This window comes from Pinus tabuliformis, chromosome 3_1, assembly GCF_031772625.1.
Source record: "Pinus tabuliformis cultivar Carrire ecotype Pingquan chromosome 3_1, CPIR1, whole genome shotgun sequence".
Taxonomy (NCBI): Eukaryota; Viridiplantae; Streptophyta; class Pinopsida; order Pinales; family Pinaceae; genus Pinus; species Pinus tabuliformis.
This window is the reverse complement of record NC_142301.1, coordinates 741,359,705-741,431,793: the sequence shown is the minus strand read 5'-3', so window position 1 is coordinate 741,431,793 and position 72,089 is coordinate 741,359,705. Positions and strand designations below refer to the sequence as shown.

Sequence of the window (72,089 nt, the reverse complement as noted above, 5' to 3'; positions counted from 1 at the left end):
CTTCTAGGACCCTGGGAATGCCAGGACAATTGTGAAGGAGATGGTCCTCCTTGCATAATCGACAAGGAAACTTGACCTTCCGCGGAGGAGCAGAAGGTGGCCCGACTTCAGGGGGACTCGAAGAGTACGAGGTGTACTCACAGCCTCTCCTTTAGGAGACTTCTTCTTCTTGGTCCTCTTCTTCTTCTTCTTAGCCACCTGGTTACTCGAATCGAGACTTTCACCAGGAGAAGTAGAAGAGGAAGACGTAGAAGTAGGCGTCGAAGGGGAGAGGTCCACCTTAGAATCAACATGATGTTGTTCAGGTGGAGGGACTGATTGACCAGACAGTGAGATGGCAGTGACCAAAGAGGTTGAGAACAACGATACAAGCAACCCAACAGTTAACCCTGGGAGGGACAACGTTGCCATATAAGGAGCAACAACATTCCCAAGAGGAGGGAAATGACCAGGATTCCCGTCAGAGGGGATCCCTGGGTTGGTGAACCCCGGAAAAGTTGCCATCAAAAACGAAACCTACTCAAGCTAAAGCGAACAAGATCTAACCAGGTAAATGTGAACGTGGCCAAATAAATTTTAAGACAAAGGAACTGAACTTGACCTTTTCATGTTTTAAGAGTCGAGAAAAGGACAAAAATGTGACTCTAGTCGCCTTCGAATGTTTTGTGAGCTCGAAGTGACAAACTACTCAAGTGAGCCTTTTCTTTTAAAGAGTCCGAAAAGGATCAAAAGTGACTACTCTGGAGAAACTAGGCAAAGGGTTTACCAGACAATCCGTAAAACTGCATATACACCTTAGCAATCATATGAAAACCAAGGACTTTCCGTACGGTAGTCAATCTTCCCGAAGGCTATGTTCGGTGCGTTACGGCTTGTAAGGTGGCAGACACGACTTCCTATGGATCAAGGATGATAACCTAGTGGGGTCTCCCCATATACGCGACGGTACGTGGGAGCACAATCCGTGTTAGACCATTATCGAGTCACAAGAGGAGGAATCACCCAACCATAATGTGAAACAACAGTGACTAGGTTTAACGACGCCGGAACACATCTCTAGCCTATACCTCTAGATGTTTGCGTTAAGTTCCAATGCGTTGTTAAGTTTATTCAGTGCATTTTACGGTTGATCTTTGATTAGGTTTCAGTTTTCAGGTCCTACCGTATGTGATCTCTCAAAATTGCCTAAATGCAACTATATGCCAAAATATGTCATTTCATTCGATGAATGCTAGCTACGAGAGGGTTTAATAGCTTTCATGCAAATGAAATGATCACAACACAACAAATAACTTCCCTAATGTCGCTAATGGAAATTCACAAACTTTTCTTCAAGATCACTAATCACTAATCAAAATGAAAAGCTTCTAACTTTCATTAACTAATATAAAGCAAAAGAGATTTTTCTTTTTGTTGATGGCAAAGTGCATTAAACCAACTTTGAGAAATGATAACAAACAAATGTGGAAAACCGGTTGACCCCAAACAATTGTGATCTATGTCCGGGTAGCGAAGAGAAATCGAAACAATGTAAGGATTGGTTCAACAACGATCACTAGACAATCAACCAGAAGCAAGCAAAGAAGCAAGTCATTGCACATATTTTGTTGTACACTTCATAAGTTTATAAAATTTGATTGATAAGATAAAATGTTTTGGAATTCTAGTACAATTAAATTGACTAACAATTCCCATCTTCTCGAATTCAATGGTGTACTATAGTACACTCCGCCTCTATCTCTACCTCATGTAGTGCCATTGAATCCATTGGTCCTCTAAATACCCAACAAGGTGGAATCAAGCCTTTATGAGGGTTTTAAAATCCTCCCACGTAGTTATTGGGGAATCACCCTCCATCCTAAATGTCTTTGTATGACTTTCCCACTAGGAAAGGGAATGGCCCTCTAACTTCAATCTAGCAAATGATATTTTTTGCTCCTCATATACGGGGTGAACGATAAAGTGAATTTCTAATAGTTGCAACCAATGACTTAATTTTAAAGCATCAACCTTACCTTGATATGATTTTATGTATTTATTTGCATCCATCTTAAATAAGGATCATAAATGGTTCACGTCACTAAAACTTGGTTGATCCTTTTTAGGTTCTTTGCTTGACTCCTCAAGATATTACTCATCCCTCAATTTTCCATTTGATCTGACCTATGAGTTAGAGCCTCCATCCTCTTTGATAAACCTAGTTTTTTTTTATATGGCTACCATGAGGAGGTTCACATTATAGTTTATATCAATGAATTAAGCTTATAGCTATGGACATCTCCTCTTTGTTGGATCTCAAGGGCTATTATGAACATATTTGTTGGCTATGATTGGGATGTTACAAGTTCCTACTTAAATCGATCCCTAGATCCCCTGCAATTTCCCACAAAATTCACAAAGAATCTTTCATTGATATCCATTAGGGGATTTTTGAGGTCTAAAATGAGCCTCCTAAAGAAATTATAAAATAATAGTGGAAATAATAAAATAAAATTAGATTACATCATCAAATTTTAGAGGTAAAAAGAAGAAACTATTTTTTCAACTCGTATTTTAAACTTATCTACTTATGGGTTTACTCAAATTTCCAGCGGAAACACTCATTGGATGCAAAATTTGATTCCTCATCCAAGGAATACACATGTTGCATATTTTCGATGGACCTTGTTACATGAAAAATGAGAAATACATGAAAAACGTGATTGCAATCACGTTTTTTCATGCATTTCTCCTTTTTTCTGTAGCAGGGTCCATCGGAAGTATGCAACATGGGTACTCCTTGGATGAGGAATTAAGTTTTGCATCCAATGAGTAGTTTTATTAATTTTATTTTTTTACTCCAAAAATGATGAATCATCCCCATGGTTGAAATCATCATCTTGAATCTTATTGGTTCTTATAAAGTTTATTTTTGTTGTACATTTTTCTTAGGAGGCCCATTTTAGACCTCAAAACTACCCTAATGAATATGATCCATAAGTTGTCATGGACATTCCACTAAATAGTTCATCATAACATATCTGATAAAAATAGACAAAAATATATAATATGGGGGTTAATTTCCTTTGATTCTAGATTTTTTAATTATAATTTTATGCTTATGCATGTAAAATACAAAATGTAGAAAATAGGGAACAATGAAATACGATAATGCAATGACCACATTGAACACAATATATTCTCTAGGAATCCATTATGGGAGAAAACTGAGCTAGAAGGTTAGGTTGCTCTATTGTTTCCTTCTCTAGAATATAGTAGTTCAAGTACAAAAAGGGATGACACTCTCTGTGGAGTTACCCAAAACTCGTGGCTTGATAGGATCCTACAGACACCAAACCCCCTGTGTTATGCCCTCTCACTCTCACTCCCAAGTTGTTCTTCTCTAGTGCAAAACAATATATAATCGAAATGAATGGAACTGTTATTCCTCTTAGTGGCCCAATATTAACATATCTTAATAGCCAACTAGGATCAAGTTTGAATCCTTCATCTCTCAACTAGAGTTATAACTTTGGCTCTTCATGAGTATTCTTCATAATCACCATGTGGCTAGACTCTTTTGCATGAGTAACAACGATTGACATGGCGTCCTCTTGAACCATAGTGGTCAATAATAATAGCTCAACTAGAACAACATCACTAGATCTCACATTAAAGCAAGAAATTTTTACCCCCCAAAAATTATCATTTAAGGCTTAAAAGCAACACAAAAGGTTTCAGACTCCAATTCTCCAAAGTGGGTCCCACCGATTTTTAAAAAATTGTTCATGTAGTCTAACTCCTCCAAATTTTCCACTCTAAAAGCATCAATATGGATGAAAAATAATAAATGATCCAATCCTAACCAAATAATACTTTTTATGGGAATTCTTTCTTATTGGTTTTGACACAACGAATAATGGTTGGAAAAGGTAAACTTGAATTGAATTTATTGATACGTATTGCTCTTCATTAAATATTTGAAGATGGATTTTTAGCTTGGGGAATAAGTAATGAATTGGTGTATTATATGATATTGGTATTGTTGGAGTTGTAGTTATTTGATGGTGTTCGAAGAATATAATTTCTCCTTTATAACAATGTAGAGATCATCTCATTTAATAAGAGCTATACTAGAATGACTTATTAATGTGGTGGCATTAAGTTCAAAATCGATTTGTGTCTTGGAAAAAATGGAGTTCGATGATTCATCCACCATTCCTAAAATGTCTTCTCAGTGAATCATAGTGCATTTCATTTTTTGTTGTTTTGTCCACTCTAAACATGAATTTGAAAAAATACCATTTTGTAGATTTAGGGGTTTAAACTTTCACCATCTAGTGTACTCTTGAACTTAGGTGATGTTACATGGATGCCCAACTAGATATTGAGTTTAGGACTTGCCATTGGATTGGAATACATGAGTGCATTATGTTTGCATACATTGCGTTGCATTTTCCAATGCCTCCAAAGTCATGTTTTGGATATGTACAAATTGCATTGTTGTCATCATGACTTGAATTATAACTATGAAATTTTATGGACTTGGTTGTTGTTATGTAGCTACCACGTCTTTCAAAGGAGCCACATCTTAATGTATTATCTTGAAGAAAATTAGGGGTGTTTTGTGCTTATTTTTATCATTTTGTTCAATCCACAAAAATAATTATAAGCTCAAAGATGGAAAATGAGTTCCTCTTGAGGTTAGCTAGGCTTTGTTTTTCAAAATTCTTAGTGCAGGGAGAAATGAGTTCCCTTTCATTTTAGCTAACCTTTTCTTCATATGTAAAATTCAATTGTGTACCAAATTAGTGTGAACATAGGAAATCAGAAGTGTAAGACCTTTGAATCCATAATCATAAATGTAATGCATTAGAATGACATAAGGTATATATCGACTCAATTAATACAACAAGACTAATTAGCCTAAAGTCACATTCATTGAGATTTATTTTTATTTAAGTTCTTATAGGATTTATTTACATATTGTCTCATCAATATGTAGGGATTACCATGCCATGGTGATTGCCACATACAATGATAAAGAATATCCATTAACTTAACACAATGACAACTAATCATTTATATTAAATAAAGGCTCTAGATTATTTATGGACTAACTATGTCCATTATTTAAGAGTGACTAATAAAAGTAATTTATGTCCATTATTGAATCAAATCGAAAAAGATTGAAAAAACACCAAAAAAATGTACCTCACTTCTTCCCAACCTTAACACATATCTCTACCATTTATTGCAATCCATTTAGCTCAAGAAATTTTCTTAAAAAGTATTATAATAATTAATTATTTATTATTATTACTCTACGAACCTTAACACATATCTCTACCATTTATTTTGATCTATTTAATTGAAGAAATTTTCTTAAAAAATATTATAATAATTAATTAATTACTACTATCTTTTTAATAATTTATATATTACCATGAAAATTAAAATTAATGTAATTTATATATTACCATGAAAATTAAAATTAATGTAATATAAATAGTGTTGGTGGATTATTGCTAAAATTTGGTTTTTTTTTTCAAAACTATTTCATTATAACAAAAACAATTTTACGACACATTCTAAATATATTTTTAATAATTAATTTAAATTTAAGAGTTTTTATTCTAAATATATTTTTAATAATTAATTTAAATTTAAGAGTTAAAAAACTGTGTCTTCATTTTAATAATAAATCTAAACGATCCAGACTCGAAAATAAACATTAGAAGACAGGAAGGAATAAATAAAACTCCGTCTTTTATATTTACTTTGGAATTTTAAAAAACACAAAAAGATCGCATAAGCAAAACCCCATTCTCTCTCTTTATTAACCTCGTTGGGTAAATATTTCACGACTAGTACTTTCTCCTTTTACACTCACAAACTGGGTTCTGATTATCAAACATATATTAAAAAATTAAACAAATGCAGACATAGAATAAGAGAGTAGCAAAACTAAAAACCATATCTGCGCAATATTTACAAAAGCAGAGGCAGAATTGGTTAGTAAACTTAAACAAAGGCTGACAGATGTGGGAAGAAATACAAAATATATTTCTGTAATATTTACAAAAGCACAGGTGGAAAAAGCTGCGAACTCAAATTTTGCATGGAATTCAAATTGCAAGTGAGATGTTGATGGACCCACTCTCCCTTCCAAAAAGCTCCCAGTGACCGTTTGAGAGAATCATTATATAACGCCATCTCTCATAGAGCGCGTTCAAACTTTCATCTCATCATCTTCTTCTCTAGTCTGTATTGCATTGGCTTGCCAGGTTTCACTTTCAAGTTTATTTTCTCTGTTGGATGGCCATGCATTTTGGGTTTTGCACTGTTTTTATTTTCGTTGTGTTTCTCTATTTTGATTGTAATTATGTTTTTTTAAAGAGTGATTGCATGGTTTATTTTGGCGATTTTATTTTTATTTTGTTGTTGTTATGTTATGTTGAGCAGAAAGATCGATATTGATGAAATTCTTGATTTGTTAGAATGAAATTCTCAAAATTGTTGAAGAAATAACTGGAAATTGTTGAAGAAATGCTTGATCCTTTGTAATGAAATTCTGGAAATTGTTGAAGAAATGCTTGATCCTTTGTAATGAAATTCTCGAAATTCTTGATCAATAGAAGCAGGTATGCTTTTATTTTTCGATATCTATGGTTTTTACTAATAAATTTGTACAGTGAAAAGCAGAGTGGTAGATGCCGAGTGGTAGATAATCCTTATCTGAACCAAAATTTGTCAACAGTTTGAATTCATTATTTATTTCTTTATTACGGTGAAGCCGTGGGAAAATCTGAAGGGCTTTCACCGTAGAGGTTGTGCTTTTATTTTATTCGGCAATTTTTGCTTAATGGTTTTGACCTGCCTACTAATTTTGCAACAGGGAAAAGAAGGGTTCGCTATGGAGGGATATTATAAGACGAGAAAGCTTCGATTTCTGAATCTGTCTTCTGTTCTCTCACTGGTTTCTTATTTCTTTATCCGTCTAAATCCGCCGCCGATGTGAATTTTGTCTGTCAAATCTTTCTAATACGGTATTTAAACGGTTTGCGGTGAATCTAGACAGGTGAACAACACGCAGGACAAAAAGACGCGTTCAAAACGATGTTCGTACACCACTTTGCGGCATTTATTTTATTAGGTAAGGTGCGTAGCGATTCTTCTCTTCTCAAAGAGAGAAATCATCATTCGGTTATTTGGTTCGCTCTCTGCAAATTCTATCAATTCATCATTTCTTGTTTACTTACCAGTGATTTCCTCAATGCCATCAGTTAAATGTCCAGAACCTCCTATATTTATGGGTAGATGTCCAGAACAGGTAGATGAGAATGCCCAAGTAAACAGGTAAGGGTACAAATTAATTGATTAATTTGTTCAATATTGCCTGTATGTATGCAGTATCCACCATGGAATTGTTATCAAATTTTGTTGTGCGCTGTTTTGCCATATTTTTGATATAGTAGGAGAGGTTAAATCGTTTTCATTTATTATTTCACATGGTTTTAATTATTTGCATAAGGAAGTGATAACCGTGATTATATACATGTTTTAAAGAATAATTACTGATTTGGGCAATCGAATCGCGAAAGGAATAATACTTCGTTTGGCCTCGTGCAGAAAAAAGAGGACACGCCGGCCTTTTGTACTTACTTTTCAGTGAAAGCGATCAATCATCACAGACGCCAAATACTTACTTTTCAGTGAAAGCGATCAATCATCACAGACTAGGAGATCACGACATCTTCATGGTTTATGAGAGGTATTTTTATATTCATTATGGGTGAAGTTGGCCTAGCCTCCAGGTATGTATTAGTGAATGATTGTCCGTACAGTCCTTTTTTCGTATTTAGGTAAGTTGCTAGCCCCACAGAAGATACGGTTGGTTAAAGTATAATGGTTATTTATAGATTTAAAGAATGTTGGCCTAGCCTCCAGGTATGTATTATGGGTGAAGTTGGCCTAGCCTCCAGGTATGTATTAGTGAATGATTGTCCGTGCAGTCCTTTTTTCGTATTTAGGTAAGTTGCTAGCCCCACAGAAGATACGGTTGGTTAAAGTATAATGGTTATTTATAGATTTAAAGAATGTAAAGTAAGTATTGGTTAAAGTATAATGGTTATTTATAGATTTAAAGAATGTAAAGTAAGTATTTAGGAATGGATAATATTAAATTTCATTAATCATATTTTTTTCATTTATAAAATTATATTGATTTAAGAAGATATTATTAGCCCCACAGAAGATACGGTTGGTTAAAGTATAATGGTTATTTATAGATTTAAAGAATGTTGGCCTAGCCTCCAGGTATGTATTATGGGTGAAGTTGGCCTAGCCTTCAGGTATGTATTAGTGAATGATTGTCCGTGCAGTCCTTTTTTCGTATTTAGGTAAGTTGCTAGCCCCACAGAAGATACGGTTGGTTAAAGTATAATGGTTATTTATAGATTTAAAGAATGTAAAGTAAGTATTGGTTAAAGTATAATGGTTATTTATAGATTTAAAGAATGTAAAGTAAGTATTTAGGAATCGATAATATTAAATTTCATTAATCATATTTTTTTCATTTATAAAATTATATTGATTTAAGAAGATATTATTAAATTTTACTAAATATTTTTTTATATGCAAAATGATATTGATTTTGGAAATCCAAAGTGTATGAAATTTTAATACATAATCATAAATGTAATGAATTAGAGTTACTAAGGCACATATCAATTCAATTAATAAAATAGTACTAACTAGTCTAATTTCTCATTTGTCTAGTCCCACCCATATTGTTTTTACATAATCTATTTACACCATGTAAGATCAATATCCTAAAAATTATGCCAAAGTGATTGTCATATTATACAATAAATGTCTTGACTATTAAACCAACTAATCACCCATGTTAAATCTATTAAACCAACTAATCGCCCATGTTAAATCTCTTCACATTTTGTAAGATCATTATACTAAGATTATTATGCCACAATCATTGCCACATACAATAATAAAGGTTATTAGCTATAACTTAACACAACCAACTAATCCTCAATAAAAACTATTAGCTAGGTTAACACAAAGTCAATTAATCACTCATTTTAACTAAAAGCTTTCCATCTCATTGACTAACTTTACCCTTTATTTATTTAGGAATAACAAATATCTTTACCCTATATTATAATTTAATTAGCTTAAAAAAATTTCTAACACATCACAATTATTCTTTCATATAATTTTTATATTCAAATGGAAATAAATCTATACCAACTATTAGTTAGATATTTGTTTTTTCCACTTAATTTTTATATTTAAATCTAAAATATATACGAACTATCAGTTAAATATTTGTTTTTTTCACAAATTTCTAAATATTTGTTTTTTTCACAAATTTCTAATAAAATTTCACGGCATACAAAAACACTTTTAATGTAATTTATAAAATTATTTTAATAATTAATTCAAATTAAAATATTATATATGCATTCTAATAATAGATTTAGATTACTGAAATTTTAAAATTTCACTGTATCCAAAAAAACGCTTTCAATGCAATTTATAAATTTATTTTAATAATTAATTTAAATTAAAATATTATATATGCATACTAATAATAAATTTAGATTACTAAAATTTTAAATCGCTTTGAAAATATATATATCTATATAAAACATAAAATCGTACATAAAACCACGTCATTTTCACAATAAACCTACCTTTAATCATATATATATATATATATATATATATATATACGCTTTGAAAATATATATATCTATATAAAACATAAAATCGTACATAAAACCACGTCATTTTCACAATAAACCTACCTTTAATCATATATATATATATATATATATATATATATATATATATATAACATAAAAGCGTACATAAAACCACGTCATTTTCATAATAAACATACATTTAATTTGGATTAGAAAAAGAAAATATCCACTCTTCTTCAACCTCGTTGGCACACGAATGGGTTATGAAAAATATATTAACATCAAACCAGCAGGGGCAGGGGTCACAAAGGTTGCACATAAAAACCATGTCTGTACAATATTTACAACATTCACAGTTGGTGTTTCCTTTTTCACGCGCGAAGGGTTTCTAATCATGAAATATATGTCATATGTTAAAATTAAACAAAGCCGGACGGAGGTTGGGAAAAGTAAAAACCATATTTCTACAATATTTACAAAGACATAGGAATTCAATAATTTTTTTCCTCAAATTTGGCATGGAACTCAAACTGAAAGTGGGATGTCGATGTCATGTCACTCCCCTCCCAAAGAGCTAACAGAGATTGTGGGATGTTGATGCCATGCCCACTCCCCTCCCGAAAATGTAACAGAGATTATATAAGACAATCTCCCACACACACAGCAGGTTCTCGCTTTCATGTCATCATCTTCTTCTCTCATCTGCATTGCATTTTCTCTGTTGCATGATCATGCATATTGGGTTCTACAGTGATTTCTTTTCGTCGTATTTTTTCGTTTTTACTGTGATATTTTTTTTAGTTTGCATCGTCTGCCTGGGCGATTTTATCTTGTGGTGGTTATTATGTAGAGCAGAAGAATCGATGAGATAAAATTCTTGATCTATTGGAATGGAAGAGGCAGGTATGCTTTATGCTTTTGTTTATATATATATATATATATAGTTTTTACTAATAAAATTATACAGTGAAAGGCGGCCTGGTAGATAATGGCTATGTATAGTCCTAGTTGTTCCACAGTTTTTATTTATTATTTCTTTATTCCAGTGAAGCGGTGGAAAAATCGCAAGGGCTTTCACCGTATATATAGTTTTTACTAATAAAATTGTACAGTGAAAGGCAACCTGGTAGATAATGGCTATGATTTTATTTTCATTGGCAGTCTTTGCTTACTGTTGTTAACTTGCTTAATCATTTTGCAACAGGTGAAGAGATCAGGTCCATGCAGGGCGAATATAGGACAAGAAGCTTACATTTCTGAATTTGTCTTTTGTTTTCTCACTTGTTTCTTATTTGCTTAACCGTCTAAATCCATAGCAGATGCGGAGTTTGTCAAATCTTTCTAGCACGGTATTTAAATGGTCTGCAATGAATCTGGACAGGTGAAACAACACGCAGGACAATAATACAGGTGCCAGAAGGATTTTGGTACACCATTTTGCCGCATTCATTCAATTGGGTAAGGTAAAGTAAGTACTGACTCTTCTTAAAGAAAGAAAAGATTTGGTCATTCTGGGTATACTTCTTGTAGGTACGAATTCTATCAATTTATGTATGCACGCATTCGATCATTTCTTAGTTTGCTTACCATTGATTTTGCTCAATGCCACCAGAACTATACTCGATGAAGACGGCTCAAGCAAACAGGGAGATGAGAATACCCCAAGTAAACAGGTAACCCTGTAGAGGATGAGGGTTAACATTAATTTATTAATTGGTTCAATAGTACAGAATATTGCCCTGTATGTCTGCATTTTTATTTTATGTTGCATACAGCAGTAATAGTTGTTTTATTGTATTTTAGTTGTTTTACTGTATTCTTATTTTATTGTTGCCATGTATATCTGCCCTGGCGGGAATTCGTGAGCGCGCGCGTCGGAGAAGGAGCTGCCAATCAACGAAGCCATGGCTGTCTGCGCCCAATAGCCTTCCGACCAGGCCGACACTGCCTCAGCTTTCCTACTGGAGCCGCTTCATCCAATAGCCATTAACTATATGCCAACCCAGCCAACCGCTCTTCACTCGCCATCAGTACTCGGCCTTCTTTTGAACGTGGCTCCTCTGCATGCAAGCCTCTGCATGTTATCGCCACCCAACACGCACTGGAACGTGGCGTCTCCCCCTCGCACAGGCCATGCAGATCTCTAGACCATTCGACCCACGCTCATACACAGCCTGCTCTATTTAAACCCCCACGCAAGGCTCTTTCTGGCTTTTTCCCCCAGCCTGCTGGCTGGAGGGCCGTCTTTCCTCCGTCACACAGTTTCTCTGCTCTCTCGCTATCATCATTCTTTTTCTGCTCATGGCGACTCTGTGCTCAGCATGGCTTCGGCTCTCCGTCCCCGGCGTTCGTGCGGCTCCTCTCTCAGGAAGCTTTCTTGTGGTGGGCCTCTCAATGCCCCATCTGGCGGGCCCTCTTCATTCTTACATGCATGCTGGCACATCTGGAAATGGAAATGGAGATGGAGGAACTTTCTTGTGGTGGGCCTCTCAATGTCCCATCTGGCGCGCCCTCTTCATTCTTACATACATGCTTACATACATGCTGGCACATCTGGAAATGGAGGAACGGACGGACGTATTTTTCAGGGATACAGCTTGCCGCTGAATTCCATTATCTCCCTGATCTCGGGCTCTCTGCCTCAGGATTAGTACTGCTCCTCTCAAGTTTCTTTCTTTTCGGCTCATTCTGTTATATGTCTTTTATTCTCATTCTGTTATTTGTCTTTTGTGCTCTTTCTGTTATATGCAAATCTCTCTTTTCGGGGATCCTTTTCTCCTCTCCTCCCATGCTCGTTGATTCTGCACTTTTTGGCAATGCCACTGTATCCCTGACAATTATATATGTATCCCTGACAATTATATGATCTTAATATAATCTATTCAGCTTTTCTCTCTGAAAAATATCTGCCCTGGCAATTTTTTTTTAATGTTGCATAGAGCCGTAGTAGTTATTTTACCGTATTCTTGATACGGCAGGAGAGGCTAAACCGTTTTTATTTATTAAATCACAGGATTAAAAAAATTGGCGTAGGGCAGCGATTATTATCCTAGGTTGAAATTGACCGTCTTCAGCGTTTCATTTTTTTTGGCATTCTCTTTTTTATTGTTTAATTAGTCGAAAAGGGAAAGATGGGGGCTCGCCAGGAGGAAATGAAGATGACACAGCTCAGGTTGGTTGAGCCCTGATTATATATCTATCTTTCCCTCTGGGAAATGTTTTTACAGTAAAATATTGTAGGAGAAAGGATCAACAATACTTACAGATCGAATTGCAGGAAAAAGGAGGAAGAATACTTCGTTTGGCATCTTCCAGGAGAAAGGGGACACAAGGGCCTTTTGTACTTATTTTGTCAGAGAAAGTGAGCAGAGAGTATGAGATCACTACATCTTCCTGGTTTATGTGAGGTATTTTCATATATATATTTTGGCTGAAATTGATCCAGAAATGTTTAATATGAGTAAATGGTGGTTGGTGCAGGGCTTTTTCTACTTTCCATTTAGGTAAATCGCTAAAACCGTAGAAGATGGGGTTAAAGTCTTGCTAAATTTTGGTTAAATCATTATTCAGAAATATTTTAGTGTTAGAGTTAGCTAAACAATAATTTACGTAAAATAATTATTCAGAAATATTTTAGTGTTAAGTTAGCTGGAAGTGCTACATATGATTAGTCTATGGTGTCATTTTGAGGGTTTGTGTGGTTTATTTAGGGATTTTATTTTATTGCATAACTTAATAGATAATTTTGATAATTTTGCTGGTAAATTAGAATGTCTAAAGATTTAAGAATTTTATTTGAAAAAGTTCATAATTTAGAATATGATAAATCTTTTTATTGATTATTTTAGTTCTAGGTTAATGTATTTCAATTTTCAAAATGATGTTTGTTTGTTTTTAACTTTTTTTTGATAACGTTGGGTTATTTATTTGGGTCAAATTTATGGTTTCAAATGAACTTCGATTTGCAATAGTTTATGAGGTCAAGAACATTTTGGTTTCAACTTAGGAGCTATCTTATTTTTTCCTAAATAGGTTTTGCTAATTTGAGTTGATTATATCATTTATATATAATCAAAATTATAAATGGCAAAAGAAATTGATTCTTTTCGTTTTTTTTAGTTATTTTAGAAATGAGATAACATGCTAGAGGAGAGATGATGGAGAATATCACTGAGCTACTAGTGTGAATCAGGTAGATACACATTCTAACACCAACTAACCCCTAAATTATATGTTATTCTGCTTATTATTTGGATTCTATTTCATGGATCATTATATCGTTCACATTTGTAAGTATTATCCAAACACTGTTTCTTAATAATTATCTATATTTTAAGAGGAATTTAGTTTATTCTTAGGGGAAAATTTTGAAGTACTTGCCATTTTTATGGGTTTCACTTACTCTAAGAGCCATAGAGATAAAATACATATATCACATGCTACCATGCTACCAAATCCATTTGGATCTCATACTTCAACTTTATATTTTTATAATAAAAGCCAATTTGAATTTAGCAAAACTAAAGTAATATCATAATTTGATTTTGTATTTTTATAGCAAAGCATATGTTAATTTGAAAACCATAATAGAGCATTTTCACCATAATAGAGATTGTTTCTAGCCATACTCACACCCATAAAATAGGGAAATACCCATCAAATCATGTTACACTAAAAGAAGAATTCAAAAGCTTGCAAATGAAGTACATAAGTCCATAAATCTGGCTTAAGCCTTCATAATACATATGCTAAATAGTGGTCAACCCATTTCAATTGGAGATGAAAGTTTTTCCTAAGCATAGGGGAGTTGGTTATAGCTTCTATTACAAGATAATTGAAATTCCTACATAGGTATTGCTTGGAATCTTTTGAATAGCCAAATCATTAGTGTTTTCTCTCATAATCAACTATGTTGATAGTCTTGTTGTCAAATCCATAGAAAAGATGCAATATTAGTTTGTTTTTCAAGAAGGGCCCTAAGCCAATCTTGAATATATCTTTCTTTGTCCTTTGCTCTTTATATTGTTTATTGTTTGTGAGAAAAGATGAGTTGTAATAGACATGATAATCTCACTTCTTTGGAGTCCAATCATTTTGAGTCTAACTTCATTTTTGACATGGTAGCTTTTCTTAACTCAAATGAATATATTTCCTATTTTAATTAGACAATTTTAATTTTTTCATTAACTTGTATCATTCATTCCACTTATTCAAATTATTTAGAATCAAAAACTTTGAATGTTCCATACTAACAAATAAATTTATTATACATACTTCTCTTTAACGATGATTTTTTTTTGGGTCAAACTCCACACCATTCAAACGAAAATTGTGTCTCCTTAATTACTCTTAAGCAAAACCCCACTCCTTTAACCTCGTTGGCTAAATAACCCACCACTAACCCTTTAACCTCGTTGGCTAAATAACCCACCGCTAGCCCTTTTAACCCACCACTAGCCCTTTTTCCTTTTACACGTGCGAACTGGTTTCTGATTATCAAAAATATATCAAAAATTAATCGAATGCGGACAGAGACTCTCCGGAGCAGCATAACTAAAAACAGTACTGCGCAGTATTTACAAAAGCAGAGGCATTCAAAATTGGTTTCTAATCATGAAATATATGTTAAAATTAAACAAAGGCAGACAAAGGATAGATGAAATAAAAAATATATACCTAAATATTTACAAAAACACACGATTATTCTTTTTCTTGGAACGCTGGGAACTCAAATTTTGCATGGAATTCAAATTGAAAGTGGGATGTTGATAGCATACCCACACCCCCTTCCAAAAAGCTATTCCCAAAAGCTATCAGTGACCATTTGAAAGGGAGATTATATAATACCATTTCTCACAGGGCACGTTCCTCACTTTCATTTCATCATCCACTTCTTTTATAGTCGGCATTGCATGGGCTTGCCTTGCTTCAAGTTCAAGTTTATTTCCTTTGTTGCATGGCCATGCATTTTGCATTGTTTTACTTTAGTTTTGTTTTTCTGTTTTGATTGTAATTTTGTTTTTTTAATTTAGAAAGTGTTGCATTGTGATTTATTTTGTTGTTACGTGGAATAGAAGAATCCATAGAGATAAAATTCTTGATCGATTGGAATGAAATTTTTGAAATTTTCGATGGATTGAAGCAGGTATGTTTTTGTTTCTTACTATCTATAACTTTTACTAATAAATTTTTACACTGAAAAGTGGTCTAGTAGATAATGCCTATGCATGGAACTCAAATGCCTATGCATGGAACTCAAATTTGTCAACCGTTTCAATTCATTATTTCTTTATTACTGTAAAACCCTGGAAAAATCGCAATGGCATTCACAGTAGACTAATGCCTATGCATGGAACTCAAATGCCTATGCATGGAACTCAAATTTGTCAACCGTTTCAATTCATTATTTCTTTATTACTGTAAAACCCTGGAAAAATCGCAATGGCATTCACAGTAGAGATAGTGCTTTTATTCTATTTGGCAGTTTTTGCTTAATGGTTTTGACCTGCTTACTAATTTTCCAACGGGTGAAGAGAAGGGTTGGCCATGGAGGGATAATATAAGACGAGAAGCTTTGATTTCTCAACCCGCCATCTGAAGAGAAGGGTGGGCCATGGAGGGATAATATAAGACGAGAAGCTTTGATTTCTCAACCCGCCATCTGTTTTCTGGTTTGTTTATCCGTCTATATCTGCCGCACATGCAGAGTTTTTCTGTCTAATCTTTCTCAAACGCGGTATTTAAACGGTTTGCAGCAAATTGGACAGGTGAAACAACACGCAGGACAATAATATACGTGACAAAGGAGGTTCGTACATTTTGCTGCATTCATTCAATTTGGTAAGATAAGGTAAGTACCGATTCTTCTTTTCGGTCATTTTCTGCTACAAATTCTATCAAATTCGAACATTTATTGTTTATTTACTTAAGATTGATTTTGCTCAATGTCATCAATTGGATGTCCTGAATGTAAAGGTTTGCCGTTACAAAACAAATTCTATCAAATTCGAACATTTATTGTTTATTTACTTAAGATTGATTTTGCTCAATGTCATCAATTGGATGTCCTGAATGTAAAGGTTTGCCGTTACAAAACATGCACAGATGAATCTAGCTAGTAAAGGTTGAACACACAGCTTTGCAGAGCAAAAACACTAAAAGAAAATCGAAAGAAGAAAAGAATGATTCAATTGAAAATTATGTTACAATGCTCATGATATAGCATTACTGGTGGTAATGACTATAGTGGTGATCAATGAGAAGACTCAACACCTACAACAAGTTCCGGAGATAACTAGTCAGTTGCGGAGTTAAAGAAGGAGTAAATCAAGGAGTAAATCATGCAAAAAGAATTTTTCATGCAAACCCATGCTCTAACTAAAAGTCCGCATGTAGATGTGTAGTAGTTCCAACATGCAAAAGTAATCCTGCATGCAGTCACCTGCTCTAACTAAGAGTCTGCATGTAGGTGTGTAGTAGTTCCAACACTGACCCTGTATTCATGGAGATAGCCCGGTTAAACAGGTAGATGAGAATACCCCAAGTAAACAGGTAACCAAGTAGAAGATGAGGGTTAACATTAATTGATTAATTTGTTCAGTATTGCACAGTATGTATGCACCGTGGCATTTTTATCTTATTTTGTTGCAGGGAGCCGTAACTGTTTTACTGTATTCTTGATATACCACGAGAGGTTAAACCGTTTTTATTTATTATTTTACATGGTTTTAATTTTTTGCATAGGGCAGCGATAATTGTCCCATGGTCGATATCCAGCGTCTGCAGTTTCATATGTTTTTGGCATTTGCTTTTTTATTGTTCAATTATTTGAAATGGATACAATTGAAAAGATGGGGGTTCGCCATGAGGGAATGAAGATGAAAGAACTGAGGTTTGATTCGTTTTATTTGAGCCGTGATTATATATCTATCTTTCCTCTTACGAATGTTTTACAGGAATTGTTGCTGAAAAGACAGTACTTGGTTTGGGCAGTCGAATAGGAGAAAGGAGGAAGAATACTTCGTTTGGCCTCTAACAGGAAAGAGAGGGCGCGACCTTTTGTACTTAATTTGTCAGTGAAAGCGAGCAGAGGGTATGAGATCACCACATCTTCGAGGTTTATGTGGGGGTATTTTTACTCATTTTGGTTGAAGTTGGCCGAGGTATGTATGGTATCACTGAAGGGTATGAGATCACCACATCTTCCAGGTTTATGTGGGGGTATTTTTACTCATTTTGGTTGACGTTGGCCGAGGTATGTATGGTATCACTGAAGGGTTGTTAGTGTAGTTTGTTTTCGTCCTTTCGTACTTTCCATTTAGGTAAAAATTGCTGACTGTTGAAAAGATAGGTTTAAAGTTTTGTTAAATGATGTAAAATAGTTATTTAGGAATTTGTTAATGTTAAGTTTTATTAAATTCTTAATAATGTGAGCTTATCTTTTTTCATAAGTAAGTTGGAATTGATTTCACATTAAATTAGTATAAATAGGAAATCAGAAATATATGACATTTTAATCCATAATCATAAATACAATGAATTGGAATGATATAAAGCATCTATCAATTCAATTAATAAAACAACATGGACTAGTCTAATATCAAATTTGCTGAGTTTTATTTTTATTTATCTTCTTATAAAATCTATCTATTTACATCAAGTAAGATCAATATACTAAAATTATTATTTACATCAAGTAAGATCAATATACTAGAATTATTATACCAGAATTATTATTTACATCAAGTAAGATCAATATACTAGAATTATTATACCAAAGTGATTGATACATACACTAATAAAAATCATTAGCTAAGACAAAACCAACTAATTACCAATGTTAAATGTTAAATCTATTTTTCAGTTTTCTTATTTGTTTATCCGTCTAAATTCGTAGCAGATGCGACTTTGTCAAAACTTTCTAGCACGGTATTTAAATAGTTTGCAGTGAATGTAGACAGGTGAAACAAATCGCAGAACAATAATACAAGTGCCAAATGATGTTCGTACATTTTGTTGCATTCATTCAATTTGGTAAGGTAAGTACCGATTCTTATTTTGTCAAAGAGAGATAAAACATTCGGTCATTCTCGGAATCCTCTCTGCGGCTACAAATTCTATCAATTCGATCATTTCTTAGTTTTCTTTTCAACAGGAAAAATGGATCTCTGATTTTATAAAATAATAAAATAATAATCAAGTTTACATCATTCTGGAAGATAATTATTTAATAATAATCAAGTTTACATCATTCTGGAAGATAATTATTTCATGCATTTCTTAGTTTAATTAAGATTGATTTTGCTCAATGCCACCAGTTGGATGTCCAGAACCTATGCTCGATGAATATGGCCCAAGTAAACAGGTAACCCCGTGGAGGATGAGGGTTAACATAATTTAACTTATTAATTTGTTCAGTATTGCCCTGTATGTCTGAATTTTTTGCTATGGCATTTTTATTTTATGTCGCACAGAGCAGTAATAGTTGTTTTACCAGTGTTCTTGATAAGGCAGTAGAGGTTAAAGCGTTTTTATTTATCGACCGTCCGCAGCTTTTCAACTTTTTTGGCATTCGCTTTCTTATTGTGTAATTATTCAAAACAGGGGAAAATGGAAAGATGGGGCTAGCCACGAGGAAATGAAGATGACACAGCTCAGGTTTGATTCGTGATTATATATCTATCTTTACCTCTCAAAGTTTTGCAGTTAAATTGTAGGAGAAAGGACAAATAATACTAACTGGTTTGGGGCATCGAATTGCAGGAGAAAGGAGCAAAAATTCTTCGTTGGGCCCTTTGTACTTATTTTGGCCATGAAAGTGAGCAGAGGGTACTAGATCACGACTTCGTGGTTTATGTGAGGTATTTTAATACTTATTTCGGCTGAAGTTGGCCTAGGTATTTATAATTTTCAGAAAGGCTGACATATATTATATTAGTCAATGGTTGTTCCTGCATTCTCTTGCGTAAATCGCTAACCTCGCAACAGATGAGTGTAAAGTTTTGCCAAATATATGTAAAATGGTTTTAAGTATTTATAAAAGTAATGGTTAAAGAATTTAAAATGATTATTTAGTAATCTGATAATGTTAAATTTCACGTTAGTTACTTCTTTTCATATGTAAAATGAGATGAGGTTAATTTAATGTTTAATTAGTATGAATTTATTAATAATGAAATTAAAAAAATCAGAAGTGTATAATTATCTTAATCTATAATTAAAGTTATAAATATAATAGAATGAATTAGAATAACATAAGGTATATATCAATTCAATTATTAAAACGACACTAACTAGCTTAATATCACATTTGTCAAATTTTAGTATCACATTTGTTAAGTTTGAGTTTTATTTGTATTTGTATTTATGTTTTTATAGAATTTGTTTACATTATGTAAGATCAGTATACTAGATTATTATGCCATAGTGAATGATACATAAGATAATAAAGACTATTCACTAATTTAAGTCAAAGCCAACTAATCACCAATGCCAACTAACTTATATTTACATCATGTAAGATCAATATACTAGGATTACTATACCATAGTGATTGCTACATATAATGATAATGACTATTAGCTAACTTAGGGCAAATCTAACTAATCATTAATACCAATTAATCACCAATATTAAATCTATTCGTAAAATCAGTATACTAAGATTATTATGCCAAAGTGATTGCCACATACAATAATAAAGACTATTATCTAACTTAGGACAAAGTAAGCTACTCACCAATATTAATCAAAATATTAATCAAAAGCTATTTTGTCCACTAACTTTACCCATTATTTATTTAAGAATGATTCATCAAAGTAGTCTATAATTTTTTTTTTAAAAAGGGGAGGGGAGGGGTGGGATGGGGGACTAATCCCTTGAAGACATTGTTATATTAAGCTCATTGTTCAATATTTACATATATACATCAGTCACATCAATCACATATCACCGATATATAATTGCACCATGATAGCTGTGCAGCGCCACAATGGTGAGAATCGATCACACGGGTGCGAGAAAGCCCACAACCCCCATGGCGTGAACTGTGCCCCTGGGTGCAAAGTAGTCTATACTTATTACTAAATCAAATTCACAAAATAAGATACCAATACAATCTACCTAACTTCCTATTAAACCTTTAACAAATATATCTACCATATATTACCATATATTATGATTCAATTAACTTAAAAAAAAATTCTAACCCATCACAACAACCATCCTTTCTTTCATGTAATTTTTATATTAAAATCAAAATAAATCTAATATACATAGAGAATCTATAAATTATCACCTTTATATTTATATATATATATATATATATATATATATATATATATATATATATTTTCCATAAATTTCTAAATAATTTTACCATCCAATACATACATTTATTTTAATTATTAATTTAAAATAAAAAAAATACATCTGTATTTTAGTAATAAGTCTAACTCACTAAAAAAAAATCTAAAACAATTTTGCAGGCAATATATAAATTTATTTTAATAATTAATTTAAATTAAAAAATACATCTGTATTTTAATAATAAATCTAAATTACTAAAAAATATAAATTTATTTTAATAATTAATTTAAATTAAAAAATACATCTGTATTTTAATAATAAATCTAAATTACTAAAAAATTTAAATCGCTTAAATAAAAATAATCTGTATAAAACATAAAAACTTAAATAAACACATACCACGTCATTTCCATAATAAACCCCTATATTTAATTTGGATTAGAAAAAAAAAACCCCATTTGGATTGAAAAAGAAAAACCCACTCAGTTCTTCAACCTAGTTGGCTAAATATCCCACCGCGAGCATCTATTTTCGTTTTTTCATTTTTCACCGGCGAACGGGTTACGAAAAATATATTAACATCAAACAAGGCCGGACAGAGATCACACAGGTTACAAATAAAAACCATGTCTGTTCAATATACAAAAACAGAGGCATTCAAAATTGGGTTTTTGGTCAAGCGCGAAGGGGTTTCTAATCGTGAAATATATGTTATATGTTAAAATTAAAAAAAAGTAAAACCATATTTCTGCAATGCATAGAAACTCAATTTTTTTTCGTTCTGGGAACTCAAATTTTGCTTGGAACTCAAACTGAAAGTGGGATGTTGATGCCATGTCCACTCCCCTCCCAAAAAGCTAACAGAGATTATATAGGACAATCTCTCACACACAACACGTTCTCGCTTTAATGTCGTTATCTTCTTCTATCCTCTCCTCTGCATTGCATTTGCTTTCCTTGTTTCCTGTCCAAGTGTATTTCCTCTGTTGCATTTTGGGTTTTACGGTGATTTATTGTTTGCCTCAGCAATGTTATTTTGTTGCTGTTATGTAGAGCAAAAGAATTGATAGAGATGAAATTCTTAATCTATTCGAGTGGATGAGCAAGTATGTTTTTGTTTCTTTATATATAGTTTTTTATTAATAAAATTGTACAGTGAAAAGCTGTCTGGTAGATAATGACTATGCATAGTCCAGTTGTTCAACAGGTTTTATTCATTCTTTTTTTATTGCAAAGCCGTGGAAGAATCGCAAGGGCTTTCACCGCAGAGAAAGTTCTTTTATTTTCATTGACAGTCTTTGCTCACTGATTTTTAACCTGCTTAATAATTTTGCAGCAGGTGAAGAAACCGGTTTGCCATGGAGGGACAATATAGGAATAGAAGCTTCGATTTCTGAATCTGTTTTCTGTTTTCTCACTTGTTCCTTATTTGTTTATCCATCTAAATCCATAACAGATGCGGAGTTTGTCAAATCTTTCTAGCATGGTATTTAAATGGTCTGCAATGAATCTGGACAGGTGAAACAACAACAGGACAATAATACACGTGCCAAAAGAAGTTTGTAAACCATTTCGCGGCATTGATTTTATTAGATAAGGTAAGTACCGATTCTTCTTTTCTCAAAGAGAGAAATCAATCGGTATTTTGGGTTCGCTCCGCTCTCTGTAGTTACAAATTCTATCAATTTGATCATTTTTTTCGTTTACTTACGCTTGATTTTGCTCAATGTCATCAGTTGGAGGTCCAGAACCCATATTCATGGAGATGGCCCAGGTAAACAGGTAACCCGGTAGAGGATGAACATTAACATTAATTGATTAATTTGTTCACTATTGCCCTGTATCTCTGCAATTTCTATTTTATTTTATTTTGTTGCATGATGGCATTTTCATTTTATTTTGTTGCATGGAGCCGTAAGAGCTGTTTTTATATATTATTTCACATGGTTTTATTTCTTTTGGCATAAAGCCGCGATAATTGTCCTATGGTCGATATAGATTGTCTGTAGTTGTTCATATTTTTGGCAGTTGCTTTCTTATTGTTTAATTTTTTTGAAAGAGGTAAGCCGGAAAAGATGGGGTTCGCCATGAGGAAATGAAGATGACAGAGCTCAGGTTTGTTTCGTTTTACTTAAGCTGTGACTATATATCTATCTTTCCCTTTCACAAATGTTTTACTGTTGAATTATAGAAAGGACAAAGAATACTTACTTGTTTGTGATCGAATTGTAGGGGAAAGGAGGAAGAATACTTCCTTTGGAGGAAAAATAGGACATGAAGGCCTTTTGTACTGAAAGTGTGGACAGGTATGAGATCACGAAATCTTCATGGTTTATGTGAGGTATTTTCATACTCATTTGGTTTGAAGTTGGCCTAGGTATGTGTAATATCAGTGAATGGTTTTTCCCTACTTTCCATCTGGGTAAATTGCTAAACCCGTAGAAGATGGGGTTAAAGTCTTGCTAAATGGACGTGAAATAACAACTATTTAGAAATAGGTTATTGCTAAATTTCTGAGGGATCTCACTTGTGTGTTTGGGATGTTTATATGAAATCTGTTGGAGTGGATGAGCTTCATAGATGATTTTGCTAGATGGATTAATATGTCTAAAACCGTAAGAGTTTATTTGAAAGAGTTAATAATTTAGAAGATATTAAACCTTTTTATTGATTATTTTAATCATAAGTTAATAATTTTTATTGATTATTTCAATTTTCAGAATGATGCTTATTTGTTTTTAATTTCTTTCGTTATTTGTTTGGGTCCCATTTATGCTTTGAAATGAACTTTGATTTGCAACAGGTTAGGAGGGTTTTTTGTTGATGTACTACGGAGTGTCTTTATTCATGAAGTGAATATGTCCCCCTCTCCTCACCTTTTTATTTATAGCAAAATGTTGCTTGTCCTCAAGCAACTGAACTGATTGATGCTGCAAGATCTTCTCACTCTCCCAAGTGGCATCCTCATCCGGTAAATTCTTCCACCTCACCAAAAATTCCCAGACTGTCTTGCTCCACAGCAGCCTCTCCCTGGTATCAATAATAGCCTCTGGCTGTAACACCAAATGCCCCTCATCATTCGTGGGTGGTAGCTCATTTATCACTGTCACATGCTGCCCCAATGCCTTCTTCAGTCATGATATATGAAAAATGTTATGAATCTTGTTGCCTTGGGGCAGCTCCAACTCATATGCAACCTGTCCAATCCTGCATATCACCCTGTATGGCCCATAAAAGCGGGGTTTGAGCTTCTCAACCCCCTTCTGCTTTAGTGACGACTATCGGTATGGCTGTAATCGTAGGTAGACTAGGTCCCCTACCTCAAACTGTCTCTCCACCCGACCCCTGCGCATCACCCTGTATGGCCCATAAAAGCAGGGCTTGAGCTTCTCAGCCCCCTTCTGCTTCAGTGACGACTGTCGGTATGGCTGTAGTGTAGACCAGGTCTCCTACCTCAAACTGTCTCTCCACCCGATCCCTGTCAGCGTACAGCTTTTGCTGGTTCTGCACTATAGCCATATTATCCTTGAGAGCTCGGAGAATATCCTGACTCTCTTGGATACAAATCTTGGCTCTCGGAGCCTTGCTAGCACCAAACATCATGTCAACAAAAGATAAAGGATGATATCCATACAAAGCATAGAATGGTGACATACCGATGGACATGTGATGTGTAGTGTTGTAGCAGTACTCCCCCAGATGCAGCCACTTCAACCATGACCTCTGCTGCCCACTGACATAGTTACGCAAGTAGCCCTCTAGCCACTTGTTAACTATCTTTGTCTGCTCGTCCGTCTGTGGGTGATAACTGGTACTCGGTGTCAACTTCGTCCCCACCAACCGGAAAAGCTCCTGCCAAAACCCACCCATGAAACAGCTCTCCCTGTCACTGATGATGGTCTTAGGAAGACCATGTAGTCTGAAGACATCTCTGAAGAACAGCTCAGCCACCTGTGCTGCTGTGTAGTGTGCGGATATGGCGAAAAAATGTGCGTACTTTGTCAGTCGATCAACGATGACAAAGATACAATCCTTGCCCTGCACCATGGGCAACCCTGTGATGAAGTCCATCGAAATACTCTCCCATTTCCCCTCTGGAATGGGAAGAGGCTGCAATAATCCTACGGGATGGCTCATCTCCCCCTTGTTCCTTTGGCAAACATCGCACTCCCAGAGATTCTAGAGTACGTCCTCCTTGAAGCCCTTCCATGAGAACCTCTCTCTAATGGCCCTGTAGGTTTTGGTAAACCCTTGATAACCTACCAATGGTGAATCATGTGACGCCTGAAGTATCTTCTTCTTGAGCTAAGACCCCTCAATCAAGAAGATCCAGTCCCTATAGTAGATGATCTCATCGACCACCCTCTACCTGTCATCCGCCACCTGCCCATCCAGAACCTCACATACAAATTTGTCCTTGGAGTAGTCTACTAAGAGTCGAGCCCTCCAATCTGCGTCCAAGCTCATAAGAGACAACGTGGATGGCCTATGTGAAAGGGCATCTACTACCACGTTGTTCTTACCCTTGACATACTCGACGTCAAAGTCATATGCTTGGATCTTGTTGATCCACTTCTGCTGCCTCTCCTGTAGCTGCTTCTACTCCAAAAAGAACTTGAGGCTATTGTGATCAGTCCTCACCCTGAACCTGTTACCCGCCAAATATTGCCGGTACTTAGCCAATGCATGCATGATGGCTAGCATCTCCTTGTCATATATAGAATACAACCTCTTGTGCGGAAGGAGCTTCCGGCTCTCAAAGGCTATAGGGTGACCTCCCTGCATCAACACTCCGTTGATCCCCTCTCCCAATGCATCACGCTCCAAAACAAATGGCTACGTGAAATCCGACAACACAAGCACTGGGCAGCTGCGCATAACCTCCTTGAGCCTGTCGAAGGCTTGCTGCGCTGTATCCGACCAACTGAATGCCCCCTTCCTCGTCAAGTCTGTTAGGGGTGCAACAAAATGTGAGAAATCCTTGACGAACTTTTGGTAGTAAGTACAAATCCCAATGAACCCTCGAAGTTCCGTCACGTTTCTTGGCTCCAGCCAATCTCTGATGGCCCTGATCTTCTCCTCATGGACCCTCACTCCGTCTACTCCTATGATGTGTCCCAAGTATAACATTTCCGTCAACCCGAAATCACATTTGCAGAGCTTGGCATAGAACTACTGCTCCTCCAATATGCACAATACTGTCTCAATGTGCTGGAGATGCTCCTCCCAAGTCCTGCTGTAAATGAGGATATCATCAAAGAACACCAACACAAACTTCCTTAAGTGACTACGTAAGATGTGATTCATGCAAGACTCGAATGTAGCTGGGGCGGTTGTTAGCCCGAAGGGCATCACCAAAAACTCAAAGTTCCCATAGTGACACCTGAAGGCGGTCTTGGGAATGTCTTGCTCCCTCACGCGAATCTGATGGTACCTAGATCTCAAATCAATCTTTGAGAAGAACCGTGGTCCTCTCAACTCGTCCATCAACTCATCGATCCTGGGTATGGGCTATCTGTTCTTCAGGGTCTTCTTGTTCAGGGCCCTGTAGTCGATGCACATCCTCAAGGTGTCGTCCTTCTTCACCAACACCACGAAAGAAGCAAAAGGACTCGTGCTCGGCCAAATGTGCCCAAGAGCAAACAACTCCTGAATGGCTCGCTCAATCTCATCTCGATAGGCCTTGGGATGCCTATAGGGGGTAGTAATCACTGCCTGTATGCCCTGCTCAAGCTCAATAGTGTGCTCAAACCCTCGGTCCGGTGGTTGTCCCGGCAGAATCTCCCCAAATACAATCGCATACCGGTCAAGGATGGACTGTATCTTCGGGTGCACTGTCTGCCCTGTAGTCCCTGTCTCTGATGCACACAGCTCTACTGACCACTCTATGTCTCCCTTTCGGAAGACTGCCTCCATCAAATGAGCGAAACAGTATGAGGCGGATATGTATGCTATCCCCGTATCTTCTCATGCCTCCCTGTCTTGTCATCATCCCACTCCATCTCTAGGGTGTTCCAATCTGTCATGACCTTTCCTAGAGTGATGGGCCACTGAACACCTAGTATCATGTTCGTGTCCGGAATATCGACCACGAAAAAGTGGTCAGTCAATGTGTAAGTGCCCATCGTCACGAATAACTCTGGTACATAAAGTGCACACACCATGGTCTGATCTCCTGGGACCAAAACTGAAAACTCATTGAAGCTCTCTGTCTGTATACCTCTCCGCTCAACCATTTGTGCATCGATGAAGTTGTGGGTTGCCCCACTATCAACCAAAATTGATACTCGCTGGCCACGTACTATCCCCCATACGCGTAGCGTCAAATACTTGGGAACTCCTCGCAATCCTGCAAGGGCTCCTCCAGTAGGTGCAGGTGGCAAACGATCCTGTGCGGCATGACTACCTCCTGCCTCCACATCATCCTCCTCATCCTCTTCCCCGCTGGTCACGGAGAAGACCTCAATAAAATGTGCTTTCCCAGCAGCACATCTATGTCCCGGTGATCACGGTTCTCGACAGGTGAAGCACAACCGCTTCTTCTTCAACTCCCTCCTGGCATCATCATCAAGCTGCACTCGTCCCCGATTCCCCTTCGGAGGTGGAATCCTCACATCCTTCCCCTTGGGCTGAAAAGCTTGTCGCTAGGTTTAAGGTGTCTGGGTCCTGGGTAAGACATCCTGTAAGTCCCGGGTCCTGCTAATAGCATCTTTAAGGGTGGTTGGTCTAGCGGATTTGACTAGACCCCAAAGTGGCTCTGCTAACCCCTCAACATACATGTAGATCCTCCGTGCCATGGATAGATCAAGCACCATCACTGAAACCCTTAAGAAATCTAAAATGTAGGTCTCTGGGCTCCCAGTCTGTTTGAGCCTCGTCAACTCCACAAAGTGCTGTTCCGGATCCCTCCGGTCAAAACCTCTCCATCAATCTCCTTGTGAACTCGGCATATGTCGTCACTATGGCGTGTCCGAGTGTAACCATCCCATGGAACCACCAATCTTGTGCCTCTACATCCAAATGTAATTTCGCTACCTTGATGGCCTCCGTCTCCGACATTTGGTTAAGCTGGAAGTAAATGTTCAGCTTCTCCAACCAAGACTTTTCCGCACTGTTTGATGAACCATCAAACGTAGGCAAGTGGAATCTACTAGCTGCACGGTGGGTGTCACCATCATGATAATGTCGGTACCGTTTATGATGGTCGCAGGGTCTACTATCCCGTTGGAGTTGTACGAAGTCTCTGAATGAGAGAGCCTCCCTGAACTCCTGCCCATCGACTTGGTATTCTGCAAAATAATCGCCCATATGACCGGGCTCTGCCTCTTGCTGGGTTGCGGCCCCCGTGTCTGCTCCTAAGAAAGTGGGCATGGTAGAGCGTGTAGGGGCATGTGAGGCCACCTGCTGAGTAGTATCACGCTACTCTGGCAAATGGTGGGATGCACCAGATCCCTCACCAATCTGGAAAACCCATGGGCTCTCACGCTATCTAGCCTCTATTGCCATGAATATCTGCCCCATCACCTCAATCTGCCTCAACAGATCCTGTACTGATTTGAGGAGCATGTTCGCAAATCTCTTCCCATTATCATCTGCCATCTGATCCTCTTACTCTGCGTCCACCATAGGCTCCTCCTGCCCTGCGTCCACCACCAGAACACAGTCTCCCTCTCCATAGGTGTTCTCCAACTTACACCCAGCGTCTCTGTATCTCCTACCTCTGTAACAAATATAGGGCTTTTCCCCCGATGTCATAGATTGCTAGCTCCACAGGCTGAGCTAGATCTATGCTCTGATACCCCTGTAATATCCCTTATCAAGAATATTCCTCAAACACAAGCAAACTCCAACCTGTAATATCCCTAACCCGGAATATTCCTCAAACCCCAGCAAAATCTCAACCAGCAAAACGTACAAGTGGTATAGTAGCCGAGAAAATCACAAAGATATAATAACAGCAGTACAACAACAATAATGTATATATGAAATATAAATAGATACTCAAGAAATGCAGTGAGAAATACTAAGCCATTTTTTATACTGAGTAGAAGAATGAGTACAGGAGGTGATCAGGAAGATGGCACCTCAACATGCACAAGGCAAGTGAAGAAATACACTCAAAATAGCAAAAGAATGGCTTCTCTTTGGACTGTGTCCCAGCTGCTAGAAAACTATCGCGCTGGCGCTGCTGCTGAAAATAAAATGAAGGTTTGGGGCTGTTCCCCTCCTCTGAAAAGGCTGAAACTCTGGAATCGGACTCTACTTAAGAAACCCAGAAAAACCCAAAAAGCTTTTTTGAAATGGTCGACCTTCAAAAATCACCCCTTGGGGATCTGCGTAGTCCCTCAATGCTCTGTGCTGCCTCTGAAGAAACTCCTCTAGAACTCCGCCCAAAATCCTCCAATATGCAAGGGCTGGTCCCTTGCTCAATCACCCAGCACAAATCCTCCTGCAAAACCCCAATCCAAAACTCCTGCCAGAAAGAACTGCGTCATCCCTCTCAGTGTTGCGCAGTCATCCAAGATGCTCAATCCTCCTGCCAAAATGCTGATGAAACTACTGCAAAAATGTTGATGGAAACACCTTGCCCGAGCAAGCACTCGAAGTCCCCCGGGGCTAAGGGTGAGATCTCCGAATGGAGACATTCAATGCACTAAACAGTGCTGCAGACTAGCTAAACAACCTACGTGCTTTAAGTTGAAGTGACTAGCTCAAATGCACATAATTGAATGACAAAATGAGGAGGCTCCCCTCTCCTTTATAGTGTTGGCCTCTCTCAATCCCAAGGCCCAGCTCCTCCAACACAGTCCCTTTCTTGCCACGTGTTCCTTTCCATCTGCGCAGTCCCTCCAAGTGTCTACGTGGGCCCCATCTCTGCGTGGTCTTTTCGCCCCCTTGGCTCCCCTTTAAGTCACAATGTTGTGCTACTAGGAAGTGACTTTATTCTAAAGATGAGTTATGTCCCCCTTTTCCTCACCTTTTTATTTATAAATAACTATAGAAGGCAAAATTGAGCAAAATTGAATATTCCAATTAGCCATGGATAATTAGGAATATTACAGTCTCCCTCGGCAAAATGTTGCTTGTCCTCAAGCAACTGAAGTGATGGATGCTGCAAAATTTTCTCACTCTCCCAAGTGGCATCCTCATCCGGTAAATTCTTCCACCTCACCAAGAATTCCTAGACTGTCTTACTCCATAGCTGCCTCTCCCTGGAATCAATCATAGCCTCTGGCTACAACACCAAATGCCCCTCATCATCTGTGGGCGGTAGCTCATCTGTCACTGTCACATGTTGTCCCAATGCCTTCTTCAGGCATGATACATGAAAGACGTTATGAATCTTACTGCCTTGGGGCAGCTCCAACTCATACGCAACATGTCCAATCCTGCGTACCACCTTGTATGGCCCATAAAAGCGGGGCTTGAGATTTTTAGCCCCCTTCTGCTTCAGTGACGACTGTCGATATGGCTGTAACTGTAGGTAGACCAAGTCCCCTACCTTAAACTGTCTCTCCACCCGATCCTTGTCGGCATACAGCTTCTGCTGGTTTTGTGCTGTAGCCATATTATCCTTGAGAGCGTGGAGAATATCCTGACTCTCTTGGATCCAAATCTTGGCTCTCGGAGCCTTGTTAGCACCAAACATCACGTCAGCAAAAGAAAAGGGATGATATCCATACAAAGCGTAGAATGGTGACATACCAATGGACATGTGATGTGTAGTGTTGTAGCAGTACTCCCCTAGATGCAGCCACTTCAGCGATGCTCATTGCTGCCCACTGACATAGTTATGCAAGTAGCCCTCCAGCCACTTGTTAACTATTTCTGTCTACCCGTCCGTCTATGGGTGATAATTGGTACTTGGTGTCAACTCTGTCCCCACCAACCGGATATGCTCCTGCCAAAACCCGCCCATGAAACGACAGTCCTTGTCACTGATGATGGCCTTAGGAAGACCATGTAGACCGAAGACCTCTCTGAAGAACAGCTCGGCCACATGTGCTGCTGTGTAGTGTGCGGATATGGCGAAAAAATGTGCGTACTTTGTCAGTCGATCAACGATGACAAAGATACAATCCTTGCCCTGCACCATGGGCAACCCTATGATGAAGTCCATCGAAATACTCTCCCATTCCCCTCCGGAATGGGAAGAGGCTGCAATAATCCTGTGGGATGGCTCATCTCCCCCTTGTTCCTATGGCAAATGTCGCACTCCTGGACATGCTGGAGTACGTCCTCCTTGAGGCCCTTCCATGAGAACCTCTCTCTAATGGCCTTGTAGGTTTTGGTAAACCCATGATGGCTTGCCAGTGGTGAATCATGTGACGCCTGAAGTATCTTCTTCTTGAGCTGAGATCTCTCTGTCAAGAAGATCCGGTCCTTGTAGTAGATGATCTTATCGACCACCCTGTACCTATCATCTGCCACCTGCCCATCCAGAACCTCACATGCAAATCTGTCCTTGGAGTACTCTACTAAGGATCGAGCCCTCCAGTCTGCGTCCAAGCTCATAAGAGACTATGTGGCTGGTCTACGTGAAAGGGCATCTGCTACCGCATTGTTCTTACCCTTGACATACTCAATGTCAAAGTCATACGCTTGGATCTTACTGATCCACTTCTGTTGCTTTTCCTGTAGCTGCTTCTACTCCAAAAAGAACCTGAGGCTGTTGTGATCAGTCCTCACCCTGAACCTGTTACCCACTAAATACTGCCAGTACTTGGCCAATGCATGCATGATGGCCAGCATCTCCTTGTCGTATATGGAATACAATCTTTTGTGCGAAAGGAGCTTCCAGCTCTTAAAGGCTATAGGGTGACCTCCATGCATCGACACTGCGCCGATCCCCTCTCCCCACGCATCACACTCCAAAATAAATGGCTGCGTAAAATCTGGCAATCGAAGCACTGGGCAGCTGCTCATAACCTCCTTAAGCCTATCAAAGGCTTGCTACGCTGTATCTGACCAACTGAATGCCCCCTTCCTCGTTAGATCTGTCAGGGGTGCAGCAAGCTGTGAGAAACTCTTGATGAACTTCCGGTAGTAAGTACAAATTCCAATGAATCCTCGAAGTTCTGTCACGTTTCTCGGCTCCGGCCAATCTCTGATGGCCCTGATCTTTTCCTCGTGGACCCTCACTCCATCCACCCCTATGATGTGTCCCAAGTATAACTTCTCCGTCAATCCAAACTCACACTTGGAGAGTTTGGCATAGAACTGATACTCCTCCAGGATGCGCAATACTGTCCCAATGTGTTGGAGATGCTCCTCCCAAGTCTTGCGGTAAATGAGGATATCATCAAAGAACACCCACATAAACTTCCTTAAGTGACTGCGGAAGATGTGATTCATGCAAGACTGGAATGTACCTGGGGCGTTGGTTAGCCTGAAGGGCATCACCAAAATCTCAAAGTGCCCATAGTGACACCTAAAGGTGGTCTTGGGAATGTCTTGCTCCCTCACGTGAATCTGATGGTACCCAGATCTCAAATCAGTCTTTGAGAAGAACCGTGCTCCTCTCAACTCATCCGTCAACTCATCGATCCTGGGTATGAGGTACCTGTTTTTCAGTGTCTTCTTGTTCAGGGCCCTATAGTCAATGCACATCCTCAATGTGCCGTCCTTCTTCTTCACCAACACCACGGAAGAAGCAAAAGGACTTGTGCTCGGCCCAATGTGCCCAAGAGCCAGCAACTCCTGAATGGCCCGCTCAATCTCATCCCGATAGGCCTTGGGATGCCTATAGGGGTAGTAATCACTGCCTGTATGCCTTGCTCAAGCTCAATGGTGTTCTCAAACCCCCAGTCCGGTGGCTGTCCCAACGGAATCTCCCCAAATACTATGGCATACCGGTCAAGGATTGACTGTATCTCCGGGTGCACTGTCTGCGCTGTAGTCCTTGTCTCTGATGCACGTAGCTCTACTGCCCACTCTATGTCTCCCTTCCGGAACACTGCCTCCATCCGATGAGCCAAAACAATCTGAGGCGGATATGTGTGCTGTCCCCGTATCTTCTCATGCCTCCTTGTCTTCTCATCATCCCACTCCATCTCTAGGGCCTTCCAATCTGTCGTGACCTTCCCTAGAGTGATAAGCCACTAAACACCCAGTACTATGTTGGTGTCCGAAATATTGACCACGAAAAAGTGGTCAGTCAGTTTGTAGGTGCCCATTGTCACTGATAACTCTGGGACATAACAAGCACACACCATGGCCTGATTTCATGTGACGAAAACTGAAAAGACATCGAAGCTCTCTGTCTATATACCTCTCCGCTCAACCATCTATGCATCGATGAAGTTGTTGGTTGCCCCACTGTCAACGAAAACTGATACACGCTGGCCACGTACTGCTCAAATGCACATAATCGAATGACAAAATGGGGAGGCTCTCCTCTTCCTTATAGCGTTGGCCTCTCTCAATCCCAAGCCCCAGCTCCTCCAACATAGTGCCTTTCTTGCCACGTGTTCCTTTCCATCTGCGCAGTCCCTCCAAGTGTCTGCGTGGTCCTTTGGCCCCCTTGGTTTCCCTTTAAGTCACAACGTTGTGCTACTAGGAAGTGACTTTATTCTAAAGGTGAGTTATGTCCCCCTTTTCCTCACCTTTTTATTTATAAATAACTATAGAAGGCAAAATTGAGCAAAATCAAATATTCCAATAGCCGTGGCTAATTAGGAATATTACACAACCAGAGATGGACTGGGAGGGCATTTACCAGATATGTCGCCTCTGAAAAGAGGACGAGATTTGGAGGCTACCTGTCCCTTTCCAGACTCTATCCAAGAGTATAGGAGAAAACACACAAGTGGTATAGTAGCTGGGAAGCTCAAAGAGATAAAAATAACAATGCTGCAACATATAACAATATAACCATAAGCAGATACTCAAGAAATGCAGAGAGAAATGCTAAGCCATTTTATTATACTGAGTAATAGAATGAGTACAAGAGGTGATCAGAAAGATGGCACCTCAACTTGCACAAGGTAAGTGAAGAAATACACTCAAAATAGCAAGGAATGTCCTCTCTCTGAACTGCGTCCAAGTTGATGCTGCTAGAAATCAAATGAGGATTTGGGGCTGTTCCCATCCTCAGAAAATGTTGAAACTCTGGAATCGTATTCTACTCAGAAAACCCAGAAAGTTTTTCTGAAATGGCTGACCCTCGAAAATCGCCCCCTTGAGGATCCACGCAATCCCTCAAGGCTCTGCACTGTTGCTGAAATGAACGCACCACAACTTTGCCTGAAACTCAACCAAAATCCTCCAATATGCAAGGGTTGATCTCCTGTTCAACCTCCCAGCACAAATCCCCCTGCTCAACCTCCCAGCACAAATCCCTTCAGAATCTATGTAAAGAAAATATGGTGACAGGTCTTCCAATGGTATCTTGCAGAGATGGTGTTTGTTCCAGATGTGTACTCGGAAAACATCATCGGGATAGTTTTGAAAAACTTGCCTCTTAGCACGCCTCAACACCTTTACAACTTGTGCATAGTGATTTATGTGGTCCACTTCCAGTTGTTTTATTCTCTGGCTACAAGTATTTCTTAACTTTCATTGATGATTTCTCCAAACACACTTGGGTATACTTCTTAAAACTCAAGAGTGAAGTATTTAACATGTTCTTGGCCTTTAAGGCCTTTGTTGAAAAACAATCTGGACATCAAATTCTTAAGCTAAGACCTGATAATGGCGGAGAATATGTTAACAACAAATTCATCAACTTTTGCACTGAGAATGGAATTCAAATGCAACATATTGTTCCATATACTCCACAACAAAATGGTGTAGCTGAAAGGAAGAATCGCACCTTAAAGGAAATGGCTAATTGTATGCTTCAATCTAAAAGAAGAAGTACAGTTATTTAAGAAAAGCTGCAATGCATAAGATTAAGCTAGACTCAAGTCGATTGGACTCCAAATAAGTGAGGTTATCATGTGCATTACAACTCATCCTCCTTCGCAAAAAATATACGGAGCAGAGGACAAAGAGACATACTCAAGATTGGGTTGTGCGCCCTCTTGAAAAACAAACTAATATTGCATCCTTTCTATAGATTTGAGAACAAGATTATCATTAACATCGTTGATTATAGGAGAAAACACTAATGGTTTGGCTATTCACAAGACTCCAAGCAACACTTATGGGGGGGATTTCAATTTACCTTGTAATAGAAGCTATGACCAATTTTCTCGTGCTTCAAAAAAAACTTCCATCTCCAATTGAATTGGGTTGATAACCATGTAGAGTATGCATTATGAAGGCTCAAACTAGATTTATGGACCTCATTTGAAAACTTTTGAAATTGTCTTCTAGCGTAACATGTTTTAGTTATTTAGTTTTAATTTTAGTTTAAAAATAAAAATAAAAAAAAATTAATGGTTTTGATTTTTGAAATTTTGATTTTTAAGTCTTATTAGACAAATTTAAAGGGGATTCCCAGGTTCACCCTTTTTCCACACTGAAGGGGGACGCCCAGAAGCACCCTTTTTGGGGAGTCTAGACTCCCACACTGGGGAAACGCACCCCCTTGCGTCTCCCCAAGACTCCCCAAAAAGGGTGCGTGGGGAAACGCACCCCCAAGAGACTCCTCGTCCTGGGTACGTACGGTGCGAGGGGTGTGCGCACCCAACCCTGGGGGACGCGTCCCCGTGGAACATTGCAATAATCTTGTTGACGACCTCCGTCTGGCCATTAGTTTGGGGATGGAAAGTTGTTGACTTAATGAGCTTGGTGTCCAGCATCGACCAAACAATAGACCAAAATGTACTGAGGAACCTGTTGTCCCGAGCTGAGATGATATACTGTGGGATCCCAAAGTGTACCCACATTCGTTCAAAGAAGAGTTTAGCAGTGACTTCTGCTGTGATATTCTTCTTGCAGGTCGCCATAATAGCCATCTTCAAGAATCTGTCGACGACCACAAAAACACAGTCGTTGCCATGCTTAGTAGAAGAAAGGCCTGACATGTAATCCATGGAGATGGATTCCCAAGGTTGACTAGGGGTAGGCAGCTAAGTATAGAGGCCTTGCTTCTTGATGGTCGGTTTGGCAATGGCGCAAGAAGTGCAGGATCCGATGTGCTTCCTGACATCCTGTCGAAGATTTGACCAATAGAAATACTTCTGCAATACTGCCACTGTTTTCTCGACCCCGAAATGCCAAGTGGCCCGACTGTAGTATGCTTCCCAAATCATCTTGGCTCGCTCGCTTGAAGGAACACAAAGGTGTCCCAAGTGGCATAGCAAGGCATCCTGGAAGTGAAAATCTGGAACTTGTTGACCCTCCAAGAGCATATGGTATGTGTGGCCGAATTCTGGGTCGCTTTTGTAGAGAAGTGGCCAATCAAAAGTCTTGTGCCCACAAGGGTTGATCACAGTGGTTAACGCCATGATCGGTAGTCGACTGAGGCAGTCTACAACATTATTGGTGCTACCCTTCTTATACTTGATATCCAAATGGAACTCTTGCAGGTATGTGGACCACTTCTGATGGTGATCATTCTGCAACTTCCCTTGCGTTTGTACGAACTGCAGGGTTGGTGGTCTGTGTGTATGACCGTTTCCTTCCCCAAAATGTAATGCTTCCATTGTCAGCAGGCCTACACAATGGAATACATCTATTTGTCATAAGTTGGATACTTCTGGACTGTGTCTGAAAGTGTCTCACTGTGATATGCCACTGGATGCCCCTGTTGAGTAAGGACTGCCCCAACAACATAGTTAGAGGCATCTGTCTCGATCTCAAATGGTTGTTGCAAGTCTGGGAAAGTGAGCATTGGTGAAAAACAGAGGCGATGTTTCAATTCTGCGAATGGCTTCTGTTGAGATTCAGACCAAAAGAATATTGCTTTCGCTCCTCCATTGGTGACTTGACTCAAGGGCCAAGAGATATGAGAGAATCCCAACACGAACATGCGGTAGAAATTGGCAAGGCCCAGAAAGCTACGAAGCTCTGTCAGAGTGGTTGGGGCTGGCCAATCCCGAATGACTTGGATCTTGGTTGGATCCACAGGCACCTCTCGCTCATCAATAATGTATCCCAGATACTGAACCTGGGTCATGCCAAAATTGCATTTCTCCAAATTGGCACACAGCTTGTGTTGCCGCAGTGTTTGCAGAACCTGTCGGATGTGGTGGAGGTGCTCTTACCAACTCTGGCTGAAAATCAGGATGTCATCCAAGTATACCACTAAAAATGAGTTGGTGAATGGCCGCAAGATGCCATCCATCAACCTCATGAAGGTTGCAAGAGCAGAAGGTTGCAGGAGCATTCGTCAACCCAAAAGGCAGAACCAACCATTCAAAAAGGCCCTCCTTCGCTTTGAAGGCAGTCTTCCACACATTAGAGGGTTCGATTGGTACTTGGTGATATCCGAACTTCAAGTCGATCTTGCTAAAATATTTCGCCTCCTTGAGTTGGTCCAAAAGGTCATCAATCCGTGGGATCGGGTACCTATTCCGGACAATGATTTTGTTCAGCGCCCAATAGTTAATACAAAGTCTCCAAGTCCCATCCTTCTTCTGTACCAACACGATCGGGCTCCCACAGGGCGATGAACTCAGCCGGATGTGAACTTTCTGCAGCAGTTCCTGAATCTGCCTCTTGATTTCGTCATTCTCCAGAATGGATCGCCGATAGATTGGTCCTTTGGGCAACGGCGCACTTGTGGTCAGATCAATGGAGTGCTTGACCTAACAGTGCAGAGGCACCCCACAGGGGAGGTGAAGATGTCCTCGTACTCCTCCACGACCTTGTCCATTTGTTGTTGTCGTGCGGAGGGGCCCTATCTGGAGGTCATGGCCACTGTCTTCTTCTTTCCCTGAGGGCGTATCATCAGGAAAAAAAATTTCCTGGTTTTGGAAATGAGCTTACTACATTGTTTTGCAGTAACCAAAGAGATGGCGGTAGGCGGTGCTACCTCTGGTATCATGTACAACTTATTTCCCAAAGTAACAATAACAACGTGAGGCCTTGACTCATACACAGCATGTTGCTTCCACAAGTATGGTTGGCCTAATAATACATCACAAACATCAAGGGGATCAACGTCACATAATACCTCATCCATGAAGGGCTTGATGTTGTATGGAAGGCAGCACTGCTAGCTCATGCGAAGATCCCTTGCTTGGTGAAGCCACTCTATAGTGTATGGTTGTGGGTGTGTTGTGGTCGGTAAGCCCAGTCGCTTCACGCCCTCTATCGAAATGAGGTTCTTTTGGCTCCCACTACCAACAATGAACTGTAGAGGGGAACCCTTTACCCACATCTGGGAGTGGAATAGGCACTCCTCCTCCTCTGGATCTTCAGGTTCCTCCTTCTGGATCTTCGTGGTGGTAATGGTGGCGTTCTGCTCCGCATCAATAATCTGCTCCCCTCGAGCAATATTTTGATAGGATTCCCTGCCCCCCTCGTCTTTCTTTTCTTCTACCATGGGAGGCTGTCAAGGTTTGCGGGGTTGATCTTGCAAAGATTCAACCAGATCGAGCCCTAACTTCTTATATCCCGACCTCATTGGGGACATGCAAAGAAAAACAGAGAATGAGCAGACCGCTCTAATACCACTGATCCGGATTTAAACAGGAACGTAACAAATTACATAGATAACCATAAATACAGAGATGCAGGAGAAATAATACTTATTTCATTAATGTAAAATACTGAAATATGCTTACAAATAGAATGGAAATAAGACTAGCTCGAGCGATGGTAGCTTATCTCTGAGAAAAGATGTGGCGGCTACATGCCTCTGAATTGTGTTACAATGAGGCTCGAAGGCCTATTTATTGTTGAGAAACAATGGAAAATCCTAAACATCCAAAAACCTCACTTTAGGAGATGAAGCGCCAAACTATGGGCCCCGTTTGGGTAAATTGGTACATCAACTACCCGAGGTCGTAACTTTGACATACGATATCCGGGCTCGTGGTACCTGCTGCCTACCCTTCCGCTTTGGAAACCGTGTGAACAGAGAGTGGGCAGAGGGGAAGAGGGGAAGGAGGTCCTCATACAATACCTCGTTAAAAAGATTTATCCAAGAACTACAATTTTTGAATGACCAACATTGTTCTATGTCATGTTGGTCCTAGTTTTCCCAAAATATGTCGTTTAGGGCCTCAAAACAGCACCGGAAGTTCAGGACCGGAAAAACTACCAAAAATAGTAAATTGTGCTACAAATAAGGAAACTAAAAAACTGAAAGAAACGATGGTGGGGATCCAAGTGGAATAGGCGGGTGGCCACCAATATCCACCTGGATCAGGTGAGGCTTTGTAATGAAGGTGAGCAAATCTTCAGTGCCATAATTCAGATTGAAGAGAGGTATCGCAAGTCAAAGCTCCCAAAGGACTTTCTCTAACTTGATAGAGACCTTCAACCCTAAATCCAACTGTAAAAGCATCTTTAGGGTTTCTTTGCAAAATGTCAAATAGAGAAAAACCTAAGATGGGTTATTCTTGAAATTTGTCATCCAGGAGAAAAAAGGTCTAGTTGTCTTTAAAACTAAAAAACTCAATGTTATTAAATGCAGAACTTGGAACTTAGAAAAAAGAGGAGAAAAGAACAGGAAGCGTTCGAGCCAAATACCACTATTAACCATCGACATCATATGACAGGAGGAGAAAACCTAACCTGTTTTTGACAAAGTTGATACAATTGTGAACTGGCAAGGCAAGCACCCATAGAAGGTCACTCCAAGTAGAGGTTCCATGATATTAGTCGGAAATTCGGAATACAACAATACTGCTTCTGCATCAAACTCCTCGAAAGCTGCTTTGTTACATCATTCACACTTCAACGAGCACTCCCCTCTGGCATACCTAGCTGTTTTTCTGAACTTCCCTGGAGACAATATATTACTTATTTCACACATACAAACCAGCTGTCCCAGGTTTCCAACTTCCAGCAGTGCAACTTATTTAGCATTGCAATTTGCAACTACTTGTTTAAACTCAGATGCTTGGCTGTGTTGCTCTGTTACTCTGGTAAAAGGCGACCACACATTATCAAGTAATTCAGTAGCTTAAGAGATTCCAAAAGTCCACTTCCCCTGGCTATGCTGTGTTTCAATATACTGTAAGAGACCGTGTCAGGACCACAACCATCAATTGCCATGTTAAGTAAAAGCTTGGACACTTGCTGTTCTTTACCTTCCTTGCATAGACCATATAACAATATATTGTACAAAATAATACTTGGTCGATATCCATTCTCTAACATTTCATCATATAGTTCAAGGGCTTTGTTTACGCTGCCTACCTTGCAATGCCCGTACATTATGGAACCATAAGTAAAAACATCAGGAGTCCAACCCTTGGTATGCATATCACGAACCATCATTTCTGATGTTGACATTTGCCCTGCCTTACAAAAAGCATGGATTAATATGTTGTAAGAAATTTGATGAGGGGTACATCCTTTGTTGGACATCACACTGAAAAGCCTGTATGCTTCCTGCAAGTTTCCTTTCCTGCATAGGCTATCCAACAATATATTGTAGGTAACAACACTAGGAAGGCACCCTTGTTTTGGCATACAATTCAGAAATTGAAAGGCTTCGCAGAGCGTTCCAACCCTACAATGATAATATATCAAAGAAGTATAAGTCACTACATTGGGAGTACAGCCTTCAACATGCATTTTACCTAGAATTTCTCTTATCGTTCTAAAATTATTACCGTCCTTGCATAGTGCAGAGATCATTATGTTATAAGAAACTGTATCAGGAGAACAACCTCTATATGACAGCTCATTAAAAAGTTGAAATGCCTGCTGCAACTTCCCCTCCTTGCACAAACCATTTAGCAATGTATTGTATGTAACCAAATTAGGTCGGTAACCCTTGCACTCCATTTTTATCAGAAGTGCACAAGCCTCTTCTGACTTGTATTTTTGACATAAGCCATTGAAAAAAATATTACATGTAACAATATCAAGAACATAACCCTTGCGCAGCAAATCTTGCAACAACTTATGGGCCTCTGCAACTTGGCCTACCTTACAGAGTCCTCCTATTAGTGCAGTGTAAGTATATATATCAGGATAAAAGCCCTTGTTGGAAATAACATCCATTAATTGGCAGGCTTCTAAAAACTTTATAGCATTGCAAAGAGCATAAAGAATAATGTTGTAAGTGACCAAGTCCGGAGAACAATCATGCTTAACCATCATATCAAGAACCCTACTGGCCTCCTTAATGTTTCCTTTCTTGCAGAGACCATTAATTAATGTAGTAAATGTTACAAAATTAGGATTACAGCCCTCAGATGCCATCTCATCCAAAACACTGTAAGCTTCCTCCCACGTACCTTCTTCACTAAAACCATAGACCAGAGCAGTGTAAGTGTACACATTTGGAGAACAACCATTTCGCTTCATAGAGCAAAAAATCTTTAAGGATGATTTCATTTCTGAGTAATCTCTTTCATAAATTTCAAGGCACTGTCCAACTTTCCCAACCTGATGCAACCAGTTAAAAGTAATTTGTAAGTCAAAGCGTTTGGGGATGCCCCGAAATGATGCATCTCTTGTAGAATAGCCTCAACAGTTTCAAAATTTACATTACTGGACCTCAGAAAAGAACTTAAAAAATTGTTGTATGCATGTACAGTATGTTGACATCCAGAACATGGCATAAGTTTCAGATGCTCTAAACCTTCTTCCACTATTCTGGCCTGGGCACACCCGGCTACTACTGTCCAAGAAGTTGTAACGGCAGGGTTGGTTCCAATTTGTTCTTTTTCTATTGCCCCCTGATTCTGAGGCCGTTCCTCGCCCATTAAAAGTGCATCTGAATGAGCTAGCTTGTTAACACACATATTTGTTTTCTGAATGGCAGTCATCACCACTGGAGGCATCGCAGCAGTGATTGAATTCCCCACTTCTTTCGATATAGTTCCTAACATTTTATGCCTGGGTGTTCCAAACATAACCGTACTTTTTGAGTTGTTTTCGTTTCGTTTGCAGGCCATAGCTTTTCTACTGACCGTCTGAAACTGGGTCCTCAAATAGCTATTCATTCTTGGTCTTGGCCTCTAGCCATATCTAATGGGTCGACTGGCTGCCAATATAATATGTGCATCATACATAACTGTCCCAACATGCCTATTACCAGTATTTATTCATTAAAAAAACAGGATAGAGAATCTTATTAACAGCAGCCATCCACTTAGACCAATTTAATTTGTCTGAAATATGCTAAGCCCCTTTGATGGAATGCGTTAATTCTATTTGATAACAGAAAGAAACCAACTCCAAGATGTCAAAAAAATGACTTTTTTACAAGGAACTCTGCACCTACCCAGGTTTGCATACAACATTACCATTTTCTTTCACATTACATACCCAGATAGTTAATCGTGTTGCAGCCTGTATGTACTTCCTAGCCACATGATATCTCCATCATTGCAGCATATCAAATATTTAAAATTGCTTCAGCTACTGACCTGGATGCCTTGATTTGGGCAGCTCTGGTTGCAATCCAGCTTCTACCACCAAACATGGTAAAATATGTATAGCCATTGCCTTGATAGCGAAGATTTATCTGCACAGAGCTGCCCACTAGAGGTTGCAACTCCAACAGAACGAAATGTGCAGCATTCAACCGAATGCAAATATTTGTAATCCCAATCTGTCAACACCAGACTGTGGCCTCCCTCGCCACCAACGGAAATCAGACACATTCAAATTTGGGTTTCAGAACGATTAAGTGGAAAACCACACGAAAGATGCTCAGATATTGCAATTTGTTCGAGTAAAAGCGATCTTGGGGGTTTTGGGTTTTAGGACAGGGAGATAAGTGTGCCCTTTTTCTAAGGTTTTTAATTATAATGTTGATGTGAACAAACATCAGGAAACTAAATCCCTACACCAAGAAAACTATGACGTATCCTCGAACGCTGCTTTGTTACATCATTCACACTTCAACGAGCACTCCCCTCTGGCATACCTAGCTGTTTTTCTGAACTTCCCTGGAGACAATATATTACTTATTTCACACATACAAACCAGCTGTCCCAGGTTTCCAACTTCCAGCAGTGCAACTTATTTAGCATTGCAATTTGCAACTACTTGTTTAAACTCAGATGCTTGGTTGTGTTGCTCTGTTACTCAGGTAAAAGGCGACCACACATTATCAAGTAATTCAGTAGCTTAAGAGATTCCAAAAGTCCACTTCCCCTGGCTATGCTGTGTTTCAATATACTGTAAGAGACTTTGTCAGGACCACAACCATCAATTGCCATGTTAAGTAAAAGCTTGGACACTTGCTGTTCTTTACCTTCCTTGCATAGACCATATAACAATATATTGTACAAAATAATACTTGGTCGATATCCATTCTCTAACATTTCATCATATAGTTCAAGGGCTTTGTTTACGCTGCCTACCTTGCAATGCCCGTACATTATGGAACCATAAGTAAAAACATCAGGAGTCCAACCCTTGGTATGCATATCACGAACCATCATTTCTGATGTTGACATTTGCCCTGCCCTACAAAAAGCATGGATTAATATATTGTAAGAAATTTGATCAGGGGTACATCCTTTGTTGGACATCACACTGAAAAGCCTGTATGCTTCCTGCAAGTTTCCTTTCTTGCACAGGCTATCAAACAATATATTGTAGGTAACAACACTCGGAAGACACCCTTGTTTTGGCATACAATTTAGAAATTGAAAGGCTTCGCAGTGCGTTCCAACCCTACAATGATAATATATCAAAGAAGTATAAGTCACTACATTGGGAGTACAGCCTTCAACATGCATTTTACCTAGAATTTCTCTTATCGTTCTAAAATTATTACCGTCCTTGCATAGTGCAGAGATCATTATGTTATAAGAAACTGTATCAGGAGAACAACCTCTATATGACAGCTCATTAAAAAGTTGAAATGCCTGCTGCAACTTCCCCTCCTTGCACAAACCATTTAGCAATGTATTGTATGTAACCAAATTAGGTCGGTAACCCTTGCACTCCATATTTGTCAGAAGTGCACAAGGCTCTTTTGACTTGTATTTTTGACATAAGCCATTGAAAAAAATATTACAGGTAACAATATCAAGAACATAACCCTTGCGCAACAAATCTTGCAACAAATTATGGGCCTGTGCAACTTGGCCTACCTTACAGAGTCCTCCTATTAGTGCAGTGTAAGTATATATATCAGGATAAAAGCCCTTGTTGGAAATAACATCCATTAATTGGCAGGCTTCTAAAAAATTCATAGCATTGCAAAGAGCATGAAGAATAATGTTGTAAGTGACCAAGTCCGGAGAACAATCATTCTTAACCATCATATCAAGAACCCTACTGGCCTCCTTAATGTTTCCTTTCTTGCAGAGACCATTAATTAATGTAGTAAATGTTACAACATTAGGATTACAGCCCTCAGATGCCATCTCATCCAAAACACTGTAAGCTTCCTCCCACCTACCTTCTTCACTAAAACCATAGACCAGAGCAGTGTAAGTGTACACATTTGGTGAACAACCATTTCCCTTCATAGAGCAAAAAATCTTTATAGCACTTGAAGTTTTTCCTGCCCTGCATAGACCTAGTATCAACGGATTGTAACTAAAGACATTTGGAGAAAACCCCTTCCCAAGAAAAGTCCTCAGTAGGTGGTAAGCCTCTACAATTTTGCCCACTCTGCAAACACCCATCATAAGATTATTGACAGTTCGTACTGCAGGGAGAAAATTTACCTCCAACATGTCTTCAAAGACGTCCAATGTAGCCTCCAGGTTCCCTTCCTTTAACAAAGCTTTCAAAAGCGCCTTGTACGTATACTTATAAGGATGATTTCCTTTCTGAGTAATCTCTTTCATAAATTTCAAGGCACTGTCCAACTTTCCCAACTTGATGGAACCAGTTAAAAGTAATTTGTAAGTCAAAGCGTTTGGGGATGCCCCGAAATGATGCATCTCTTGTAGAATAGCCCAACAGTTTCAAAATTTACATTATTGGACCTCAGAAAAGAATTTAAAAGATTGTTGTATGCATGTACAGTATGTTGACATCCAGAACATGGAATAAGTTTCAGATGCTCTAAACCTTCTTCCACTATTCTGGCCTGGGCACACTCGGCTACTACTGTCCAAGAAGTTGTAACGGCAGGTTGGTTCCAATTTGTTCCTTTTCCATTTCCCCCTGATTCTGAGGTCGTTCATCGCCCATTAAGAGTGCATCTGAATGAGCTAGCTTGTTAACACACATATTTGTTTTCTGAATGGCAGTCATCACCACTGGAGGCATCGCAGCAGTGATTGAATTCCCCACTTCTTTCGATATAGTTCCTAACATTTTATGCCTGGGTGTTCCAAACATAACCGTACTTTTTGAGTTGTTTTCGTTTCGTTTGCAGGCCATAGCTTTTCCACTGACCGTCTGAAACTGGGTCCTCAAATAGATATTCATTCTTGGTCTTGGCCTCTAGCCATATCTAATGGGTCGACTGGCTGCCAATATAATATGTGCATCATACATAACTGTCCCAACATGCCTATTACCAGTATTTATTCATTAAAAAAACAGGATAGAGAATCTTATTAACAGCAGCCATCCACTTAGACCAATTTAATTTGTCTGAAATATGATAAGCCCCTTTGATGGAATGCGTTAATTCTATTTGATAACAGAAAGAAACCATCTCCAAGATGTCAAAAAAATGACTTTTTTACAAGGAACTCTGCACCTACCCAGGTTTGCATACAACATTACCATTTTCTTTCACATTACATACCCAGATAGTTAATCGTGTTTGCAGTCTGTATGTACTTCCTAGCCACATGATATCCCCATCATTGCAGCATATCAAATATTTAAAATTGCTTCAGCTACTGACCTGGATGCCTTGATTTGGGTAGCTCTGGTTTCAATCCAGCTTCTACCACCAAACATTGTAAAATATGTGTAGCCATTGCCTTGATAGCGAAGATTTATCTGCACAGAGCTGCCAAGTAGGGGTTGCAACTCCAACAGAACGAAATGTGCAGCATTCAACCGAATGCAAATATTTGTAATCCCAAACTGTCAACACCAGACTGTGGCCTCCCTCCCCACCAAGGGAAATCAGACTTTTTCAAATTTGAGATTCAGAACGATTAAGCGGAAAACCACACGAAAGATGCTCAGATATTGCAATTTATTAGAGTAAAAGCGATCTTGGGGGTTTTGGGTTTTAGGACAGTCAGATAAGTGTGCCCTTTTTCTAAGGTTTTTAATTATAACGTTGATGTGAACAAACATCAGGAAACTAAATCCCTACACCAAGAAAACTATGATGTACATCTCAGGAAGTACTGATAAAGAGAAATGCAGCTCTTATTTTGTTGCATGATGAAGTACTGATAAAGAGAAATGCAGCTCTTATTTTGTTGCATCGACAGGAGATGCAACGAAAATAAGAGCTGCATTTCTCTTTATCAGTACTTCCTGAGATGTACGTCATAGTTTTCTTGGTGTAGGGATTTAGTTTCCTGATGTTTGTTCACATCAACATTATAATTAAAAACCTTAGAAAAAGGGCACACTTATCTGCCTGTCCTAAAACCCAAAACCCCCAAGATCGCTTTTACTCGAACAAATTGCAATATCTGAGCATCTTTCGTGTGGTTTTCCGCTTAATCGTTCTGAAACTCAAATTTGAATGTGTCTGATTTCCCTTGGTGGGGAGGGAGGCCACAGTCTGGTGTTGACAGTTTGGGATTACAAATATTTGCATTCGGTTGAATGCTGCACATTTCGTTCTGTTGGAGTTGCAACCCCTAGTGGGCAGCTCTGTGCAGATAAATCTTCGCTATCAAGGCAATGGCTATACATATTTTACCATGTTTGGTGGTAGAAGCTGGATTGCAACCAGAGCTGCTCAAATCAAGGCATCCAGGTCAGTAGCTGAAGCAATTTTAAATATTTGATATGCTAGAAAGTACATACAGACTGCAAACATGATTAACTATCTGGGTATGTAATGTGAAAGAAAATGATAATGCTGTATGCAAACCTGGGTAGGTGCAGAGTTCCTTGTAAAAAAGTGATTTTTTTGACATCTTGGAGTTGGTTTCTTTCTGTTATCAAATAGAATTAACGCATTCCATCAAAGGGGCTTAGCATATTTCAGACAAATTAAATTGGTCTAAGTGGATGGCTGCTATTAATAAGATTCTCTATCCTATTTTTTTAATGAATAAATATTGGTAATAGGCATGTTGGGACAGTTATGTATGATGCACATATTATATTGGCAGCCAGCCGTCCCATTAGATATGGCTAGAGGCCAAGACCAAGAATGAATAGCTATTTGAGGACCCAGTTTCAGACGGTCAGTAGAAAAGCTATGGCCTGCAAACGAAACGAAAACAACTCAAAAAGTATGGTTATGTTTGGAACACCCTACATAACTGTACCAACATGCCTATTACCAGTATTTATTCATTAAAAAAACAGGATAGAGAATCTTCTTAACAGCAGCCATCCACTTAGACCAATATATATTTTAAATATATATATATTTTATTTTAAATATATATATATATACATATATTTTATTTTAAATATATATTTTATTTAAAATTAAATTGGTCTAAGTGGATGGCTACTCTTAATAAGATTCTCTATCCTGTTTCTTTAATGAATAAATACTGGTAATAGGCATGTTGGGACAGTTATATATGATGCACATATTATATTGGCAGCCAGTCGACCCATTCAATATGGCTAGAGGCCAAGACCAAGAATGAATAGCTATTTGAGAACCCAGTTTCAGACGGTCAGTAGAAAAGCTATTAGTGCAAATGAAACGAAAACAACTCAGAAAACGGTTATGTTTGGAACACCCTACATAACTGTCCCAACATCCCTATTACCAGTTTTTATTCATTAAAAAAACAGGACAGAGAATTTTATTAACAGCGGTCATCCACTAAGACCATATATTTTATATATATATATATATATATATATATATATATATATTTTATTTTAAATATATATTTTATTTTAAATTAAATTGGTCTAAGTGGATGGCTGATGTTAATAAGATTCTCTATCCTGTTTCTTTAATGAATAAATACTGGTTATAGGTATGTTGGGAGAGTTATGTATGATGCACATATTATATTGGCATTCAGTCGACCCATTAGATATGGCTAGAGGCCAAGACCAAGAATGAATAGCTATTTGAGGACCCAGTTTCAGACGGTTAGTAGAAAAGCTATGGCCTGCAAACGAAACGAAAACAACTCAAAAAGTACGGTTATGTTTGGAACACCCAGGCGTAAAATGTTAGGAACTATATCGAAAGAAGTGGGGAATTCGATCACTGCTGCGATGCCTCCAGTGGTGTTGACTGTCATTCACAAAACAAATGTGTGTTAACAAGCTAGCTCATTCAGATGCACTTTTAATGGGCGAGGAACGGCCTCAGAATCAGGGGGAAATAGAAAAAGAACAAATTGGAAACAACCCTGCCGCTACAACTTCTTGGAGAGTAGTAGCCGGGTGTGCCCAGGCCAGAATAGTGGAAGAAGGTTTAGAGCATCTGAAACTTATGCCATGTTCTGGATGTCAACATACTGTACATGCATACAACAATTTTTTAAGTTCTTTTCTGAGGTCCAGTAATGTAAATTTTGAAACTGTTGAGGCTATTCTACAAGAGATGCATCATTTCGGGGCATCCCCAAACGCTTTGTCTTACAAATTACTTTTAACTGGTTGCATCAGGTTGGGAAAGTTGGACAATGCCTTGAAATTTATGAAAGAGATTACTCAGAAAGGAAATCATCCTTATAAGTATACGTACAAGGCGCTTTTGAAAGCTTTGTTAAAGGAAGGGAACCTGGAGGCTGCATTGGACGTCTTTGAAGACATGTTGAAGGTAAATTTTCTCCCTGCAGTACGAACTGTCAATAATCTTATGATGGGTCTTTGCAGAGTGGGCAAAATTGAAGAGGCTTACCACCTCCTGAGGACTTTGCTTGGGAAGGGGTTCTCTCCAAATGTCTTTAGTTACAATCCGTTGATACTAGGTCTATGCAGGGCAGGAAAAACTTCAAGTGCTATAAAGATTTTTTGCTCTATGAAGGGAAATGGTTGTTCTCCAAATGTGTACACTTACACTGCTCTGGTCTATGGTTTTAGTGAAGAAGGTAGGTGGGAGGAAGCTTACAGTGTTTTGGATGAGATGGCATCTGAGGGCTGTAATCCTAATGTTGTAACATTTACTACATTAATTAATGGTCTCTGCAAGAAAGGAAACATTAAGGAGGCCAATAGGGTTCTTGATATGATGGTTAAGCATGATTATTCTCCGGACTTGGTCACTTACAACATTATTCTTCATGCTCTTTGCAATGCTATGAAGTTTTTAGAAGCCTGCCAATTAATGGATGTTATTTCCAACAAGGGCTTTTATCCCGATATATATACTTACACTACACTAATAGGAAGACTCTGTAAGGTAGGCCAAGTTGCAGAGGCCCATAAGTCGCTGCAAGATTTGTTGCGCAAGGGTTATGTTCTTGATATTGTTACCTGTAATATTTTTTTCAATGGCTTATGTCAAAAATACAAGTCAGAAGAGGCTTGTGCACTTCTGACAAATATGGAGTGCAAGGGTTACCGACCTAATTTGGTTACATACAATACATTGCTAAATGGTTTGTGCAAGGAGGGGAAGTTGCAGCAGGCATTTCAACTTTTTAATGAGCTGTCATATAGAGGATGTTCTCCTGATACAGTTTCTTATAACATAATGATCTCTGCACTATGCAAGGACGGTAATAATTTTAGAACGATAAGAGAACTTCTAGGTAAAATGCATGTTGAAGGCTGTACTCCCAATGTAGTGACTTATACTTCTTTGATATATTATCATTGTAGGGTTGGAATGCTCTGCGAAGCCTTTCAATTGCTGAATTGTATGCCAAAACAATGGTGCCTTCCTAGTGTTGTTACCTACAATATATTGTTGGATAGCCTGTGCAAGAAAGGAAACTTGCAGGAAGCATACAGGCTTTTCAGTGTGATGTCCAACAAAGGATGTACCCATGATCAAAATTCTTACAATATATTAATCCATGCTTTTTGTAGGGCAAGGCAAATGTCAACATCAGAAATGATGGTTCGTGATATGCATACCAAGGGTTGGTCTCCTGATGTTTTTACTTATGGTTCCATAATGTACGAGCATTGTAAGGTAGGCAGCGTAAACAAATCCCTTGAACTATATCATGAAATGTTAGAGAATGGATATCGACCAAGTATTATTTTGTACAATATATTGTTATATGGTCTATGCAAGGAAGGTAAAGAACAACAAGTGTCCAAGCTTTTACTTAACATGGCAATTGATGGTTGTGGTCCTGACACGATCTCTTACAGTAGATTGAAACACAGCATAGCCAGGGGAAGTGGACTTTTGGAATCTCTTAAGCTACTGAATTACTTGATAATGTGTGGTCACCTTTTACCAGAGTAACAGAGAAACACAACCAAGCATCTGAGTTTAAACAAGTAATTGCCAATTGCAATGCTATATAAGTTGCACTTCTGGAAGTTGGAAACCTGGGACAGCTGGTTTTTATGTGTGAAATAAGTAATATATTGTCTCCAGGGAAGTTCAGAAAAACAGCTAGGTATGCCAGAGGGGAGTGCTCGTTGAAGTGTGAATGATGTAACAAAGCAGCTTTCGAGGAGTTTGATGCAGAAGCAGTATTGTTGTATTCCGAATTTCCGACTAATATCATGGAACCTCCACTTGGAGTGACCTTCTATGGGTACTTGCCTTTCCAGTTCACAATTGTATCAACTTTGTCAAAAACAGGTTAGTTTTTCTCCTCCTGTCATATGATGTCGATGGTTAATAGTGGTATTTGGCTCGAATGCTTCCTGTTCTTTTCTCCTCTTTTTTCTAAGTTCCAATTTCTGCATTTAATAACATTGAGTTTTTTAGTTTTAAAGACAACCAGATCTTTTTTCTCCTGGATGACAAATTTCAAGAATAACCCATCAAGGGTTTTTCTCTATTTGACATTTTTCCAAACTGGGGGCTTTAAACTAGGAAAATAGAATTAAACAAACAATTCGATGCTGGAATTTTATTTGGAGATAAAAGACAACGACAAGAAATACTATTTCAGAGAATTCCTTTTGCAGGTACAGTAAGAAGAGGAGTCTCCATGCAATCGATGTTGCCAATTTTAAACATTTGGCAAATCAATAATTCAACATCAGAGCTGGAGTGAAGAGGAATTGCCATCATTCTATTTCCATGATATTATTTTCATTAGACAAGTGCCAGGTGATACTTATATTAAACATTCCTCAGCACATAACATGAATAAGAATACATGAACGCTGAATAAAGAAGAAAATCAAATACCTATTGTACAATGGGACACAAGGTTGCCTTGAAGATTGAATTATGCCTAATGCAAATTATAGAGTTTGCTCTGTGGCAATTTTTAAAATCTGCACAAAACAAAACACTTAAAAAATTTCATCTCATTTACTTGAAGTTCCCTAGATCCATTTCATAAAACTTTTTGGCATTATGGTTGAATCTGAAATATTTATTACAACAACAAATACTTCAATTTATCCAACTTTTTCACTAGGCAAGCTAAAGAAGATAGACACTGAGAATATACTTGAAGGAAGAGATGAATATCAAGTGCTCAGGGCAAAAGCTCAACCAACACAGATATGAAAATCACTACAATAAGAACAGATTTGTAACAGGACTAAATCTGATTTCTAGTTTCTTCTAGGCATGCTAAAACACACAACATTTCAGTCTGGTTGTCTCAACAAGTCAGTTCATTAAAACAGCCATGAAACTACTCATAACAATGAGAAACCAAAATCCGAGTTTCAGTGCTCGAACACATAAATTTAGGACAGATATAGTACACTTCACATATTACAGAAATGAAGATAAATTACTATACCTTAGCTCATCTCAAGCTGATACAACAAGTCCCTGTAGCTTGCCTAAGCAAGGACTTTTCAATGCTTCCAGACTCTGTCAAGGGCATCCACCATCAGCAACAAGCCCTAACTGATGATACAAAAGTCTGGCAAGGCATCCCACCAAGATATTTAGCCACACCAAAGGCTCCACAACAAGCTAGCGTCAACATCAACAAGTCCACCATTGCATTCCACAAGCTATAAAGGGGACTTACCAAGTGTGCATTACACGAAGTCCCCTTCCATCTGAGTGCTACAAATCTTGCTCTAGGGTTTCATCACACAAACCCTAGGTTTAGCTCACACCAAGCATTCAAGACAAGCCATGGTGCTCCAAGTCATATCTAGGGTTTACTTTGCACAAACCTTGAGTCTTCCAGCTCTTGTATCACACAGGCAAAAAGACTTCAATACAAGTACATCAAGATTACTAGTACTTTCTTGAATAGTTCATTGTGACAAAGGCTTTCTCCTTCTTTTATATAAGAGAGGTGAGGGAGGCCAACAATAGAGAAGTGGACCAGGTCAACAATGACCTCTAATGTACTAGGCTATGTCCACAAGTGTAGCGTCTGCCACCATCTCTCAGGTGGAGCACTCTCCTAGCAACGCCTCCACATGTCAAGCTCTACTCATCACAACGCTGCATGCTCTCCAAGGCAAGGTACCAAGCTCATTCTTCCTCCTCCACGTGTGTATAATTGGGTCCACAGGCAACCTCTAGTGCAGTGTCTTCCAAGTAAGACTCCCTTAAGCTAAGTGCTCTACCTCCACTTCTGTGCCATGTGGTTCTGATGCTCCTAGGGCCAAGCGCCCTTCCTTGTCATGTTTAGTGCTCCTTCACAAAATAGCTTAAGCTCCTATGCCAAGCACCCATCCTCCTCAACATGCATCCATGTAACATATGCCAACTGGGACATAAGATAATTACGTCCACAAGAAGCGTGCCACCTCTAACATGTATCTTGAGGACAAGCATCCATTTATGGTAAGCTCTCCAACTGCCAATTATCCAATATAGCTTATGATACAAGGGGCCAAGATACAAGAAGTGTTCACCACACACCCCAACATCACATGAAGCACACCCCTACCATGGTGTAAGAACTTTCAGAGAAACCCAAACACTAACAGTCCATAAAGAGGAGGACGAAGGCACATAATTGACACAAGTTTGTGAGATCATCTTTGATTGTGGAGAGTGCAAAATTGAGCATCAATTGAGTGCAGTTTTAAGAGCTTGTGTCCTAACAAATAACAGACCATAAGCGCGCAAGGATTTACGAGGATTTGTGCTACAATATAGGGGCTGATTTTCACAAGGAAATAGGGATCTAGTATGCTAGGAAATAGGGACCTAGTGCGCAAAGGAATATGAGCTTCTGATGCGCAAAGATCAAGGAGCAAGGTTCAGGGATTACAAGGACGAGTCAAGGCTTTAACAGGGGAACAATTGTGTGATAGAGGGCGGAGATCAAGCAATGATCAAGGCAAGTTGGGATCAATTGTATCAACTGATATTAGTGAGAAGAAGCATAAGGTTTCTCAGAGACAAATTGCTTTGTAATAGATCCAATTGCTCTCGATAAAATACCACAACAAAGACTACAAGTTTTCCCTTTTGGGTTTCCTGGGTAAACAAGCATGTCAATTGTTGAAATACTGGGAGGGGGGTGAATCACTATTTCTTATCAATTAGAATATTTTTAACTTAATAGAGCATTAATTGTTATTAGCAGTAGATAAACGTAAACATTCATCAACACCATTCAACAATGCACAACAATAAATATAGTAGACAAAGTTTTTTAGGTGGAAACCCCTCCGGGACAAAAACCACCGAACGCTTCTGAATATTTGTCTTTCAATAAAATGTACATCAATATCTTCATCTCCAACTAAAGGAGGCTCCAACTCCCTGATTTATTGGCTTCAACCTGTAGGACGCTTGTTAATTTTAGATAACAATGTACGTTCTATGCTTAGCACAATTTACTTCGATGTTCATTAGCAGCGCAATAACAATTTCCAATTATTTCCAGTAGCAATCACATCAACCATTAATCACATTGATAGTAAATGTAGATAGAACATAAAAACAAATGTAGAAGACAAGCCAAGACAAGAGGACACTAGATGTGGCGGATGCCAGGGAAAAACCCCAATGTGGGGAAAACCCTTTGATCAAATCTTCTTATTATTATTCAGTAGTTTAGCAGAGAGAGAGAGGACAAAAGTCAAATAGACTAGCCAAATACTGCAGCCAAATCAGCCCTGTCAAATTTTGCAGTCAACTGTAGTCAAACTTCAGCCCTAACCAGAAAGTCAACGCTGGTCAAATCAACAGCAAGACTACCTTCTTTGAAGATCGGTCAAAGGCAGATTAATTCGACTCCATCAAGGGTCAAAGTCAACCCAAAATAGTCCCTCAAACACTGGTCAATCTCGATACAGTTAGCCCTGTGGTCAATGTTGGTCAAACACTTCCAGATACCTCGATTTCCGTGCCAATAAATGCGGCCTCAAGAGAACGAAATTCTGCCTCCAAAAATGCAGTCAAATTTGATAAAAAAACCTTGGTCAACAGTCTGAAATGTTCTGTTTTAGCCCAGAAAAACAGTCCTCGCTGCATGTGTGTGTGAGAGAGAGAAGATGCCCAAGCTGAACGAACCAATATGATGAAGAGAGAGAAGAATCTGTGAGTGAATGATGTCCAAATGAGATGTGAGGTCTCTTCTATTTATACACTTTGTTGTGGGTGAAGAGACACATCTATTGGGCTTCTTGAGCTTACATTAAGTTGAGGCCGACCTAAACAATTTGTACATGTGAGAGAATAAATTCAAAATCAAACTTTTGCTTGTCCGTATGAGATGATCTTTATATCAAACTTGGACCTCTCGCAAAGAGGAATCTAATGCAGTCCCAAGGTGGAATTTGGCCCTACTTGCCAATTTTAACACTCCCTCTCAACTAGGGATAATTTTACCTGTCAATCCATCTGTCATCATCATGCTATCATGTCGTCATGTACCATCTCTGTCTTCATGCTCTACTGAACCATGAAGTAATAATGAAGAAGAAGTGATCAAGATTGAGTCACAAGACCTTACCACTCTCCAGTGAGGAAAGTCAGTCCTTAATCCCAGATCAAGTTGTTGAATACCATGCGTCCTAGTCATAGGGAGTATGGTAGTACACAATGCATCCATCAGTAGTGCTATGGTCCCTAACCGCTTTTCCCAACTCATTGGCCAGATGAGAGGTACTTCCCATGAGTCCTGGACTCCATGGGTAGGATGCATGCGAGGGCATCGACAGGAGAAGGTGAACCACTTGTCCTACTCATATGCCATATGTGAAGGTGAACCACTCATCCTATGCATATGTCAATTGTAGGGGAAGGTGAACCACTCACCCTACATACATGTATTTGCAATCGTAGGGCAAGGTGAACCACTCACTCTACACACATGTCAATCATCATGGGGTATCACAGTGGAAGGTCAACCACTCACCTTGTACATAGCGCACCACTAGGGGAAGGTGAGCCACTCACCCTATGGTCACTCATAGCTTCAAGAAGTACCCCAAGCTCCCAGGAGCTCCTAGAGCTCAATGTCCAACTCATGCGAGACCCTCATAGGAGGGTCTTTCCATGACTCCAAGTCTCTCTTTCAATGTTAAGAATTTGACCTTCCCTAAGAGCTTTGTGAGAATATCTGCGACCTGCTCATCCGCCCTGATGTGTTGGAGCCTTATTGCTCCTCGTTGTACCATATCCCGGATAAAGTGGTACCTGATATCAATATGCTTGGAGCAGTCGTGGAACATGGGATTCTCTGAAAGGCGAATCCCACTCTGGTTTTCACAAAAGATCACGATGGTATCCAGCATGTGCTCGAATAGCTCACTGAAGAGCTTCCTCAACCAAACAACTTCACAACAGGCCATGCTCGCAGCAATGTATTTGACCTCGGTGGTGCTTAAAGTAACCAATTTTTGCTTCCGGCTCATCCAAGATATTCAAGTAGACCCCAAAGAGAAGGAACAACCAAACGTGTTTTTATGATCCACCATATTGCCACCCCAATCAGCATCAGTATATCCATGTAGCTTCAAATTCCTAGCAGTGTATCTCAGTCCATAGTGGATTGTGCCTTGGAGATATCTCAAGAGATTCTTAGCAGCAATCCAATGAATGTGATGAGGCTCGACCATAAATTGACTCAACGTGTTCAAAGTGAAGCATATGTTAGGACGTGAGTTTACCAAGAACATCAGGGCCCCCCAAGTTGTCGATACTCAGAAGGGTTCGCTAATCCGGGCCCAACAACACTTCCACATAGCTTCATGAAGTTGAGTTCCATCGGAGTAGACACGGATTTGCAATCCACAATCCCACACCTCTCAAGTAGCTTCACAATGTATTTTCCTTGAGAAAGGAAGATCTCACCTGTCTTTTGCCAGACCTCCAACCCTAGGAAAGAGTGCATCAATCGTAGGTCCTTCATCTCGAATTCAGAATCCAACTCCCTCTTGCATTGATAAATGAGAGGGTCATCATCTATCAGAAAGCGATCATCCACATAAAGGACCAAAATGAGAGGCCTATCCTTTTCAACCTTGAAGTATAGGTTCGGGTTAGCATCGCTCCTTGTAAACCCCAACTTCATAATATAGCTATCAATCCTTTCATACCAAGCCCTAGGAGCTTGCTTCAATGCATAGAGGGATTTCTTCAACTTGCATACATGTGTCTTACGGTGTTGAACTTCCAAACCCTTAGGTTGCTCTACATAGACTTCCTCCTTAAGCGAGCCATGCAAGAAAGTAGCTTTGCCATCCATTTGGTGTAGGCTCCATCCTTGAGAGGCAGCAAGGGCTATGATCGAACAGATAGTGGCATATCGGGCAACCGGTGCAAATATCTCATCATAGTCTATTCTTTCCTTTTGAGAGAAGCCTCGAGCAACAAACTTGGCCTTGAAATTTTTAGCACTCCCATCAGCTCCATGTTTGATTTTGTAAAGCCATTTTGAAGTGACCACTGACTTGTCCTTGGGTTTAGGAACCACATTCGAGACATCATTCTTCATGATCGATTCATATTCCTCGTTCATCGCATCCTTCCAAACTTGGTGCTTCACGGCTTCGTCAAATGTACATGGCTTAGATTGAACTATGGTACACATAGCAGCTAAGTACCTTTGGTACCTGATCGGTTTCTTGCTTTCACGAAATGTCCCCATTGGTGCAACATGTCTCTCAGCATCTTCAAGCGTATCTTTGAGCCACAAAGGCCTTTTTCTTGAAGTAGAGGGCTCACTAGGAGGTGGATCAATGGGATCCATCGGACCTTCAATCCTTAGAAGCCCAATAACAATTTCCAATTATTTATAGTAGCAATCGCATCAACCATTAATCACATTGACAATAAATGCAGATAGAACATAAAAATAAATGCAAAAGACGAGGATACCAGATGTGGCAGATGCCACGAAAAACCCCAATGTGGGGAGAACCCTTTGATCAAATATTCTTATTATTATTCAATAATTCAACAGAGAGAGAGTAAAAGTCAAATAGACTAGCCCAATACAAAGTCAAATCAGCCCTTTCAAATTTTGCAGTCAACTGCAGTCAAACCTCAGCCCTAACCAGAAATTCAACACTGGTCAAATCAATAGCAAGTCACCTCCTTTGAAGCTCGGTCAAAGGAAGATTAATTTAGCCTCCATCAAGGGTCAAAGTCAGCCCTATAGTAAAAAAACCCAGCGGTCAACGCTGGTCAAACACTCCGAAACACCTTGATTTCTGTGCCAATCAATGCTGCCTCGAGCGAAATTCTGCCTCAAAAAATGTAGTCAAATTCGGTCAAAACAACCTCGGTCCACGTTGGTCAACCATATGAAATTTCGGTTTTGTTTTAGCCCAGAAAAACAGGTCTCCTAGTTGCACGTGTGAGAGAGAGAGAGAGAGAGAAGATGCCCAAGCTGAACGGACCAATCTAATGAAGAGAGAGAAGAATGTGTGAGTGAATGATGTCCAAATGAGGTGTGAGGTCTCTTCTATTTAAACACTTTGTTGTGGGTGAAGAGACACATCTATTGGGCTTCTTGAGCCTACATTAAGTTGAGGCTGACCTGAACAATTTGTACATGTGAGAGAATAAATTCAAAATCACACTTCTACTTGTCCGAATGGGATGATCTTTATTTCAAACTTGGACTTCTCGAAAAGAGGAATCCAATGCAATAATCATCTCCATCATATGCGTTGTCCCAAGGTGGAATTTGGCCCTAGTTTCCAATTTTAACAACGCTTCAATGACTTATTTACCAATTGCAACTAGGAGGACGCTCCAATGGTTTACAAGCTTCAACTTGAAGGATGCTCCAACACCTTGTTTATCAGCTGCAACTGGATGGACACTCCAATGCCCTGTGTAGGCTCCAACCTGCCCTAGCTCCACCCTTCCACCCTGATTAGCCGACGAAATACATTTCACAATTTTTAGACTGGATCCACCTGTGCTCAAAATCAATACAAAGAAATTGCAATAATCAAATTTGCTATTGTTCAATCTGCACGTCAAACTCTAGCTGTCAATGTCAATGTTGTACTTCATCTTCTGCTGTTGAAACTATTACTTGTCACTCTCACTGCCACTGCACACTTCAAGCTGTTGCCATTGAACACTTCAAGCTACTGCCACACGCAGTCACAACTATCTTACTGTCACTGTCAAGGTGATTGCCACATCCAACTCACTGCCAGACATTGCTGTCATATTCTTAATCATGATGATGTGCTATCTAGTCATCATTGTCAAAGAGATACACCATCTCTGTCAAGGAGATACAAAGGTTATTGCCAAGTTCACTATATATAACTTGCATCAAGGTCACTTCAGGTCATTGTCAAATGGATCAACATAATCACTATCATATCATGCACCATAGTTATATTACAAGATTACGATCATCAAGATCTGCAGGGGTTACTGTCATGGTGATCACTGTCTCATTGTATTGAATAAAGAATCAAACCCTAGCTACAATAATGTTGCCTTGTTCCTATTCGATTGCATTGTTCAATTGGTACAATATTGTTGTCAATCCCAAAGCAATATTACAATGCTGCTGGAAATATCAATGTTGTATGATGTTAAAATTGGAAACTAGGGCCATATTCCACCTTGGGACAACTCAAGTGTTATTTTGAATTTATGCCCACACGTGTAAAGTGTTCAGGTCAGTCAGATCATCATGTAGGTTCATGAAGCCCAATGGACATGACTCTTCACCCACAATGACTTCTATAAATACAAGTGACCTCTCATCGCATTTGGCATCATCATCACTTACACATTCTCTCTCCTTCTCTCATTGGTTTGTACAACATTGGGCATTCTCTCTCTGACATGTGTGGCACAAGGACAAATTTATGGGCTGAGTTGCAGGAAGCAGACCAAGTTTGACCAACGTTGACTAGGGGTTCTTTGACCAGCTTTGACTGCGATTTTTGGGGGTTTGTTTCTGTCTTCCTAGACCATATTTCTAGGCATAGAAATTGAGAGAATCTAGGCTGTTTGACCAGCGTTGACTGCAATTTTGATCACAAAAAATTACAACAGTTTTTCTCTCTCCTTTGACTGAATTTGATTGGACTGTTTTTGGCTGATTTTGACTAACAAGAAAGGTTGAGTTTGACTGTGGTTGATCGAGCTCAAGGAGGCAAGTTTGACAGCTACGTTGACCATTTCTAACTTTCTAGTTAGGGTTGATTTGACTGCCGATTCTGACAGGTTTGTTTTGACTTTGAATTTGGCAATTCAATTTGACTTTTGTACTCTTTCACTCTGTTGAACATTTTGATATAATAATAAGAAGAATTAATCAAAGGGTTTTCCCCACATTTGGGTTTTTCCCTAGTATTTGTCAAATCTGGTGTCCTCTCGTCTTGCCTTGTCTTTTGCATTTTGTTTCATGTTTTATCTCCTTTTACTGTCAATGTGATTAATGGTTAATGTGAATGCTATTGGAAATCTAAATTGGAAATTGTCATTGGGCTACTAAAGGAACATTGAAGTAATTGTGCTAAGCATAGAACATACCATTGTTAACTAAAATTAACATGGTATCAAAGCATAGGTGAAGACAAAGCCCAAGCAAGAGAGAGAAAAGTAATCACTAAGAGAAATCGGTTGGTTAAGACTATTGATCTAGCTTCAATGGTTTCTACATCTTACTTCAAATCTGAGGATAAGCTCAAGGACAAATCTAACTATCATTCATGGAAGATGACTTTGGACTGGACTTTGGAAGAGCATGAAGCCATGGACTATGTGAAGGGAAGAGTGGTGGAGCCTCCTTCAAATGCACCTGCTGCTACAAAGACAAAATACAAGAAAAGTGAGGTCAAAGCTAAAATAATTATTATGGACTCGCTTCAAAAGCATTTGGTTGTTTATATTTCTGATTTAGTAACATCTAAGGAGATGTATGATAATCTAGTTGGGATGTTCATAGTTAACAATGCAAATCAAATCCTCTTTCTCAAGAACAAGTTGAAGGACATCAAGATGGATAAAGGGGAATCTATCCAATCCTACTTCATGAGGATTACAAAAATCAAGAATGACCTTCTGTCTATTGGAGAAGTTGTTTCTAACAGGGGGGAGCTCACTCTCATCGCTATAGAATTCCTAGTTTTGATGAATTATTGGCTAGATGCACTCAAGAAGAGACGAGGATGATGGAGAGAGACAAGCCTTCAAATGGAAATGAATCTAATGTTTTCTCCTCTCATGCTAAGAGGAAGAATAACGCTGCTCCAAGAAAATAGGGTCAAGGATTCAAGCAAGGAAGAAAAGAAGGAAGAAAAGGAAGGTGCTACAATTGCAACATGTTTGGCCATTATGCTAGAGATGGTCCTCACAAGAAGGATACTCCAAGGGATGATGACAACAACCACAACAACTATAAAGGCAGTGGCAATCAAAGGAACAACAGGTTAAACAATAAAGGGAAAGAGGAATGCTCTCGCTGTTCGAGATGGAAATAGTCGATCTCCCAAAAGAACAAGAAATTCTAAGTATGAGGAAAGTAATGTTGTAGGAAAACAAAAGAATTTTATCTTATTTTCGCTTTATCCACTGCCTCTCCCCCGGATACTTTGGATCATTGGTTGATTGATAGTGGAGCCTCAAGGCACCTCACTGGGTACAAGGAGGCCCTCCCAAATTTGGTTGAAAGGAAGACTAATTTGGAAATCATACTTGGAGATAATGCCACCTATCCCGTGAAAGGAATAGGTACTGTTAGTCTTCACTTGAATCAACGTCAAACCATTCATCTACCAGAAGTGTTGTATGTGCCCGATTTGAATAAGAACTTGGTGTCTATTTCTACGATGGAATATAAGGGCTTCAAGGTAGCATTCGTTGATGGAAAGGTATGTATTTGGCAAAGAAACCCTAAAGATGCTTTTACACTTGGATTTAGGGTTGAAGGTCTCTATCAAGTTAGAGAAAGTCCTTTGGGAGCTTTGACTTGCGATACCTCTCTTCAATCTGAATTATGGCACTGAAGATTTGCTCACCTTCATTACAAAGCCTCACCTGATCCAGGTGGATATTGGTGGCCACCCGCCTATTCCACTTGGATCCCCACCATCGTTTCTTTCAGTTTTTCAGTTTCCTTATTTGTAGCACAATTTACTATTTTTGGCAGTTTTTCCGGTCCTGAACTTCCGGTGCTGTTTTGAGGCCCTAACGACATTTTTTGGGAAAACTAGGACCAACATGACATAGAACAATGTTGGTCATTCAAAAATTGTAGTTCTTGGATAAATCTTTTTAACGAGGTATTGTGTGTCAAACGGAGATCGTATGTCAAAGTTACGACCTCGGGAAGTTGATGTACCAATTTACCCAAACGGGGCCCATAGTTTGGCGCTTCATCTCCTAGAGTTAGGTTTTCGGATGTTTAGGATTTTCCATTGTTTCTCAACAATAAATAGGCCTTCGAGCCTCATTTTAACACAATTCAGAGGCATGTAGCCGCCACATCTCTTCTCAGAGATAAACTACCATCGCTCGAGCTACTCTTATTTCCATTCTATTTGTAAGCATATTTCAGTATTTTACATTAATGAAATAAGTATTATTTCTCCTGCATCTCTGTATTTATGGTTATCTATGTAATTTGTTGCGTTCCTGTTTAAATCCGGATCAGTGGTATTAGAGCGGTCTGCTCGTTTTCTGTTTTTCTTTGCATGTCCCCAACGAGGTTGGGATATAAGAAGTTAGGGCTCGATCTGGTTGAATCTTTGCAAGATCAACCCCGCAAACCTTGACAGCCTCCCATGGCAGAAGAAAAGAAAGACGAGGGGGGCAGGGGATCCTATCAAAATATTGCTCGAGGAGGCCCTCGAGAAACAAAGGAACGCAATGATGGATAACTTTGCCCAGATCCTTCAAAGGTTACCGTTGGTGGCGCATCCACATCCAACAGCCATTCTAGAGGCTCAACTCCTTTTAAGATACAAGTAAACTTTGACATTCCCGAGGGCCAAATAGATGTAAACACTGTAGATAAATGGTTAAATCTGCTAGAAGGATATTTTTCTGTTTGTGATTTTTCCAGCTGGGAAAAGATTACTTTTGCTCTTCTCAAAGCCGCTTCCCACGTCAAGGATTGGTGGGAAACCTACTGCGAGCAGCACGACCTCACTGTTTTCAACCGTGCCCACTTGGAATTCATTTCGGGATGCCATCAAGGAGCAGTACTACCTTGTCGGAAACTACGAGGATAAATACATAAAGTGGACCACGCTGCAACAGGGCAGGGACCAAGATGTGCCAGAGTTTACCAATGTTTTTCATACCCTTCGCATGAAGTAGGGTATCAAGGATTTTCAGAAACATTTGGTACTCAAGTACTGCGGTTGCCTACACAGGTACATCCAGGACGAGATGGAATTCCTTGACATCTCCTCTCTCGGCACGGCGTACCGATACGCTATCAAGATCGAGCAGAAGTTTAAACAGAAGAAGCGAGACTTTGGATTTGCGAATCCGAAGCAAGGAAAAGGTGCCCCCAAAGCACAGAACAAAGGACAAAGCCAAGGCGGGGCGACCTAGGACAACCGCCAAAGCCGCAAGCACAGAACAACACCACGAAGCCAAAGAAGGACACGGGAAAGTGGTGCGAGTTCCATAAGAGCTCCACTCACAACACAAGTGAGTGTCGGGCCAAGCAGTCATTGATGGCCGAGCTGAAGGCTTCAGAATCAAATGCATGTTCCAACTCTAAGTCAGAACCTAACAAGGGGAATGACAAAGGGAAGCAGATTATTGATGCGGAGCAGAACGCCACCATTACCACCACGAAGATCCAGAAGGAGGAACCTGAAGATCCAGAGGAGGAGGAGTGCCTATTCCACTCCCAGATGTGGGTAAAGGGTTCCCCTCTACAGTTCATTGTTGGTAGTGGGAGCCAAAAGAACCTCATTTCGACAGAGGGCGTGAAGCGACTAGGCTTACCGACCACAACACACCCACAACCATACACTATAGAGTGGCTTCACCAAGGAAGGGATCTTCGCATGAGCTAGCAGTGCTGCCTTCCATACAACATCAAGCCCTTCATGGATGAGGTATTATGTGACGTTGCTCCCCTTGATGTTTGTGATGTATTATTAGGCCAACCATACTTGTGGAAGCAACATGCTGTGTATGATTCAAGGCCTCGCGTTGTTATTGTTACTTTGGGAAATAAGTTGTACAGGATACCAGAGGTAGCACCGCCTACCGCCATCTCTTTGGTTACTGCAAAACAATGTAGTAAGCTCATTTCCAAAACCAGGAAATTTTTTTTCCTGATGATACGCCCTCAGGGAAAGAAGAAGACAGTGGCCATGACCTCCAGATAGGGCCCCTCCGCACGACAACAATAGATGGACAAGGTCGTGGAGGAGTACGAGGACATCTTCACCTCCCCTGTGGGGTGCCTCTGCACTGTTAGGTCAAGCACTCCATTGATCTGACCCCAAGTGCGTCGTTGCCCAAAGGACCAATCTATCGGCGATCCATTCTGGAGAATGACGAAATCAAGAGGTAGATTCAGGAACTGCTGCAGAAAGTTCACATCCGGCTGAGTTCATCGCCCTGTGGGAGCCCGATCGTGTTGGTACAGAAGAAGGATGGGACTTGGAGACTCTGTATTAACTATTGGGCGCTGAACAAAATCATTGTCCGGAATAGGTACCCGGTCCCATGGATTGATGACCTTTTGGACCAACTCAAGGGGCAAAATATTTTAGCAAGATCGACTTGAAGTTCGGATATCACCAGGTACCAATCGAACCCTCTAATGTGTCGAAGACTGCCTTCAAAGCGAAGGAGGGCCTTTTTGAATGGTTGGTTATGCCTTTTGGGTTGACGAATGCTCCTGCAACCTTCATGAGGCTGATGGATGGCATCTTGCGGCCATTCACCAACTCATTTGTAGTGGTATACCTGGATGACATCCTGATCTTCAGCCAGAGTTGGTAAGAGCACCTCCACCACATCCGACAGGTTCTCCAAACACTACAGCAACACAAGCTGTGTGCCAATTTGGAGAAATGCACTTTTGGCATGACCCAGGTTCAGTATCTGGGATACATTATTGATGAACGAGAGGTGCATGTGGATCCAACCAAGATCCAAGTCATTCGGGATTGGCCAGCCCCAACCACTCTGACAGAGCTTCGTAGCTTTCTGGGTCTTGCCAATTTCTACCGCATGTTCGTGTTGGGATTCTCTCATATCACTTGGCCCTTGAGTCAAGTCACCAATGGAGGAGCGAAAGCAAAATTCTTTTGGTCTGAATCTCAACAGAAGCCATTCGCAGAATTGAAACATCGCCTCTGTTCTGCACCAATGCTCACTTTCCCAGACTTGCAACAACCATTTGAGATCGAGACAGATGCCTCTAACTATGCTGTTGGGGCAGTCCTTACTCAACAGGGGCATCCAGTGGCATATCACAGTGAGACACTTTCAGACACAGTCCAGAAGTATCCAACTTATGACAAATAGATGTATTCCATTGTGTAGGCCTGCTGACAATGGAAGCATTACATTTTGGGGAAGGAAACGGTCATCCACACAGACCACCAACCCCTGCAGTTCGTACAAACGCAAGGGAAGTTGCAGAATGATCACCATCAGAAGTGGTCGACATACCTGCAAGAGTTCCATTTGGATCTCAAGTATAAGAAGGGTAGCACCAATAATGTTGTAGACTGCCTCAGTCGACTACCGATCATGGCGTTAACCACTGTGCTCAACTCTGGTGGGCACAAGACTTTTGATTGGCCACTTCTCTACAAAAGCGACCCAGAATTCGGCCACACATACCATATGCTCTTGGAGGGTCAACAAGTTCCAGATTTTCACTTCCAGGATGCCTTGCTATGTCAATTGGGACACCTTTGTGTTCCTTCAAGCGAGCGAGACAAGATGATTTGGGAAGCATACTACAGTTGGGCCACTTGGCATTTCGGGGTCGAGAAAATAGTGGCAGTATTGCAGAAGTATTTCTATTGGTCGAATCTTCGACAGGATGTCAGGAAGCACATCCGATCCTGCACTTCTTGCGCCATTGCCAAACCGACCATCAAGAAGCAAGGCCTCTATACTTCGCTGCCTACCCCTAGTCAACCTTGGGAATCCATCTCCATGGATTACATGTCAGGTCTTTCTTCTACTAAGCATGGAAACGACTGTGTTTTTGTGGCCGTCGACAGATTCTTGAACATGGCTATTATGGCGACCTGCAAGAAGAATATCACAGCATAAGTCACTGCTAAACTCTTCTTTGAACGAATGTGGGTACACTTTGGGATCCCACAGTATTTCATCTCAGCTCGGAACAACAGGTTCCTCAGTACATTTTGGTCTATTGTTTGGTCGATGCTGGACACCAAGCTCATTAAGTCAACAGCTTTCCATCCCCAAACTAATGGCCAGACGGAGGTCGTCAACAAGATTATTCATTATTGTACACATTCTGCGCATGTACAACTCAAAGCATCCACGCACATGGGATGAGAGCCTCCCCTATGTCCATCATAGCTATAATTGAGCTCTCCACAACTCAACTGGCCACAGCCCTTTTTAGATGGGCTTGGGATTCTAGCCACTATGTCCCATTGATGTGACCATACCATTTTCAACTACTCAGGCAGATTCAGCTCATGTCCAGTTGGAAGCCGATAAGGCAAACAACTTCATTGAGCACATCCAACATATCCGCTAGCAGGTCCATGACATTTTGGATAAATCAAATGCCAAGTACAAGCAGCAACACGATTAACATCGGGTGCCACACAAGTTTCAGGTGGGCGACAAAATCTAGTTGCATTTGCAGAAGGAATGCCTTACCGGAGCCTATCTGAAACTCAGACCACTCCGATATGGTCCTTACACCATTACCAAGGCTGTGGGAGACACTGCATTTGAGCTTAGCATTCCCCCATTCCTTGGCGTGCACCCAGTGTTCAATGTGGACTGCCTTCGATCATACTTCCCACCATTGCTGGACACATCAGACATTGTAGAACAACTCACACCTACATAGTTAAATCCAGATTGCATGGAGCAAGCCACAACTGATCGGATCATGGACATGCAGATCAAGAACACCCAACAACAAAGGATTCAACTATATCGAGTTGTCAAAGCAAGCCAACTCCTACACTAGGGCAAGTGGCTCACTAGGAACCAAGTTCAGCAGAAGTTTCCTCATCTCATGGAGGAACTCAAAGCAATAGGGACCATTGCTTCCTAAGGGGGGAGGAATGATCCAGGTCGGATATTGGTGGCCACTCGTCTATTCCACTTGGACCCCCACCATTGTTTCTTTCAGTTTTTTAGTTTCCTTATTTGTAGCACAATTTACTATTTTTTGCTGTTTTTTGGGTCCTGAACTTTCGGAGCCGTTTTGAGGCCCTAAACGACGTTTTTTTTTAAAACTAAGACCACCATAGATCATAAGCCAATGTTGGTCACTCAAAAGTTGTAGTCCTCGGATAGATCTTTTTAACGAGATATTGTGCACGTCAAACGAAGATCGTATGCCAAAGTTACGACCCCGGGAAGTTGATGTACCAATTTACCCAAACGGGGCCCATAGTTTGGCGCTTCATCTCCTAGGGTTAGGTTTTTGGATGTTTAGGGTTTTCCATTGTTTCTCAACAATAAATAGGCCTTAGAGCCTCATTGTAACACAATTTAGAGGCATGTACCCGCCACATCTCTTCCTAGAGATAAGGTACCATCGCTCGAGCTAGTCTTATTTCCATTCTGTTCGTAAGCATATTTCAGTATTCTACATTAATGAAATGAAATATTATTTCTCTTGCATCTCTGTATTTATGGTTATCTCTGTAATTTGTTGCATTCTTGTCTAAATCCGGATCATCACCTGGAGTAAAGAAGATGGTCACAGGTATTCCTGAGTTCAACATGAACCTTGAAGGAGTTTGTCAGGGTTGTGCAACTGAGAAACTTACAAGGGGACCATTCCTTTCGAGTGAAAGTCAAACTTCCGATATTCTTCAATTGGTTTGTTCTTACCTATCTGGTATGTTGCCCATAACTTCATTGGGAGTATACTTATACTATGCAATTTTTGTGGATGACTTCTCTCGCAAAACATGGATCTATTTCTTAAAGAAGGATGAAGTGTTCAAATGGTTCCATTCATTCAAATCCTTGGTAGAAAATCAAACAGGGAAGAAGATCAAAATATTGAGGACCAACAATGGAACTGCATATGAAACAAATGAATTCAATGACTTTTGTAGAGACGCTGACCTTAAGAGGGAGACAACTGTTCCATACACTCCTGAGCAAAATGGTCTTGCTGAAAGGAAGAATCGAACAATCATGGAAGCCACCCATGCTATGCTCCATGACCAAGGTCTACTGAAGTTCTTACCGGGAGAAGCTATCAACACTGTCGTGTATGTTGAAAATAGGAGCTCACATCAAGCACTAGATTTCAAGACACCCAAAGAAGTTTTCATTTGTAAGAAACCTGATGTTTCTCATTTTAGAATATTTGGTTGTCTCGTGTATTTTCATGTGCCTAAAGAGAAAAGAAATAAGTTAGAAGCATTTAGGAAGAAATGTATATTTGTGGGATATAGTGAAAATTCAAAGGCATGTAAAATCTATGTGCCTGGACAAAAAGATGTGGAAATTAGCCATGATGTCACTTTCGATGAAGATACTACCCTTGGGAAGGCTCAAGATGTCCCCATTCCAAGGAAGGATAATAATGATGATGTTGTAGAAAAACAAGATGAACCTCCTATAGATGAACCTGTTACCCACCATTTTGCGGGTGATATCCTTAAGAGAAGTTTTTTCTCCAAGATGGTCTTCAACCAACAACCAACAACCCCTTGCAGCCACCAGCTAGCTCATTGTGCCATTTCCCCACCACCTGAGCCATCCATGTGGTCCCTTGCCCATTGGCCATGATCGTATGTTTGAAGGTGGGCCTCCCGAACCTAAAGGTATGCCTTGTCATTTGGTAATTGAGTATTGTAGTTTCCTTATCATGGACACTTCTGGGCATGGATTGATGAGGGGATTCGACCGAAAGAATGGGCTGGGTTCGTGCTTCTGTCCCTTAGACCCCTTTTGGAGGTTAAATTTGGATTCCAGTCCTGTGGGATCTCTTTTACTGACCATTTGGCTTTAGGGATGTTATTTCACTGGAAACCTCGATTTTGGTTGTGTGGTCCTACTCCCTTATCCACTTATATTACCCCTTTTCCACTCATTATTACCCCATTCATCATTTCTCCCACTTGGGTCCACATTTATCCACTAGGTCCACATAGGGTTAGCTCGTCCCTTCCCCTTGCCCTCACCTTGGGTCAGGCTTGGAATGATGCCCAAGAGGTTGATGCAACTCAAAAGAAAGATAGAAGCATGTTTGGCCACATTCAACAGGAAAATGTACCACAAAAGGCAAAAGATGATCGGGACAAACACATTTAGCACGTGGGAAACAACAATATATGAGCTCTACGCCATCATCATGGCCATCACCCTGGTTCCTACGCGTTCTATGAACCTCCCTCATCATATAGGAACCCATGATTGTCCTAACACCTGGTGGGCAATTAACTTCCCTACTATTAAAGGGGGGTATTCACTGCTATATCTTATGCATCATGCTCTTACCCTTTGAGACCCGGGTTGTTAATCAAAGAAAATCATAAAAAGGCAAAAGGCATATAAAGAAGGGTGGAAAAATCAAGGCCGGGGCACTTCATGTACCACGATTGCTCCCTCCTATACATTATAAACCCAAGTATTGACTTCCCTTTTATTAAGTACCCTTGTACCTCATCATGTGGCTTAGGGCTGCCCCTTCTCGTCCCCTACCTCACTCACCTATCTATCACATGCCACTAAATACTGAATCAAAGTGTCGACAATCTCCTGCAACAATTGAACTCACAATGTTGGAGATTCTCTGTGATAAACATCAATGGAAGATCTGAAATAATCTTCCCCCAAAGCTAACTAGGGTGGCACTTGAAGTCCACCGAAATTAGCTTGAGTTTCACTTGAAACTCTTGAGGCTCGCTTGATCTCTTTTCAATTGTCAATGAGATATATACAATAGAATGATTTGCAATTGAGTTCCCCCCTCCTTTTATGATTTTTAATGGAGCCTCCCTCTAGCTTCTAGATGCTCCTTTTTCCTATTATTTTATTGGTAGGGCCCAATATCTACTAGGAGACTTTTTGTCGCCATTTTGAATAAAATAATAATTTGCCTCCTTTCTCAATAAAATATTATTTTGCCATCATTTTCCAATAAAATAATAATTTTTCTTCCATTCTCGAATAAAATATTATTTGTTGTCATTCTCCATTAAAATAATAATTTACATTTTTCTCCCTCAAAATAATATTTTCTCCTTTTTATTTAATATGACCAAAGATTGGAAAAACTTCCTAGTGAATTTTACACACAAAAATTGGGAACATTACAGTCCTCCCTGCCAAAAATTGTTTGTCCTCAAGCAATATGTTGCGAATCCAAAACCTAGCCTAGCTAATGTCAGGGTCCCAAATGTGCCAGTGAACTACCCTGGATCCCTGCACCAACCTATCATGAAGGAATCCCTCAATATCGAGATCCCATGTCTGTGGCTGAATGAAACCATCTTGCTGGTACTGCAACACCCTAGTCATGATTGACTACCCAACATGCTCATACCAAAGCCTCCTCTCCTATAACTCTCGGCCACAATATCAGTAATGATCAAAGCTCTCCTCAACCTGCGAAGGCAACTCAGCAATGCCAGGGCCTACCACTCCATGGCTAGCCCTAAACATGAGCAACAACCTGCCTCACCATATGATGAAAGCCTCAATGGTCCCCCATGTGCCAACAAGAGAATGAACCGATTCTCCTACTATCATTGTCGTACTCACCAAGAAGTGGAGTGTCCCACCAATGAACTAGATCCCTAGATCCCATAGCCACACTGGAGGTCCACAACTCTCCAACCTTCCTGCCTGTTTTTGTGACCTACTGCTAGCTCTTCGGACCCCTCTGTGCCTTGTCTTTGACCCCTATATGTATCCAATAGATGGGCACCAAGCATTGAGAATTAGTCCCGCATATATCAAACTGATTTTCTCTTGCTAGAAGACACAGCGAGAACTGCTACACCAACTCTTCATGATGCACCCAGTCACTGCCTAGAGGCTGGATACCCTCCTATAGATGAATTTTACCATCCTCTGTACCCCAAGCTCACATAATGCCTCGCGTTGTCCTTTTCGAAAGTACGCCATGCAACTCCCTCATAGTCAGTTCTCTAAGTGTGAATTCAGGGGTGGAGCATATGCTACCTCTGCAACAAATCATGGAGTCCTAAAGCCTATACCTGTCAGCTCGTGCTCTGACCAAATGCCACTGTTGAGAAGTCTCTCCCCGGATACTATTGGAACTTCTAAGTTTAACCTGTTAGAAATTCTTCTTGTACTTTCTGATTTATTTCTTCCTACTTATTCAATTACTTAACAAGTTATTTACTATGTAAATACTAAAAATAAATACAAGTACAGTATCAACATCTTCAGATCATCAACTGAAAGTAAACAAGCACACAAGTGACATTGTTATTTTTCGACCAATGTCCACGGAAAAACCCAATGCGGGAAAATCGGTGCAGCTATTCAAAGGGTTTTATTATTACGCAGTTTTCAGAATACAACTAGGGTGCTGAAATGGCTCACCCAACAAAGAATGCCCTCGACAGATGTTGCCCATAGCACTATCACTACTAACTACTGCACTGTAACTCAATTACCAAGAAGTAACTGCTCCACCCAACTCTGACATCCCTACCAAGCTAGAGACACCCCTGATGCTGAAGCTCCCTCTGCTGCTAACAAGTGCTCCCTTTGCTGACCTCTATGCTACTGCAGCAACTCCATGCATCTCACACTGTTGCACACTTCTTTGTGCCATCTTGTACTGGTGCAACACTCCTGTGCTTCTCGCACTGTTGTAGCCTGCTGTCCTGGGACTCCTGCATTGTAGCATTCTTTGTCGCTCCATCCACATTCGTCTCTGCTGACATCTGTCAGTCCTGCTACTCTTCTTCGGGGCTCCCGTAGCAAGGTATAATCCAAGAGGTTGGGTACCTCAAGGATCCTGCCCCTCATCGCCTGTAGTCCGTCTGACTACAGCTCAATGTCACCCCAATTCCTCTCAAGTGGCGCATGAGCACTCATGGCACGATCGTCATCCTCCTTGACTTCCTTTTCTGCCCTCGCTGGCGCTGCCTTGGTCTCAGAAACCTCTCCCTTGCTCTTCTTCCTAGTACACTAGTTCGCAAAATGACCCAGTTCCCCATAATGGAAGCACTTGACCTTGGAGAGGTCCTTCTTTCTCTTCTCCTACTTTCTCGCTGATGCGAGAGCCGCATCTTCTTCTTCCTCCCTCTTGATTCTGACCCCTTTTCCGCTACTCCCTGCCTTGGTCACTCGTTTGATCTCTTCTT

The 72,089-nt window shown here is 39.7% G+C and overlaps 2 protein-coding genes across 2 annotated transcripts; one reads left to right on the top strand and one right to left on the bottom strand.

Moving 5' to 3' along the window:
* Nucleotides 1-39,772: 39,772 nt before the first annotated feature.
* Nucleotides 39,773-42,034, bottom strand: LOC149189480 (uncharacterized). Its single transcript, XM_089413227.1, is given in 2 exon segments — nt 39,773-41,417; nt 41,420-42,034. Coding segments are annotated over 2 exon segments (2,040 nt in total). The 3' UTR covers nt 39,773-39,992.
* Nucleotides 42,035-48,381: 6,347 nt separating this feature from the next.
* On the top strand, nt 48,382-50,496 carry LOC149189479 (uncharacterized). The gene has a single exon (XM_089410247.1). The coding sequence runs from the start codon at nt 48,382-48,384 to the stop codon at nt 50,494-50,496; it is 2,115 nt and encodes a 704-aa protein (XP_089266373.1).
* Nucleotides 50,497-72,089: the final 21,593 nt, after the last annotated feature.

What these genes read in the sequence shown, in the direction of transcription:
- LOC149189479 (XM_089410247.1), top strand. Translation starts at nt 48,382, where the DNA reads ATGTGTGTTAACAAGCTAGCTCATTCAGATGCACTTTTAATGGGCGAG.